Here is a 68857-nt window from a genome sequence, read left to right on the forward strand (position 1 = left end):
GAAATGTTGTTAATGTACCACCTTCAACGACATCTGCTGGCAGCTCATCCACATACCATCCTCTGTGTAATGAAGTGGCCCCTCAGGTTCCCTTTTATTCCTTCCCCTCTAATCTGAAACTGATCCTTTCTAACCCTTGATTTTCTACACCTTGGAAAAAGACTGAGAGCATTAACCCTATCCATACCCCTCGTGATCGTTTACAGCTCTATAAGGTCTCCTCAGTCTCCGACACTCTAAAGAAAAGGCGCGTGCTTGTCTAACCTCTCCCTATAACTAAGACCATTGGGTCTTGGCAACGTTCTTGTAAATTTCTTCTGCCCACTTCCTAATTTCATTATATTATCCCTAAAACAACGTGACAAAAACTGAACATAATTTTCCAAGTGCGGCCTTATCAAAGTCCTGTGTGATTGCAACATAAATTCCCAACTTCTATACTCAGTGTCCTGCCTGATAAACGTCAGTGTGCCAAAAGCCTTCTTCACTGCCCTGTCTACCTGTGACTCCACTCTCAGAGAACCGTGCACCTGAATGCCAAGGTCCCTCTGCCCACTACACCCATTGAGGCCCTCCCATTCACCATGAAAATCCTACCTTGATTTGAGTTTCTAAAATGCAAGACCTCACACTTCTATATTAAATTCCATTTGCCATTTTTTGGCCCACTTCCTGATCTGATTAAGGTCCTACTGCAATTTCTGTTAAACTTCCTCACTGATCAAGATACCACTTATTTTCGTGTCATCTGCAAACTTACTAATCATGCCTTGTACATTCTCAACCAAATCATAGATAACAAACAGCAATGGACCCAGCCTCTGGTCTGAGAAGAATCCTTCCAAATAACCCTCTGCTTCTTACCATCACGCCAAATGTGTATCCAATTGGCCAGTTCCCCCAGCATTCTACGTAATGTCACCTTCCAGAGCAGCTTGCCTTGTGGAACCTTATCAAAGGCCTTACTGAAATCCATGGAGACTACGTCTACCGCTGAATCATCGTCAAAGTTCCTGGTCACTTCATGAAAGAACACTAACAAATTTGAGAAGCATGATCGCCCATTCACAAGTCTATGCTTTCTGCTCCAAATCAAACCCTGTGTAAGTAATTGGTGCAGACAATGGAATGCTGTCCTTCATTGTAAGATGATTCGAGTATATAAGTCATGCCATCTTCCTGCTGTTGTAGAGCCATGCTGAGAGAGTATTTGGAGCATTCTCTACAGATTTGGTCACCTGTGTAAGGAATGAGTTCCTTACTACGGTCACGGGCGATGGTAACATGAGGACAGAGTGAAGAAGCTGAGTGTTTAATCTATAGAGCTGTGAGAGAAGAAGAAATGGTGACGCTGAAACATGAGGAGTAGCAGCGATCACTTATTTCCAGAAGAGACATTGATAGGGTGAGAAATGCCATACTTTACCCAAGATTGAATGGTTTGATTTACTATCATGTGTCCCTTAGTACAGGGAAAAATCTTTATTAATGAGCAGCGGAGGCAGATCATAGTGAGCATGGCCAGATTATAGGGTGGAAATAGATTTGGACAGAGTAAGGCATACAGATTACACTGCACTAGACAGGATCAACATGAACAAGATCAGCATTATTTGAACATACAGAGTCCATTCATCAGACTAACGTGGCTTACCTAATACTTGAAAAGCCTTCATTATTTCTGCCCAGTTATTGTACAATCGGTGTGTGAACTCGAACTCAACGTCATGTTGTTCACAATCCTAAACAGCGGCCATAATCCGCAACACTAGAAAACCTCGTTAAAGACCCACGTGTGTATCATGAGCAATGGAGCTACGAGGAACAACGTGAAACAGTCTGTCTGTGCAGCCTCTGCTCCACGTGTTAATCATGTTAATGTATCAATTAGGAGACAGTGAGGACTGGCCATGCTGGAGATTAGAGTAGAGGGTGGTTTGCTAGAAAAGCACAGCAGGTCAGGCAGCATCCGAGAAGCAGGGGAATCGACGTTTCGGGCAGAAACCATTCATCAGGAATCAACATCAATTACCTTATTCTGTCCCTGTGTAAGTGCGTTGAGGAGTAATGGTCTCCTACTGTTCCTTGCAAGTGACTCAAGGGGCTGAACGGCTTCCTCTTGTTCCTGTGTAAGTGACTCAAGGGATTGAATAGCTTCTCCCTTGCCCGATTAGACAGGCCAAGGACCTGTCTGGGTTACCCCTGGTTCCTGTTTGATAGCTCGATTTGCTAACAAGTGTGATGGTGCTGCAGCTTTAAGAGGTTATTTTGTTCTGGTTTCTTTTCAGAAAGAGATCGAATGATCATTACCAAGCTGGCTAGTTAAGAGGGCTTGAGTAGACAGCTAAGGAGGCCTTGTGTTTATTTTAATACAGTCTGAATGGGTGTGGCCAGCTGTCACAAATAAGGATCTCTGGGTTTTGCTTTGTCAGTAACATCAAAAATTATTGCGGTCTCCACAGAGTTGGAAGCTTCAGTGACTATCTCCTGGCTGCTACTCTCTCTGAATTTTCTATTGATGCTGTTTTTAATTCCTGGATTGGAGAAATGATTGTGACAATCTTAGTCTGAATAATCCTTTTTGCCAGGGTCTGTGTTTAAGGGATTTTCCTTTTATTGGAACAGTTCATTAGCAATAGTTCCTAGATCTATTATTCTGTTAACTTGTCCAATTGAATTACATTTTTCCGCATATGGAGTCAGCTGTTACTAGGGGACACAGCTTTAAATTAACGGGTGGTAGGTATAGGACAGATGTTAGGGGTAGATGTTTTACTCAGCGGGTTGTGAGTTCATGGAATGCCCTGCCAGTAGCAGTGGTGGACTCTCCCTCTTTATGATCATTTAAGCGGGCATTGGACAGACATATGGAGGTTATTGGGCTAGTGTAGGTTAGGTAGGCTTTGGTCGGCGCAACATCGAGGGCTGAAGGGCCTGTACTGCGCTGTATTTTTCTATGTTCTATGTTCTACATTATTCTAAATTCCTCTTTCTTTGGTTTCATTTTATTTTCCGTGTTTAAATAAATGGTGTTTTGCTTCACACCGAGTAGTTTGACCAGTCACATTGCATCTGGAACAGACAGTTTACATTTCCATCAAAATCAGAAAACATTAGAATCTAGCTGAAAATGTGTTGGTGGAAACGTGCAGCAGGTCAGGCAGCATCCAAGGAGCCGGAGAATCGACGTTTCTCATGCCCGAAACGTCGGGCTCATGCCCGAAACGTCGATTCTCCTGCTCCTTGGATGCTGCCTGACCTGCTGCACTTTTCCACCAACACATTTTCAGCTAGATTCTAATGTTTTCTTATTTTGAAGGAAATGTAAACTGTCTGTTCCAGATGCAATGTGACTGGTCAAACTACTCGGTGTGAAGCAAAACACCATTTATTTAAACACGGAAAATAAAATTTCCACCAACATATTTTCAGCTCTGATCTCCGGTCCTCACTTTCTCCTAGAACATTAAAATCTACGCTACCGCCTTCAAATATTTTCGAGGGGCTTTGGTGTGGTCCATCACACGAGGTTCCTTCTTTTCCTGAGCTGGAGGCACTGAAGGGGCTGTGCCTGTTCTTCTCCAGTTGTATCAATGCGCTGAATGGCTTCCTCATATTCCTTTGAGGTGCTGAATGAACTCATTTTTGGATTAGTTTGCTTACAGTGTGGAAACAGGCCCTTCGGCCCAACAAGTCCACACCAACACTCCGAAGAGCAACCCACCCAGACACATCCCCCTATATTTACCCCTTAACCTAACACTACGGACAATTTAGCATGGCCAATTCACCTCTTTAGCATGGCCAATTCATGGCCAATGCACCCGGAGGAAACCCACGCAGACACGGGGAGAATGTGCAAACTCCACACAGTCAGTCGCCTGAGGCGGAGAATTGAACCCGGGTCTCTGGCACTGTGAGGCAGCAGCGCTGACCACTGTGCCAAAGTGCCGCCCGAGTGCCTGTGGCAATGTGCAGTGTCAGGAAGTGCTGTTACATGCACTTCAACATCACAAGCCTCAATTGAGTCTGGGTCTTGTTGCACATGGACACAGGCTGGTTCAGAAGCTGACTGGGACAATTCTGAACATTGTGGTATCGTCAGTGACCATCCCCACTTCTGATCTTATGGTGGGTGGGGAGACATTGATGAAGTAGCTGAAGATGTTTATGAAGAGGAAGCTACCCTGAGGATCTCCCATAGAGTTGGCCTAGGACGGAGATAATGAACATCTCCCTTTGAGCCATGTTTAACTCCAAATAATGGAGATTTTACTCTGATTCCCACTAAGTCCAGTTTTGTTCAGTTCCTTGATGTCAACAGAGGTTAACCACTGCCTTGATATCATGTCCAGTCATTTTTACCTGAACCCTTGTGTCAGCATCTTTTGTTCACATCAATAGGCCATGATAGATGAGCAGCAAGAGTTTTCTTCACACAGGTGATCTTGAATATCAGGATTTCTCTTCTCAAGAGTGATCGTGGAGCTAGATGATTGAAAGTTCCATTTGCTATTATTTGGCCAATATACCTCCTCTCACCTTCAACCTATGCTGTCTTGTCTGGACTCCCCTATTCGAGGGAGCAGAACGTGGCTGTTCAGGGTATCCATGCCGCTGATGGTTTTATAAATCTCTATAATGTCACCCCTCAACCTCTTACACTCCAGGAGAAAGCACCACGAACTAATCAACCTCTCCCTAAAGCTCAAACCTCAAGTCCTGGAACATCCGTGTAAGTCATTTCAGCAGAAAACCGATTTGTACGCCGTATTCTTAAAGTGGCCTCACCAACATCCTGTACAGATGCAACATGCCACCACAACTCCTTTGCTCAATGCTCCGACTGATTAAGGCAAATGTATCAAATGTGTTCTGCACCACTCTTTCCACCCGCGACTCCACTTTCACGGAACAATGTAGCTGCAGCCCTCGGTCCCTTTGATCCACAACACTCCCCAGGAGCTTACCATTAAACGTATAATTTCTGCCCTGATTTGCTTTCGCAAAATACAAAACCTCGTATTTATCTCAATTAAACTTCAACTGTCTCTCCTTCTCTAATTGTGGTCTCGTTGTATTCTGAGATTTTCCACAATTCCACCATTATCTGTAAACTTACTAACAATGCCTCCGATATACATATCCAAAGCCTTGATAGAAATGATGAAATGTAGTGAACTCAGTACTGATTCTTACAGCACACTGCTGCTCACAAGCCTCCAGTCTGAAAATTACCCCTCTTCCTTCAAGCCAATTGTGACTAACTTCCTCTGTATCCCATGTGACCAAACCTTACCAATCGGAATGTTGTGTGGTCCATGTGGACAATGGACCTTACTGAGGTCCATGTGGACAATGTCTACCAAACTGCAGTCATCAATCTTCGTTGTCACTTCTTCATAAAACTCAATCAACCTAATGAGACATGATTTCCCATGCAGAAAGCCACGTTGTCTACCCCGATCAGCCCATGCCTTCCCAAATGTATGTAATTCCTGTCCGTAATAATCCGCTCCAATTTACCCACCACTGACATCAGGCTCATCTGTGTATAGTTCTCCGGCTTTTTGAATCACTGCTTCCTTTTCGAGTCCCACTCCTCCACTGCTCACAACAAATGTTAAATGTAACCAGGTCGGTGATATGGCCGATGATATCGTTCTCAAACTGGGTCAGGGTCAGTTTTAGGAACAAGTCAGGTTAGTTTCTTTAATCTGCTAAACCACACATTGTGATCCAGAGCAATGTTACTCGAACTATGATGGAAAGATGAATGGCAATTCGTTTGGGTATTGCAAATATATAATACAAAATGGGCGGCACGATGGCACAGTGGTTAGCACTACTGACTCACAGCTCAGGTGGTCAATTCCCACCTCAGGTAACTGTCTGTGTGAAGTTTGCACATTCTTCTCGTGTTTGCGTGTGTTTCCTCCGGGAGCTCCAAAAATGTACAGGTTAGAGGAATTGGCCATGTTAAATTGTGCACAGTGTTATGTGAAGGGGGAAATGTAGTGGAATGTGTCTGGGTTATGTTGCTCTTCGGAGGGTCGGTGTAGACTTGTTGGGCTGATGGGCCTGTTTCCACACGGTGGGGAATCTAATCAATATTTCCCTTTCTAAAAACACTGGACCGTCCGCGCACACACATAAAATCAATGAACAAAATCTCTGCAATTTCAAGTTGAAAGAACTTTGTCCAGATATTAGTGTAACTCCTGAAAAAAGGAAAAATTGGGAGATTCTGCTTCTGAATAGATTCCACTCACACAAGCTGCTAGCAATGGGATTTCATCCGGCAACAGTTGGATTTGGCAGAATTCCATTTGCATTAGGCAGGGAGGAGATTCAAAAGGATCTCCCAAAGGGTAGCACAGTGGCTCAGTGGTTCGCACTGCTGCCTCAGAGCACCAGTGACTTGGGTTCGATTCCAGATTCGGGCGACTATTTGTGTGGAGTTTGCACAGTCTCCACTTCTAATAGTTGCTCCAGTTTCCTCCCACAGTCCAAAGCTGTGCTGGTTAGAGGTTTCTTGGTTATGTGCATCGGTCGTGTTAAATGTCAGGGAGTGGGCTTTGGAAGGTTGGTATGGACATTTTGGGCTGAACTGTCTGTTTCCACACTGCAGGCATTCTATAAAAATGGTAACAATGACTGCAGAGGTTCTTTTCAGGTCGCACATATTGCTGTGATGAGGAATAATGAAGGAGAGAGAGAGTGCAATAGGACGTTCCTTCTCCGGCAGATTACATTTTTTCCCACTCTGAGTTGAATCACACAGTAATGTCATCATCTCCCAGCCTGTATCATGTGAGGTCTCCTTGTGCATTGTCCAAACTATGTCTCCATCACATTCCCTGTTCAATGTAGGTGCATCATTGCTGCTGTCATACACAGAGCCATAATTTAGCAGAAAATGGTCTTGGTCGATTTGAAGATATGTTTATATGTCCCTGCGTCATTAAAACAATAAAATGTTTAATGTATTCAGAATACTTGTGTTACAGAAATTGCTGGAAAAGCTCGGCAGATCAGTCAGCATCCAGGTGAACTTTACATGTTATAGTTTTACCAGCCTCCACCACTTCCTCTGGCAGCTCATTCCATACGCACACCACCCTCTACATGAAAAGATGCTCATTAGACCTCATCAAAACCTTTCCCCTCTCAATTTCAACCAATGCCCTCTAGATGTGGGCGCCCCTGACGTGGGGAAAACCCCTGACTACTCACCCTATCCATGATCATTCTGATTTTATAAACACCTACTGCTACGGAATGTTACTCTAATCAACACGAATGGCTGCACTTTCAGTCATTCGGGGCCTAAATTCTCAAATGCAATACTGACGCCTCTACCTTCTCCATCAAATCACATTTGTAAATCAATTTTAATCATTTTGCTCAAATGTATCATTAGACACTTCTGCGGGATTTACACATCAGCCTTTGTGCTTGGCGGTAGGGATACTAGCATCACTGGTCAATACCCATAAAGCTGTAACATTATTCTCCTGTGTGTTTGCTCATCAGCCTGTTACAACATGCCGGGACATACCTCTGCAACAGGCAGGACTTGAATTCAGAACTTCTACTCCAAAGCTTGGAACACTATTACACATGTTCAGGAATCAAATCCAGAGCTCTGGCTCAGAGGTAGGGACATTACTCACTGCACTACCATACCCAGATTTTGGGGCATATTTTAGTGCCCATTTTCAGCTCTGTGTGGATTTATTATAATCAGGTTACCATTACTGAATTACAAACAACCTTTGTATTGTTAAACAGATGCAAAATATTTGTCTCAAGTGTAGGATATTGAGTGCACGTGCTGTGACATGGAAATTAACTATGAAGGTCTTTAAATTCTGTTATCTATTGTCTGCAATATTAAGTAAAGAAATCCTGCAGACTCACTGTACACAATGAAGTGTCTCAAATAGATATTTATTACTGAATACCAGAGACGGAGAAAGACAATAATTTCTGGCCCTAAAACACGGATCAGTATTCGTCAACTCTCATGTGTGACTGTCCTCTTCCTAAAACCATTAAATGATTATTGTCCAGCTTCTCCTCCACACCTAACTGTGTCTGCAACCTTTCCCTCTTCCCTCTAACCACACAAGGCAAACTAAGCTCCGGGTCATTCTGAAAATAAAAGCTGGAGTGTGCAGGCCTCCTGCAGAGGGAGAGGGTATTTTAAAATTGAATGGGGAAGGTGAGGTAGCAGTAATATCACACACTGGGCTGAGGGGTGCCAGATGGAGTTCAGTTTGGATTAATGCGAGGTATTGGATTTGGTAAATCAAACAAGAGCAAGACCTGTACAATTAAACGCAGGGCCTTTGGTAGTGTTGTAGAACAGAGACCTAGGCTGCCAGGTGTAGTTCTTTAAAATTTGCATCTCATATAGATAGTGTGGTTAAGAAGATGATTAAAACACTTGTCTTCACTGGTCAGACCTTTTAGTATCGGAATTGGGACGTCATGTTGAGGTTGTACAGGACACTGGTGAGACCTCTTCTGGAACACTATGTCCAGTCTGGTCACCCTGCCCGCCCATTCCATAGGCACACAACCCTCTGTGTGAAAAGGCTGCCCCTTAGGTCACTTTTAAATGTTCATCCTCTCACCTTAAATCTATGTCCTCTAGTTTTGGTTTCCCCTACCCTTATAAAATACCTTGACTCTTGACTTTAATATTATTGACCTTGATATTATTAAGCTGGAGAGGGTTGAGAACAGATTAACCTGGATGTTGCTGGGATTGGAGGGAGTGAGCTATAAGGAGAGGCTGCATAGGCTGGGACATTTTTCAATGGAGATGATGACATTAAGGGGCAACTTTCCAGAGGTTTATATAATCATAAGGGGAATAGAGAAACTGAAGTGCTGATGTATTTTTCCTTGAGGTGGGGATTCAAAACTGAGGGATATTTTAAGGTGCAAGGAAAAAGATTTACAAAAGTCATGAGAGGTAATTTTTTGAGAAAGAAGCTGGCTTGTGTGTGGAATGAACTTACAGAGGAAGTGGTGAGAGTGGGGACAGTTACAATGTTTAAAATGCATTTAGATCAGTACATGGGTAAGACATTCATTTGGATGTTACTGTGAGCAGCTATCCTCTCCCTCCCCATCACTGTCTGCATCCCTGTTGGTTATCACCCTCTTCCAATGCCTTGGAGTGGCATGAGAAGGCCAGCAGAGGGTGGTATTACATCAAATTAAACACCACAGAGACTGCTAGCCCTGTCCCAGACAGAGGCACACAGTTATACACACAGCAATTGTTAGGACACTGTGTGAAGCTCATCAGATAATTTAAACTAAACATAAAGAAATGCCCAATTCGCCTTGTAAACTCTTAAAATATGATTGGCAGAGAACTCCCAAATTCCACTGTTCAAATAAAAACATCAATTTATTTTTTAACTCTGAAAGTGAACATTTTACATTAACTATTCACAACTCTGAGATCCCCTTTCTCTTAACCACTTATTAGACAATAGACAATAGACAATAGACAATAGACAATAGACAATAGATGCAGGAGTAGGCCATTCTGCCCTTCGAGCCTGCACCGCCATTCAATATGATCATGGCTGATCATTCCTAATTAGTATCCTGTTCCAGCCTTATCTCCATACCCCTTGACTCCAATATCTTTAAGAGCTCTATCCAATTCTTTCTTAAAAGAATCCAGAGACTGGGCCTCCACTGCCCTCTGGGGCAGAGCATTCCACACAGCCACCACTCTCTGTGTGAAGTACCCGACTCCAGTCTATAGCAATATATTGTGTCTGGGTCTGCCAACCTCTCATATTACAGGTGCTTTTTAGCTCTCAGATCAGAACAGGCTTCACCCTCTCTTAAAGATACAGTACAGTACACGCTTTCAAATTCATCACATTATACCCTGATGAATATCGATAAGTGGAGCCGATCCATATTTCTTTTGCTCTGTGATTTGTCAATATTTCATTCTCTCCCTCTGGTGTGTGTCAGGATTTTTGTTGTTCCATTGACAGCGTGTCATTATTCAACTTCATCCGAGAGAATATATCAGTATTTCAATTGCTCACACTCCTGAGTGTGGGGCAGGATATCCGTTGTTTTATGGCGACTGTGATGCTATGACAATCTCAATGTTTGTAGAAGGCACCAAACCTGGAAGACTTGTAAAGTCTATGGAGAACAGTATGGAACTCTAACAGGGCAATCACACGTTGGTGTCGTGTTCAGGTGTTTAGGCGAATGGGGATCAATGCAGAGCTGTGTGAGGGTGATGCACTTTGGTAGGAAAGACAATGATCGACAATATAAAACAGGATGTACCGTTATACAGGGGGTGCAGGTGGAGAGGGCGCTGGGTGTATATGAGCATAGATTATTGAAGACGTCAGGACAAGGGAGAGAGCTGTAACTATCACAGATTAGTTTCAGCATCTGAGCTGTTTACAGGACGAGGTGTAGGAGGGAGCCTCCGTACTCCCTTCCTGGGTGGTGGTGGTGATGATGTGTTGCGAGCCCACGCTACTGCCCGCCGCGACTGTGGGGATTCCATTTGTACCAGCTCAACCGATAAGGGTGATCACATCAGGGCCGCGGCTTCTGAGTTGTGCCGGGGAAATGGAACTGCCAGTGGGTTTAAAGTGAGAATTGCCCTTCACTGAACATTACTCCTTACTCGGATGGTGGGGCGTGGATGCTTCAGAATCTCCACACGAGGTGCCCCGGTCCTCTCATTTTCCTACCAGGGTCCTCCCGACATGGCAGGGGAAGGGCGGGGGGGCGGGGGGCGACGGATATCGGGGACTCCATTACCCGGCTTGGCCCTTGCTGGCCAATTCCAGGCTGTGTCTCCTGGAATGGGAGAAAGGGAGGGAGGGATGGTGGAGATGGGTGGCCCTGCTGTTAGTGCTGGTGTAGGTGGGGAAAATGGAAAATGGTGAGGTTTTCAGAGGGAGTCTGTCGACAGTGTTGTATCCATGCAGGCTAATTTATGTGGGGGGTAAAGTGCACGGCGTGACAGAGAGAGAGAGAAAAAGAGAGAGAGAGAGGGAAGGTGCTGCTTGCAATAGTGAGAGGGATGGAGCATGCGCCTTATTCCGGGGTACGTGCTATAACAAGTATACAGTGAGTGTGAGGGAGCAGAGCGAATACGGTGACCTATATCCTGACAGAGCGGGGATGGCTTTTGCTGCTTCTCCTGTATTGCTGGACATTTCTTCAGACCGCAGATACTGCACTGATCCAGGTGGTGAGCTCAGACCATGTTCTGAGCGTCTGGTGGTGTGGCCCCCTCTGGGAAGGGAATTATCTCACTCTGTACTCGCCCATCCAGCAGGAACTCCGTGCTCCGGTCGAGAAACCATGATGTAATTGCCCCTTATCTGCCATGCTCTTGGTAACCTGTGCAGGGCAGCTCCTTACTGAAAAAGCTCAACCGTGCGCCCATTGGCCTTTTAACGATGGCCCCAGGGTCAGGGATCATGGAATATCCAAGGACGTCCGAGCGATGGTGAGTACCCCCAGCCATGGTGGGTGGGAGAATCAGGCTGGCATTGAATGAGAGGGACACCATGGGGTGGAAGGGGGGTAGTTAATGAGGTGCAATCGATAAGATAGCACCAGGAAACTAGCTCAGCCTCGTACAGACAATCCAATTTTCCCCATTTTTCCTGGGAAGACAGGCTCATGTTACAGGATGCTATCGAAGTGTCTACATTTCTGCACTCTGCAACCTGGGAACACATCCTTCCATGACATTGTCTCTCAGTCTCCCCCTCTCTGACTATAACCCAAATCCTTCCCATGTAGTGATACTTCAACTGATTCTCCCGCCATCTCTCTCTAGCAGTGATGTTCACACCCACAACAACCTCTTGTCATTGCACAATGGAGTCATGGAGCTGTAAATGGGTGGGAACTCTACATCCTGCCACTTCCAGCATGGGCTGCGAGTTTCCCCACGCTGGGCAGTGATCTAACACAGAGTTACTCAGCAATGCACTGGGGTGGTGTACACAGTCCTACAAGCTGGGAGGATAACTGCTCCTGTTTTACAGATCAATGCACTAGGGTGGTGTACACAGATCTATATGCTGAGAGGGTAAATGCTCCTGGTTTACAGATTAATTCACCAGTGATCACTGCAGAGTTCTCTGTGCTGGTCAGACTATCTGGTTGAGGTTTATCGGTAATGCAATGATGTGGTCTCTGCAGCTCCACCTGCTGGAGAGATATTTGTTTCAGGTTCACACAGAAGTGTCCTGCTGGAGTCTGCACAGCTCCCCGTGCTGGACAGAAATGGAGCACAGTACATCATGTTGGTAGAGTGGATAGGGGTGGAAGGTGATGGACAGGTCAAGGATCTCCCGGAAGGTTCTGGCCCCAACATTCTACACTTGTCATTCCCCAGAACGTTCTGTCCCCGACATTATTTGTGAACGGCCGGACGTCAGTGAATTGAACAAACAATAAGATCCCAAGGGAAGAGATCCCGTTCCAGGGAGAAGGAGACACTGTTCCTAAGGACTCTCAGGCAGTTAAAGGAGTGAATACGTTTTCCCTGCGTTTAAATTTCTCCACGACACAGGATCGACCACAATTTAGACCAAAATACAGAAATTCTGAAACTCTGTTTCCATCAGGAAACGGGAGAGAATCCTTCAGGACAGCAACGTTTCCACCCTCCGTATAAGGAACTGGGAAGGAGTGACTTGTGTCTGCTCCCGAGTGATCGAGTGTGTGGGAATGTTCTAGAAACCATCTGTCCTTATGGATATGTCTCTGTGTGTTTGCGGAGGCAGGGGTTCTGATGGTTTGTCAATATTTCAGATCTTCCCATTTGTTATTCCGGCTCCAATTATTTTAATAAATCCCTGAATACAGGGACACATTTGAAAATCTCAATGGGTCCCCAATCAAACGGGTCCCTTTACCTCCAGGCTGATGGATAATGGGTTTGTTTTCCTTCCTCACAGTTAACGTAGTGACCATCTACGTCCTGCTTTATAAAGATTGTGGATTGTCTCCATGTGTCAGACGTTACCTGGGGGCCATGGCAGCGGCGGATCTTCTGGTCATTATCTTCGACCTGATACTGAGACACATTCCCATTGTTTATCGGGAACAGTTTTATTTCCTGATGGACTCCGTCCCAGTGTGTAATATCCACGCCATCCTGCTTTATGTAGCCACTGACTGCTCTGTCTGGTTCACCGTCACTTTCACATTTGATCGGTTTGTGGCCATTTGTTGCCAGAAGCTGAAAAGTAAATATTGCAGTGAGAAAACGGCGGCTGTGGTTCTGGGAGCAGTGACTGTGCTGAGCTGTTTAAAGAACATTTTCTGGTATTTTATGCTCATGGCTCGGTATCGGCTGCTAAACACCCCCTGGTTTTGTTATGTAACAGACGCTGTTCGATGGTCTAGTGTCTGGGTCACAATCGAGTTCCTCCACCACATTCTAACCCCGTGTGTCCCATTTCTCCTGATTCTGCTGCTCAATGTTCTCACTGTCAGACACATTTTAGTTACCAGCAGAGCCCGCAGGAGACTCCGCGCTCACACCAATGGGGACGCTCAGTCTGACACTGAAATGAGGAACCGAAAAAAATCAATAATTTTACTGTTTGTGATCTCGGCCAATTTCATCCTTTTATGGTCAACGGTAATGGTGTATTCTATATGGTACCGGATGGATGATATTGGGTATCAGTCTGTGTATCTTGATCCCTTTGTACAGGAATTGGGCTTCATGCTGCAGCTCCTCAGTTGCTGCACAAACACCGCGATTTATGCCGTGACCCAGACTAAGTTCAGGCAGCAGCTGAAGAATGTGCTGAGATATCCCTTCACCCAAATCCATCCATCCATCAAATCCCCTCATTAATCAGTCCATTCTGAATGTTTCATTTCAATTCAAAGTTTCAGCGATGGAGCAGCCTGTCACTATGGTAACAGACTGAGGGGACCGCTGGTTTGTCCATCTTTATCCCACAGAGGGGTTACAGGGAAACATTTCAATGTTTCTCACAACTCAGTGGCCAGTGAGAAAAGGCATCATCCACTGACTGTATCCATCACTTCCATTTGCAAACAATAAAAACGTTGATTATAGCGTGCCGAGTTGCAGAGTGACCGATGTTGTTGTGTCTTTGTGTTGGAGAAGCTAAGCTAGAGAGAGACAGACTCAGCCCCAAGTCCTGGTCCTCAGGGAAGAGGAGCTGGGTTTAAATTCCTCTGTACCCCCCACTCTAAACTGGCTTCCCATTTCCTCTCCCCTACTCTTTCGCATCAATTCTCTCTCTCTCTCTCTCTTTCAGAACACTCTCTCTTTCAACAATCTCCTTTATCCTCCTCTCTCTCACAGACCCCCAGTCCGGTTTCTTTACCTGCCCCCATTCTTTCCTCTCTCCCTCCCCCTCTCTCTCATGCTGTCTCTGTTTCCCTCCCGCAATTCCGTCTCTACCCTATTTTCCCCTCTTCTCTCCTCCAAAATCTCACCCCCACCCCTCGCACACAGCCTCACCACCAAACCCAGCCACAGACTCTGGTTCAGAGGGAAAGGGAAGGATCAGGGAGACAGAACGTGTCAGAGAAGGAGGGAGGGAGGGATAGGAGGGACAGAGATTCAGTCAATGAGAAGCAGAGGGAGGTGGAGAGAGAGAGACACCGAGGGAGGGGGATTGAGAGTGAGAGAAGGTGGAGAGAGAGTGAAGGTGAGGGGAGAGAGAAGGGAGAGGGGGGAAAGAGAGAGATAGGGTGAGTGAGAGAGAGAGAGAGAAAGAAAGACATGGGAGGAGATAATGAGAGCGAGGGGCGAGAGGGAGAGTGGGCGAGAGAAAGACTGAGACTGAGACTGAGAGAGGGACGAGGGGGCAAGAGAGAGAAAGACACAGAGAGAGGGACGAGGAGAGAGACAAAGGGACAAGGGAGATCGGGGAGCAGAGAGAGAGAGAGACATAAAAAGAGAGAGGCAGAGACAGAGAATGAGGGGGCGAGAGAGAGGAGGGGATGAGAGATAGGGGGCAAGAGAAAGCGTGATGGCTAGAGCGAGATAGAGGAGGGAAGAGAGAGAAGGTCGAGAGAGAGGGAGGTGAGAGAGAGAGAGAAGAGAGACAGAGAGAGAGAGATGGTGAGGGAGAGGAAGGGAACTAAGGAGAGAGGGGTGTGTGAGAGGGGGGGTCGAGAGATGGGGGCGGGAGAGAGATGATTAGAGCGAGACAGAGCGGGAGGGGTTAAGAGAGGGCGAGAAAGAAAAAAGAGAAGGAGAGAGACAGAGCGAGAGGGAGGGAGGGGGAAAAGGAGTGAGATATAGAGTAGAGGGGGGCGTGCGCGAGAGAGAGGTATATGGTGAGAGAAAGGAGTGAGAGAGAGAGGAGGGAGAGACAGGGGAGAGCGAGAAGAGTGGTGAGATCGAGAGAGTGGAGGGAGAGAGGGGAGAGCGAGAGAGTTGGGAGAGCGAGAGAGAGTAGGGGCGAGAGACGGGAGGGCGAGAGATGGGAAGGCATGAGAGGGGAGGGCGAGAGAGGTGTGGGCGAATGAGGCGAGAGCAAGAGAGGGGAGGGCGAAAGAGATGAGGGCGAGAGAGGGGAGGGCAAAAGAGATGAGGGGGAGTGAGGGGAGGGCAAGTGAGGGGAGGGGAGAGAGGGATGGACGAGAGAGGGGAGGGCGAGCGAGGGGAGGGCGAGAGTAGGGAGGGCGAGAGAGTAGAGGGCGCAAGCGATGAGGGGGAGGCAGGGGACCACGAGAGAGGGGAGGACGAGAGACGAGCGGGTGAAAAAGATGAGGTGGAGAGAGGGTGGGTGAGGGGCGGTAGACAAGAGCGGGAGGGAGAGAGACGGGAGGGTGAGAGATGGGAGGGCAAAAGAGACGAGCAGGAAAGAGAGAAGGGTGAGAGAAGGGAAGGCGAAAGAGAGGGGTGTTCGAGAGAGAGGGGAAGGCAAGAGAGGGGAGAGTGAGAGAAAGGGGAGGGCGAGAGAGTGGTGAGGGAGAGAGAGGGGAGGGAGAGAGGGGAGCAAAAGAGAGGCGGCCGGGCGAGAGAGAGGCGAGGGCGGGAGAGAGGGGAGGGCGATAGACGGAAAGGAGTGAGAGAATAGGGAGAGAGAGGAGTGGTAGAGAGAGGAGAGGGAGAGAGGGGGAGGGCAGAGAGGTGAGCGTGAGAGTGAGGGCACTGAGTGAGGGAGATGGTGGAAGCCGAGAGAGAGGGGAGGGCGAGAGAGAGGGGAAGAGAGAGGCGAGGGCGAGAGAAGAGTGGGAAGAGAGAGGGGCGGGTGAGAGAGATGAGGGGAGAGGTGAGGGAGAAAGGGGGTGGGCGAGAGAGGGGAGGGCGAGAGAAGTGTGGGCAAGAGAGGGGAGAGCGAGAGAGGGGCGGGCGAGAAAGGGGACGGCGAAAACGATGACGGGAGACAGGGAATGTCGAGAGATTGGAGGGCGAGAGGAGGAGCATGAAAGAGATGGGGATAGGGCGACAGTGGGGAGGGAGGGAGAGGGGAGGGAAAGAGAGGGGAAGGCGATAGAGAGGGAAGGGTGAGAGAGGGGAAGGGTGAGAGAGGGGAAGGCGAGAGAGAGGGAAGGGCGAGAGAGAGGGGGAGAGCGAGAGGGAGAGGAGGGCAAAGAGGGGAGGGTGAGAGAAAGGGGAGTGCGAGAGAGTGCGGGGGGCGTGAGAGGAGAGGGCGAGAGAGGGAAACGCGAGAGAGAGGGGGAGGGCGAGAGGTGTAAAGTGAGAGAGGGGAGGGCGAAAATGATGAGGGGAGAAATGGAGGGCGAGAGATTGGTGGTCGAGAGAGGAGAGGGCGAAAGAGATGGGGAGGGGAGAGGGAGAGAGACAGAGGAGGGCGAGAGCGTGGTCGATAGAGAGGGAGGTTGCGAGAGAGGGGAGGGAGGAGAGGGGAGGGCGAGAGATAGAGGGGGAGGCCAAGAGAGAGGAGAGGGCGAGAGAGAGGAGAGTGCGAGACACAGGGGAGGGCGAGAGAGGGGAGGGTGAAAGTGAGCAGAGGGAGAGAGAGAGGAGGGCAAGAGAGAGGGAGAGGGAGAGGGGAGCGCAAGAGAGGGGTGGGCGAGAGACGGGAGGGAGAAAGAGATGAGTGCGAGAGAGGGGAGGGTGAAAGAGACGAGGGCGAGAGAGGGTAGGGCGAGAGAAGGGAGGGTGGGCGAGAGGGGAGTGCGAGAGAGGGGAGAATGAGAGAGTGGCGGGCGAGAGAGTGGGGAGGTGAAGAGAGAGGGGAGGGCGAGAGGGAGGGAAGAGAGAGAGATGAGAAGGCCGAGAGAGGGGAAAAGACAATAGAGAGGGGAGCACGAGAGAGGGGAGAGTGCGAAAGAGTGGAGCGCGGGAGAGGTGAGTGTGAGAGTGTGGTGAGGGCGAGAGAGTTGGAGGGCGAGGGAGAAGGGGGCAAGTAGGGCTGAGTGAGAGAGAGGGGGAGGCCAAGAGAGAGGTGAGAGTGTGAAGGAGGGGAGGGTGAGAGATGGGAGGGCGAGCGAGAGGGGAGCGCGAGAGAGGGGAGGATGAGAGAGAGTGGAGGGAGAACGAGAGGGGAGGGCGAGAGAGGGGAGTGCGACAGAGGGGGAGGGAGAGAGACAGGGGAGGGAGAGAGAGGGGAGAGCAAGAGAGGGGAGAGTGAGAGTGGGGAGGGATAGAGTCTAGGGAGGGTGACAGAGAGGGGATTGATAGAGGGTGAGGTTGCGAGAGAGGGGAGGGCAGAGGGGGAGGGCAAGAGAGAGGAGCCTCAGTGAGAGAGGGGGAGGACAAGAGAGAGAGGGGGAGGGCGAGTGAGAGGGGAAGGCAATAGAGGGGAGGGAGAGAGAGAGGACGACAAGAGAGAGGGGAGGGAGAGGACAGCATGAGAGACGGGAGGGCGAAAGAGAGGAATGCGAGAGAGGGGCGGGCAAAAGAGATGAGTACGAGTGAGGGGAGGGTGAAAGAGATGAGGATGAGAGAGGGTGGGGCGAGAGACGAGAGGGAGGGAGAGAGGGAAGAGAGAGAGATGGGGAGGCCAAGGGAGAGGGGAAGGCGAGAGAGAGAGAGAGATAGTGGGGGCGAGAGAGTAGGGAATGTGAGAGAAGGCAGGGTGAGAGTGGGGATGGAGGGAGAGATGAGGGAGGGAGGGGGTGGGTGAGAGAGGGGAGGACGAGACAGGGAAGAGCGAGACAGGGGACGGCAAGAAAGGAGAGGGAGATAGGGGATGGGTGAGAGAGGGAAGGGTGAGAGAGGGGAGGGAGAGAAAAGGAACGGCGAGGGACGAAAGGGCGAGAGAGGAGAGGGCGAGAGGGGATGCGCGAGAGAGAGGATGGCGAGGGAGGAGACGGCGAGATAGGAGATGGCCAGAGAGGGGAGGTTGAGACAGGTAATGGGGAGAGAGTTGAGGGGGAGAGAGATGAGAGAGAGAGGGCATGGGTGAAAGAGGGCAGGGCGAGAGTGGGGAGAGCGTAAATGATTAGGGGAGATGGGAGGGCGAGAGATTGGAGGGCGAGAGACGGGAGGTTGAAAGAGATGGAGGAGAGGGGATTGTGAGACAGGGGAGGGTGTGAGAGGGGTGGGAGGAAGAGGGGAGGGAGGGTGAGGGGAGGGCGATAGATGGTAGGGTGAAAGAGATGAGCGGGAGAGAGGGTAGGGCGAGAGAGGGGATGGTGCGAGAGAGGGAACGGCGACAGTGAGGGAGAGGGCGAGAGAAAGGGGAGGGCAAGAAAGGGGAGGATGAGAGAAAGAGGAGGGCAAGAGAGTGGGGAGGGAGAGAGAGGAGAAGGCGAGAATGAGGGGAGGGCGTGAGAGGGGGTTGCGAAAGGGGCGGGTGAGAGAGGGGGAGGTGAGAGAGAGGGAAGGGGGAGAGAGAGGGGAGGGCAAGAGAGCCGAGCGTGAAAGAAGGTGGAGGGTAAGAGAAGGGGGAGGGTGAGAGAGAGGGGGCTGAGTGAGAGAGAGTGCGAGGCCGAGAGAGAGGGGAGGGCAAAAGAGAGGGGATGGCGAGAGAGTGGAGACCGAGATAGAGGGGAGGGAGAGAGAGAAGAGGGCAAGAGAGATGGTGACGGCGAAGGAGAGGATAGCGCAAGAGAGGGGATGGTGGGAGAGAGAGGAGCGCGAGAGAGGGGAAGATGAGAGAGCTTGGCGGGCGAGAGGGTGGGGAGATGGAGAGGGAGGGGAGTTTGAGACAGACGGACGGGAGAGGGATAGGGAGGGCGAGAGAGAGGGAAGCGCGAGGGAGGGGAGGGTTGGAGAGTGTGGAGCGCGAGAGAGCAGGGGAAGGCGAGAGAGGAGAGGGCAACAGAGGTAGGGCGAGAGAGATGGGGGAGAGAGATGAGGGAGAAAGGGGATGGGAGTGAGAGGGGAGGGCGAGAGTTGGGCCGAAAGAGAGCGGAGGGCGAGCGAGTGGAGGCAGAGCGAGAGAAGGGGGGAGGTTGAGAGAGAGGGAAGGGTGAGAGAGAGGGGAGGGCGAGAGAGGGGAGGGCGGGAGTTGGGAGGGCGAAATACATGTGGGCGAGAGAGGGGAGAGTGAGAGAGGGGAGGGCGAGGGATGGGTGGGCGGGAGAGAGGAGGGCGAGAGTGTGTGGACGAGCGAGGGGAGGATGAGAGAGTGGAGAGGTGGAGAGGGCAGATCGAGAGAGTGGAGGGCGAAAGCGATGAGGGGAGTCAGGCGATGGCGAGAGATGGTCGGTTGAGAGAGGGGAGGGCGACAGAGATGAGCAGGAGGGAGGGGAGGGCGACAGAAGGGAAGGCGAGAGAGTGGGGAGGGGGAGAAAGAGGGTGAGGGTGAGAGTGAGGGGAAGACAAGAGAGGGGAATGTGAGAGGATGGGGAGGGCGAGAGGGGGGAGGGAGAGAGAGGGAAGGGAGAGAGAGAGGAGAGGGAGAGGGAGGCGGGAGGGTCGGAGAATGGGGAGGGCGAGAGAGTGGGGGCTGAGTGATAGAGAGGGGGAGGCCGAAAGAGGGGTGGGGTAGAGAGAGGAGAGGGCGAGAGATGGGCGGGCGAAAGAGAGGGGAGATGGAGAGTGAGGGGTTGGATGAGAGAGAAGGAAGGCAAGAGAGGGGAGAGTGAACGAAAGGGGAGGGCTAGAGAGTGGGGAGGGAGAGAGAGGGTAGGGAGAGAGAGGCGGGAGGCGAGAGAGAGGGGTGTTAGAGAGGAGGGCAAGAGAGGAGGGAGGGTGAAGGAGAGGGGAGAGCAAGAGAGGGTAGGGTGGGAGAGAGGGCAGCGCGAGAGAAGGGAGGATGAGAGAGAATGGGGACGATAGAGTGGGGAGGTGGAGAGATAGGGGAGGGCGAGAGAGAGGGTGAAGGCGCGAGAGAGAGGGGAGCAAGAGAGAGGGGAGGGTGGGAGATTGTGGAACATGAGAGAGGGAAGTGTGCAAGAGTGGGTAAGGGGTGATAGATGGGAGGGTGACAGTGGGTGGGAGTGGGGATGGCGAGAGAGGGGGAGGGAGAGAGACGGGAGGGAGAGAGACGGGAGGGCGAGAGAGGGATGTGGAGAGAGTGGACGGTTAGAGAGGGGAGGTCAAGTGAGTGGAGGATGAAAGCGATGAGGTGGAGATGGGGAGGGCGAGAGAGGGGAGGGCGAGAGAAGAAGGGTGAAATAAATGAGGGTTGGGGGTGGGTGAGAGAGGGGAGGGTGAGAGATAGGAGGGTGAAAGAGATGAGCAGGAGAGAAGGGAGGGCGACAGAAGGGAAGGCGAGAGAGAGGGGAGGGCGAGAGAGAGGAAACTGCGAGAGAGGGGAGGTCGAGAGAGAGGCCAGGGAGTGAGAGCAGGCTGAGAGCGGGGGGAGGCAAAGAAAGACTGGGGGGCGAGAGAGGCGAGGGCGAGAGAGAGGGCAGGGAGTGAGATGGGAGGGGGAGGTAGTCGAGGGCGAGAGAGATGAGAGCGAGGTAAGGGATCATAAGAGAGTGGGGCGAGAGAGTGGGGATGGCAAGAGAGGGGAGGACGAGAGAGGGTGGTGAGCGAGAGGGAAGGGCGAGAGAGAGGGGGCAGAGCGAAAGAGAAGTGGGAGAGCGAGAGGGAGTGTAGAGAGAGAGTGGGGAAGGCAAGAGAGGGAAGGGCGAGAGAAGGGAGCGCGAAAGAGGGGAGGGTGAAAGAGATGAGCGGGAGAGGGGGTGGGTGCAAGAGGCGAGGGCGAGAGAGTGGAAGGAGGGAGGGGGTGGGCAAGAGATGGCACAGCGAAATAGATGAGCAGGCGAGAGGGGAGGGCAAGCGAGGGGAAGGCGAGAGAGAGGGGAGCGCGAGAGATGGGAGGATGAGAGATAGTGGCGGGTAGAGAGGGTGGGGAGATGGAGAGAGAGGGGAGGGCGGGACAGAGGGATGGGAGAGGGATGGGGAGGGCGAGAGAAAGGGTGACAGCGAGCGAGAGCGGAGCGCGAGAGAAGGGACGGTGGGAGAGAGTGGAGCTCGAGAGAGGGGAGTGTGAGTTAGTGTGTAGGGCGAGAGAGTGCGGAGGGCGAGGGAGAAGTGGTAAGAGAGCGGGGGTCGAGAGAGAGAGTGGAGGGCGATAGAAGGCAGTGCGAGAGACAAGTGGGTGAGAGAGGGGGGTGCGAGAGAGGGGAGGTGGAGAGAGAGGAGGTGGAGAGAGAGGGGAGGACGATAGCGAGGGAAGATCGAGAGAGATGGGGAGGCCGAGAGAGAGGGGGAAGGTGAGAGAGAGTGGAGGGCGAGAGAGGGGAGTGTGAGATAGTATGTAGAGCGAGAGAGTGGGGAGGGCGAGGGAGAAGGGGCAAGAGAGCGGGGGTCGAGAGAGAGGGGAGGGCGAGAGAAGGCAGTGCGAGAGACAAGTGGGTGAGAGAGAGGGGAGTGCGAGAGAGGGGAGGTGGAGAGAGAGGGAAGAGAGAGAGAGATGGGGAGGCCGAGAGAGAGGGAGAAGGCGAGAGAGAGTGGAGGGCGAGAAAAGGGAGAGTGAGAAAGTGTTGAGGGCGAGATAGTTGGGAGGGTGAGGGAAAAGGGGCCAAGAGAGAGGGGTCGAGAGAGAGGGGTGGGCAAGAGAAGGCAGGGTGAGAGTGGGGAGAGAGAGAGATGAGGGGGCGAGGGTGTGGGCGAAAGAGGGGAGATGAGAGAGGAGAGGGAGAGAGGGGGAGGGAAAGAGAGTGGACGGCGAGAGAGGGGAGGGAAAGAGAGTAGAGGGCGAGAGAGGTAAGGGGTAGAGGGGGTGCGAGAGAGGGGAGGGCAATAGAGGGGAGGGCGAGAAGTGAGGGCGAGAGGCGGATGGCGAGGGAGGGGAGGGCGAGAGAGTGGAGGGCGAGAGAGGGGAGGGCGAGAGAGATGAGGGGACAGAGGTGAGGAAGAGGAGGGGTGGGCGTGAGGGGGAGGGCGAGGGAGGTGTGGGCAAGAGAGGGGAGAGTGAGAAAGGGGAGGGCGAAAACGATGAGGGGAGACAGGGAATGTCGTGAGATTGGAGCGCGAGAGGGGGAGGGCGAAAGAGATGGGGATAAGGCGACAGTGGGGAGGGAGGGAGAGGGGAGGGAGAGAGAGGGGAAGGCGAGAGAGAGGGAAGTGCAAGAGAGGGGGGAGAGCGAAGGCTATGAGCGAGAGAGAGGGGAGGGTGAGAGAGGGGAAGGCGAGAGAGAGGGAAGGGCGAGAGAGAGAGAGGGCGTGCGAGAGAGAGGGAAGGGTGAGAGAGGGGAGGGCAAGAGAGGGGAGGGCGAGAGATTGGTGGTCGAGAGAGGAGAAGGCGAGAAAGGGTAGGGAGAGTGAGGGAAAGGCGAGAGAGAGGGAAGGGCGAGAAAGGGGGAGGGCGAGAGGGGGAGGGCGAGAGATTGGTGGTCGAGAGAGGGGAGGGCGAAAGAGATTGGGGAGAGGGGATGGGCGAGTGAGCAGTGTGACAGAGTGGGGAGGGAGAGAGAGAGTGGTGGGAGAGAATGAGGGGAGAGTGAGAAAGAGCGGAGGGCGCAGAGGGAAGGGTGGGAGAGTGGGGAGCGTGAGAGAGGGGTGCGCGAGAGAGGGGAGAGGGAGAGAGACTGGGGAGGGCAAGAGAGAGGGGTCGATAGAGTGGGGAGGTTGCGAGAGAGGGGAGGGAAGAGAGGGGAGGGCGAGAGAGAGAGGGCTGAGTGTGAGAGAGGGGGAGGCAATGTGAGAGGAGAGGGCGAGAGAGAGGGGAGGGCGAGAGAGGGGACGGTGAGATTGAGGCGAGGAAGATAGAGAGAAGGGCAAGAGAGAGGGGGAGGGAGAGGGGAGCGCGAGAGACGGGAGGGCGAGAAATGTGAGGGTGAAAGAGATGAGGGCGAGAGAGTGTAGGGCGAGAGTGGGGTGCGCGAGAGAGGGGAGGATGAGAGAGAGTGGCGGGCGAGGGAGTGGGCAGGTGAAGAGAGAGGGGAGAGCGAGAGAGAGGGAAGAGAGAGAGATGGGGTGGCCGAGAAACAGGGGGAAGGAGAAAGAGAGGGGAGCGCGACAGAGGGGAAGGTGGGCGAGAGTGGAGCGCGAGAGAGGGGAGTATGAGAGAGTGGTGAGGGCGAGAGAGTTGGGAGGACGAGGGAGAAGGGGGCAAGAGGGAGGTGTCGAGGGAGAGGGAAATGTGAGAGAAGGCAGGGTGAGAGTGGGGTGGAAGACAGAGATGAGGGTGCGAGAGGGTGGGCGAGATAGGGGAGACAGAGAAGAGAGAGAGAGAGAGGCGGGAGGGCGAGACAGAGAGGAGGGCGAGAGAGAGGGGGCTGAGTGAGAGATGGGGAGGCCGAGAGAGGTGTGGGGGAGAGAGAAGGGATGGCGAGAGAGGGGAGGTCGAGAGAGAGGGGAGTGAGAGAGAGGAGGGCAAGAGAGGGGGAGGACAAAGGAGAGGAGAGCGCGCGAGAGAGGAGGATGGGACAGAGGGGAGCGCGATAGATGGGAGGGTTGGGTGCGATTGGAGCATGAGAGAAGGGGGGCGAGAGAAGGGAAGGCGAGAGAGAGGATGAGGGCGAGAAAGAGGGGAAGGCAAGAGAGGGGAGATTGAGAGAAAGGGGCGGGCGAGTGAGTCGGGAGGGAGAGAGAGGGGAGGGAAAGAGAGGCGGAAGGGTGAGAGATGGGAGATCGAGAGAGAGAGGAGGGTGAGACAGAGGGGGCCCAAGAGAGAATGGGGGCGAAAGACGGGAGGCCGAGAGATGTGAGGGGAAGAGAGGGGATGGGGAGAAAGATGAGGGCGAGAGAGGCGAGAGCGAGATAGGGGAGGATGAGAGAGTGGGGCGAGAGAGTGGGGAGTGCGAGAGAAGGGAGGGTGGGGCTCGAGAGAGGGGGAAGTGCTAGAAAGAAGGGACAGAGCGAGAGAGAGGTGGGAGGGCGAGAGAGGGAAGGGTGAGAGAGGGGAGGGCGAGATATGGGAGGGCGAAATAGATGAGCACGAGAGAAGGGAGGGTGACAGAAGGGAAGGCGAGAGAGAGAGGAGGGGGTTAGAGAGGTGTTGGGTGAGAGAGCCGGAAGACAAGAGAGGGGAGAGTGAAAGAAAGGGGAGGGCGAGAGAGTGGGGAGCGATTGAAAGGGGAGGGAGAGAGAGGCGGGAGGCCGAGAGAGAAAGGTGGGAGAGAGAGTGGAGACTGCGAGAGAGGGGAGGTCGAGAGAGAGGGCAGGAAGTGAGAGAAGGGTGAGAGCGAGGGGAGTCCAAGAGAGACAGGGGGCGAGAGAGGCGAGGGCGAGAGATGTGAGGGCGTGAGAGGGGAGGGGGAGGGATTCGAGGGCGAGAAAGACGAGAGCGAGATAAGGGAGGATAAGAGAGTGGGGCGAGAGAGTGGGGATGGCGAGAGAGGGTAGGACGAGAGAGGGTGGTGAGAGAGAGGGAAGGGCGAGAGAGAGGGGACAGAGCGAAAGAGAAGTGGGAGGGCGAGAGAGAGTGGAGAGAGAGAGTGGGGAGGGCAGGGGAATGGTAGGGCGAGGGAGGGTAGGGCGAGAGAGGGGAGGGTGAAAGAGATGAGCGGGAGTGGGGGTGGGTGCGAGAGGCGAGGGCGAGAGATTGGAGGGAGGGAGGGGGTGGGCAAGAGATGGGACAGCGAGACAGATTTGCAGGCGAGAGGGGAGGGCAACAGAGGGGAAGGCGAGAGAGGGGGAAGGTCGAGAGAGGAGAGGGTGAGTGAAATGGGGATGGCGAGAGAGTGGGGAAGGGGAGAGAGAGGAGAGGGTGAGAGTGAGGGGAGGGCGTGACAGGGGGTGCGACAGATGGGAGGGCGAGAGAGGGGAAGGCGAGAGAGAGTGAAGGGAGAGAGAGGGGGAAGGCGAGAGAGAGGGGAGGGCAAGAGAGCCAAGCCTGAGAGAAAGGGGAGTGAGAGAGAGGGGGCTGAATGAAAGAAAGGGGGAGTCCGAGAGGGAGGGGAGGGCGAAAGAGAGGGAAGGGCGAGAGAGGGGAGGACGAAATAGAGGGGCATGAGAGAGAGGAGGACAAGAGAGAGGGTGACAGCGAAGGAGAGGGGAGCGCAAGAGAGGGGAGGGTAAGAGAGAGGGGAGCGCAAGAGAGGGGAGGATGAGACAGTGTGGCGGGCGAGAGTGTGGGAAGATGGAGAGAGAAGGGTGGGCGAGACAGAGGGATGGGAGAGGGATGGGGAGGGCGAGAGAAAGGTTGACGACGAGCGAGAGAGGAGTGTGAGAGTGAGTGGAGCGCGAAAGAGGGGAGTGTGAGATAGTGTGTAGGGCGAGAAAGTGGGGAGGGCGAGGGAGAAGGTGCAAGAGAGAGGGGTCGAGAGAGAGGGGTTGGAGACAGAAGGCAGGGTGAGAGTGGGGAGAGAGAGAGATGAGGGGGCGAGTGGTTGGGCGAGAGAGGGGAGAGCGAGAGAGGGCAGTATGAGAGAGGGGAGGGCGACAAGTACGGGCGAGAGGGGGATCACGAGAGAGGGGAGGGTGAGGAGGAGAGGGCGCGAGAGGGGAGGGGGAGAGAGATGAGGGAGAGAGGGGATGGGCGAGACGGGAGGGTGAGAGAGGGGTGGGAGGGAGAGGGGAGGGAGGGTGAGTGGTGGGCGAGAGATGGTAGGGCGAAAGAGATGAGCGGGAGAGAGGGTAGGGCGAGAGAGGGGAAGGTGAGAGAGAGGGAAGGGCGACAGCGAGGGGAAGGGCGAGAGAGAGGGGAGGGCAAGAAAGGGGAGGGTGAGAGAAAGGGGAGGGAGAGAGAGTGGGGGCGAGAGAGAGGGGAGGGAGAGAGAGGAGAAGTCGAGAATGAGGGGAGGGCGTGAGAGGGCTGGGCGAGAGAGGGGTGGGCGAGAGAGTGCGAGGCGAGAGAGATGGAAGGGCGAGAGAGAGGGGAGGGCAAGACTGCTGAGCATGAAAGAAAGGGGAGGGTGAGAGAGGGGGGAGGCTGAGAGACAGGGGAGGGAGAGAGAAGAGAAGTCGAGAATGAGGGGAGGGCGTGAGAGGGCTGGGCGAGAGAGGGGTGGGCGAGAGAGTGCAAGGCGAGAGAGATGGAAGGGCGAGAGAGAGGGGAGGGCAAGACTGCCGAGCATGAAAGAAAGGGGAGGGTGAGAGAGGGCGAGGCCGGGAGAGAGGGGAGGGCAAAAGAGAGGGGAAGGCGAGAGAGTGGAGGGCGAGATAGAGGTGAGGGAGAGAGAGAGGAGGGCAAGAGAGATGATGACGGCGAAGTAGCGGGTAGCGCAAGAGAGGGGAGGATGGGAGAGAGGGGAGCGGAGAAAGCGTGGCGGGAGACAGGGTGGGAGATGGAGACAGAGGGGAGGTTGAGACAGACGGACGGGAGAGGGATGTGGAGGGCACGAGAGAGGGGAGCGCGAGAGAGGGTAGGGTGGGAGAGAGTTGAGTGCGAGAGAGGTGTGTGAGATAGTGTGTAGGTCAAGAGAGAGGGGAGGGCGAGACAAGGCAGTGCGAGAGAAAAGAGGGTGAAAGAGAGGGCAGTGCGAGAGGGGGAAGTGTAGAGAGAGGGGAGGGTGAGGGAGAGGGAAGAGAGAGTGTTGGCGAGGCCGAGAGAGAGTGGGAAGGCGAGAGAGAGTGGAGCGCGAGAGAGGGGAGAGTGAGAGAGTGGTGAGGGCGAGATAGTTGGGAGGGTGAGGAAAAAGGGGCCAAGAGAGAGCGGTCGAGAGGGAGGGGCGGGGGAGAGAAGGCAGGGTGAGAGTAGGGGGAGAGGGAGAGAGATGAGGGGGCGAGGGTGTGGGGGAGAGAGGGGAGAGCGAGAAAGGGGAAGGCGAGAGAAAGCAGGTCGAGAAAGGGGAGTGCGAGGGACGGGAGGGCGAGGGAGATGAGTGCGAGAGAGGGGAGGGTGAGAGAGTTGAGGGGGAAGAGATGAGGTAGAGAGGGGTGCACAAGAGAGGGGGGGAGAGAGATGTGGGCAAAACGGGAGGGCGAGAGAGGGTAGAGCAAGGGTGGGGAGGGCCAGAGAGATGGGGAGAGGGGATGGGTGAGAGAGGGAATGGGCGAGATAGGGTAGGGAGAGATGGGGAGGGCAAAAACGATGAGGGTAGACGGGGAGGGCGAGAAGTTGGATGGCGAGAGAGGGTAGAGCAAGGGTGGGGAGGGAGAGACAGATGGGGAGAGGGGATGGGTGAGAGAGGGAATGGGCGAGATAGGGTAGGGGGAGATGGGGAGGGCAAAAACGATGAGGGTAGACGGGGAGGGCGAGAAGTTGGAGGGCGAGAGAGGGGAGGGCGAAAAAGATGGGGAGAGGGGATGGTCGAGAGAGGCATGGTGAGAGTGGGGGAGAGGGAGAAAGATGAGGGGGCGAGGGCATGGGCGAGAGAGTGGAGAGTGAGAAAGGGGAGGGCGAGAGAGAAAAGGGCGAGAGAGGGGAAGGCGAGAGAGATGATGGGGAGAGAGATGAGGGAGGGAGGGGATGGGCGAGAGAGGGGAGGGGAGAGAGGGGAGGGCGAAAACGATGAGGGGAGATGGGGAGGGCGAGACGTTGGAGGTCGAGAGAGGGGAGGTCGAAAGAGATGTGTAGGGGATGGGCGAGAGGGGGAGGGTGAGAGTGGGGCGGGAGGGAGAGGGGTGGAAGAGAGATGGAAGGGCGAAAGAGCTGAGTGAGAGACAGGGGAGTGTGAGAGAGAGGGGGAGGGCGAGAGTGGGGGGGCGAGAGAAGGGAGGGGAAGGGAGGGGAGGGCTATAGACGAGAGGGCGAGGGGGGCGAGAGAGATGAGGGGGAAGAGATGAGGTAGAGAAGGGGTGGATGAGAGAGGGGAAGGCGAGACAGGTGAGTGCGAGAAGGGAGAGCGAGAGAGGGGAGGGAAAGAGAGGGGAGGGGGAGAGAGATGAGGGGAAGAGGGGATGGGCGAGAGAGGGGAAGGCGAGAGAGGGGAGGGCGAAAGAGAGGCGGCCGAGAGAGGAGAGGGCGAGAGAGGGGAGGGGGAGAGAGGGGAGGGCGAAAAAGATGAGGGGAGATGGGGAGGGCGAGATGTTGGAGGGCGAGAGAGGGGAGGTCGAAAGAGATGGGGAGAGGGGCTGGGCGAGATAGGGGAGGGCGAGAGTGGGGCGGGAGGGAGAGGGGGCAGAGAGTTGGAAGGACGAAAGAGCTGAGCGAGAGAGAGGGAGGTGAGAGAGGGGTAAGCGAGAGAGAGGGAGGGGCAAAAAGAGAGGGGGAGAGCGAGAGAGAGAGGAGGTCAAGAGAGGGGAGGCTGAGAGAAAGGGGAGTTCGAGAGAGTGCGTAGGGAGGGAGAGGGGAGAGAGAGAGAGTGGAGGGCGAAAACGATGAGGGGAGACGGGGAGGGCGAGAGATTGGTGGTCGAGAGAGGAGAGGGCGAAAGCGATGGGGAGAGGGGATGGGCGAGAGAGGGGAGTGTGACAGAGTGGGGAGGGAGAGAGAGAGCGGAGGGAGAGAATGAGGGGAGAGTGAGAGAGAGCGGAGGACACAGCGGGGAGGGTGGGAGAGGGGGCAGTGCGTGATGGGGAGATGGAGAGAGAGGGGAGAGAGAGAGGATGGGGAGGGCGAGGGAGAGGGGTCGATAGAGAGGGAAGGTTGAGAGAGAGGGTGGGCGGAGAGGGGAGGGCCAGAGAGATGGGGCTGGGTGACAGAGAGGGGGAGGCCAAGGGAGTGGAGAGGGCAAGAGAAAAGGGAGGGTGAGATTGAGGGGTAGGAGAGAGAGAGGAGGGCAAGAGAAGGCAGGGTGAGAGTGGGGAGGGAGAGAGTGATGAGGAGAGAGGGGGCGTTCAAGAAAGGTTAGAGCGATAGAGGGGCGAGGACGAAGGAGAGGGGAGCGCGAGAGAGAGTAGGGTGGGAGAGAGAGGAGCGCGAGAGGGGGAAGATGAGAGAGAGTGGCGGACAAGAGAGTGGGGAAGCGGAGAGATAGGGAAGGGCGAGAGAGAGGGTGAAGGCAAGAGAGAAGGGAGCGAGAGAGAGGGGAGGGTAGGAGAGAGTGGAGCACGAGAGAGGGAAGTGTGCGAGAGTGGGTAGGGCGAGATAGTGGGGAGGGCGAGAGTGGGGGGGCGAGAGAAGGGAGGGGAAGGGAGGGGAGGGCTATAGACGAGAGGGCGAGGGGGGGCGAGAGAGATGAGGGGGAAGAGATGAGGTAGAGAAGGGGTGGATGAGAGAGGGGAAGGCGAGACAGGTGAGTGCGAGAAGGGAGAGCGAGAGAGGGGAGGGAAAGAGAGGGGAGGGGGAGAGAGATGAGGGGAAGAGGGGATGGGCGAGAGAGGGGAAGGCGAGAGAGGGGAGGGCGAAAGAGAGGCGGCCGAGAGAGGAGAGGGCGAGAGAGGGGAGGGGGAGAGAGGGGAGGGCGAAAAAGATGAGGGGAGATGGGGAGGGCGAGATGTTGGAGGGCGAGAGGGGGGAGGTCGAAAGAGATGGGGAGAGGGGCTGGGCGAGATAGGGGAGGGCGAGAGAGAGGGTGAAGGCAAGAGAGAAGGGAGCGAGAGAGAGGGGAGGGTAGGAGAGAGTGGAGCACGAGAGAGGGAAGTGTGCGAGAGTGGGTAGGGCGAGATAGTGGGGAGGGCGAGAGTGGGGGGGCGAGAGAAGGGAGGGGAAGGGAGGGGAGGGCTATAGACGAGAGGGCGAGGGGGGGCCAGAGAGATGAGGGGGAAGAGATGAGATAGAGAAGGGGTGGATGAGAGAGGGGAAGGCGAGACAGGTGAGTGCGAGAAGGGAGAGCGAGAGAGGGGAGGGAAAGAGATGGGAGGGGGAGAGAGATGAGGGGAAGAGGGGATGGGCGAGAGAGGGGAAGGCGAGAGAGGGGAGGGCGAAAGAGAGGCGGCCGAGAGAGGAGAGGGCGAGAGAGGGGAGGGGGAGAGAGGGGAGGGCGAAAAAGATGAGGGGAGATGGGGAGGGCGAGATGTTGGAGGGCGAGAGGGGGGAGGTCGAAAGAGATGGGGAGAGGGGCTGGGCGAGATAGGGGAGGGCGAGAGTGGGGCGGGAGGGAGAGGGGGCAGAGAGTTGGAAGGACGAAAGAGCTGAGCGAGAGAGAGGGAGGGTGAGAGAGGGGAAAGCGAGAGAGAGGGAGGGGCAAAAAGAGAGGGGGAGAGCGAGAGAGAGAGGAGGTCAAGAGAGGGGAGGCTGAGAGAAAGGGGAGTTCGAGAGAGTGCGTAGGGAGGGAGAGGGGAGAGAGAGAGAGTGGAGGGCGAAAACGATGAGGGGAGACGGGGAGGGCGAGAGATTGGTGGTCGAGAGAGGAGAGGGCGAAAGCGATGGGGAGAGGGGATGGGCGAGAGAGGGGAGTGTGACAGAGTGGGGAGGGAGAGAGAGAGCGGAGGGAGAGAATGAGGGGAGAGTGAGAGAGAGCGGAGGACACAGCGGGGAGGGTGGGAGAGGGGGCAGTGCGTGATTGGGGAGATGGAGAGAGAGGGGAGAGAGAGAGGCTGGGGAGGGCGAGGGAGAGGGGTCGATAGAGAGGGAAGGTTGAGAGAGAGGGTGGGCGGAGAGGGGAGGGCCAGAGAGATGGGGCTGGGTGACAGAGAGGGGGAGGCCAAGGGAGTGGAGAGGGCAAGAGAAAAGGGAGGGTGAGATTGAGGGGTAGGAGAGAGAGAGGAGGGCAAGAGAAGGCAGGGTGAGAGTGGGGAGGGAGAGAGTGATGAGGAGAGAGGGGGCGTTCAAGAAAGGTTAGAGCGATAGAGGGGCGAGGACGAAGGAGAGGGGAGCGCGAGAGAGAGTAGGGTGGGAGAGAGAGGAGCGCGAGAGGGGGAAGATGAGAGAGAGTGGCGGACAAGAGAGTGGGGAAGCGGAGAGATAGGGAAGGGCGAGAGAGAGGGTGAAGGCAAGAGAGAAGGGAGCGAGAGAGAGGGGAGGGTAGGAGCGAGTGGAGCACGAGAGAGGGAAGTGTGCGAGAGTGGGTAGGGCGAGATAGTGGGGAGGGCGAGAGTGGAAGGGTGGGAGAGGTGATGGGCGAGAGAGTGGAGGGCAAGAGACGCGAGGTCGAGAGAGGAATGGGTGAGAGAGTGGAAGGATAGAGGGGGAGGACGAGTGAGTGGAGGGTGAAAGCGATGGGGGAGAGACATGAGGGAGAGAGGGTTGGCTGAGAGAGGGGAGGGTGAGAGAGGTGTGGGGAAGAGGGGATGGCGAGAGAGGGGAGGGTAAGAGAGGGTAGGGCGAGAGAGATCAGGGGAAAAGGGATGGGCGAGAGAGGGGAGGGCGAGAGAGGGGACAGGGAGGGCAGGGCGAGACAGGAGAGGGAGAGAGAGGGGAGGGCGAGAGAGATGGGGAGAGAGATGAGGGAGAGAGGGTGTGAGCGAAAGAGGGGGTGGGCGAGAGAGGCGAGGGCGAGGGGGAAGGCAACAGAGGGGCGGGCGAGAGAGATGAGGGCGAGAGATTGGAGGGCGAGAGAGGGGAGGGCGAAAGAGATGGGAGGGCGAAAGAGTTGCGCAGGACAGTGGCGAGGGCGAGAGAGGGGAAGGCGAGAGAGGGAAGGTCGAGAGAGAGAGAGGGGAGAGCGAGAGAGAGGGGATGGCAAGAGAGGGGAGGGTGAGAGAAAGGGGAGGGCGAGAGAGTGGGGAGAGGAGAGGGGGAGGGAGAGTGTAGAGGGCGAGAGTGAGGGGAGGGCGTCAGAGGGAAGGCGAGAGAGAGCAAAGGGCGAGAGAGAGTGGGAGAGTGAGAGAGAGAGGTCTGAGTGAGGGAAACGGAGAGGTTGAGAGAGAAGGGAGGGCGAGGTAGAGGGGAGGGAGAGAGAGGAGGACAAGAGAAGGGAGAGCGAGAGGAGGGAGGGCAAAAGCGATGGGGGAATACATTGGAGGGAGAGAGAGTGGAGGGCGAGAGAGGTGAGGGCGAGAGAGGGGAGGGCGAGAGAGATGAGGGGGAGAGGGGATGGGCGAGGGAGGAGAGGGCGAGAGAGGGGAAGGCGAGAGAGATGATGAGGAGAGAGATGAGGGAGAGAGGGGATGGGCGAGAGAGGTGAGGGTGAGGAAGAGGAGTGCGAGAGAGTAGAGGCAAGAGGGGATGGGCGAATGAGACGAGGGCGAGAGACGGGATGGTGAGGGAGGCGAGGGCGATAGAGGAGTGGACAAGAGAGGGGAAGGCGAGAGAGATGACGGGGAGAGATGAGGTAGAGAGGTGGTGGCGGGAGAGCGAAGGGCGAGAGACGTGAGGGCTGGGGAGAGGGCGAGAGAGATGAGGGGGAGCGGGGAGGGGCGAGAGAGGGGAGACCGAGGGAAAGGAGGGCGAGAGAGGATAGGGCGAGAGAGGGGAGACCGAGGGAAAGGAGGGCGAGAGAGGATAGGGCGAGAGAGGGGAGACCGAGGGAAAGGAGGGCGAGAGAGGATAGGGCGAGAGAGGGGAGGGCAAGAGAGATGAGTGGGAGGGGTGGAATGTTGGGAGAGGAGAGTGCTAGAGAGGGGAGGGCAAGAGATGGGCGGGCGAAAGAGATGAGCGGGATAGGGGAGGGCTAGAGAAGGAAGGCGAGAGAGAGGGAAGGGCGAGAGAGAGGGGAGAGCAAGAGATGGGCGGGCGAAAGAGATGAGCGGGATAGGGGAGGGCTAGAGAAGGAAGGCGAGAGAGAGGGAAGGGCGAGAGAGAGGGGAGGGCAAGAGATGGGCGGGCGAAAGAGATGAGCGGGATAGGGGAGGGCTAGAGAGGGAAGGCGAGAGAGAGGGAAGGGCGAGAGAGAGAATTTCGAGAGAGAGGGGGAGGGCGAGAGAGAGGGGAGGGCAAGAGAGGGAACGGTGAGAGAAAGGGGTGGGCGAGAGAGTGCGGAGGGAGAGAGGGGAGGGAGAGAGAGAAGAGGGCGAGAGTGAGGGGAGGGCGTGAGAGGGGAGGGCGAGAGAGGGGAAGGCAAGTGAGGGGCGGGCGAGTGAGCGAAAGGCGAGAGAGCGGCAAGGGCAAGAGAGAGGGGAGGGCGAGAGCGTGGGACTGAATGGGAGAGAGGGGGACGCCAAGAGAGAGGGGAGGGCGAGAGAGAGGGGTGGGCGAGACAGGGGCGGGAGAGATAGAGAGGAGAGAGAGAGAGGAGGGCAAGAGAGGGGGGACGGCAAAGGAAAGGGGAGCGCAAGAGAGGGGAGGATGTGAGAGAGTGGCGTGCGAGAGAGGGGGTGGTGGAGAGAGAGGGAATGGCGAGACAGAGACTTGGGAGAGGGGTGGGGGATGGCGAGAGAGAGGGTGAAGGCAGGAGAGTTAGTAGTGTGACAGAGTGGAGGGTGGGAGAGAGTGGAGTGCGAGAGAGGGGAGTTTGAGGTAGTGGTGAGGGCGAGAGTGTGCAGGGCGAGTGAGAAGGGGCAAGGGAGCGTGGGTCGAGAGAGAGGTTAGTGCGTGAGAAGGCAGGGCGAGAGAGAAGTGGGTGAGAGAGAGGGAGTGAGAAAGAGGGGAGGGCGAGAGATTTAGGAGGGCGAGAGACTGGAGGATGAGGTGGGTGCGCGTGAGAGAGGAGGGAGACAGAGGGGAGGGCAAAAGATATGAGGGGGAGAGAGGGGAGGGCGAGAGACGGGAGAGCTAGACAGGGAAGGGAGAGAGTGGGTGGGCAAGAGAGGGATGGGCGACAGAGGGGAGGGCAAGAGAGGGGAGGATGAGAGAGGGGAGGGTGAGAGAGCGCAGGGCTAGAGAGAGGATTGCGAGAGAGGGGAGGATGAGAGAGGGGAGAGCGAGAGTTGGTGCGCGAGAGAAGGAAGGGTGAGAGGGGCGCAAGATGGGAGGGCGAGAGAGGGGAGGGTGAGAGAGTGGAGGGCTAGAGAGGGTCGGTCGAGTGAGTGGAAGGCAAAAGTGATGAGGGGGAGATGGGCAGGGCGAGAGGGGGAGGGCGAGAGTGGATGGTGAAAGAGATGAGGGGGAGAAGGGGTGGGTGAGAGAGGGGTGGGCGAGAGATGGGAAGGCGAGAGAGAGAGGGGAGCGCGAGAGAGAGGGGGAGGGCGAGAGAGAGGGGAAGGCAAGAGAGGGGAGTGAGAGAAAGGGGAGGGCGAGAGAGTGGGGAGGGAGAGAGAGTAGAGGGGAGAGAGAGGGGGCTGGGTGAGGGGGGCGAGAGATAAGGGAGTGCGAGAGAGTGTGGAGGGCGAGACAGTGGAGGGCGAAAGAAAGGGGAGAGAGAGAGGGAGGAGGGGGAGAGAGAGAGGGCTGGGTGAGAGAGTGGGGGAGGCCGCGAATGAGGGAAGGGCGAGACAGGGGAGTGTAAAAGAAAGGGGAAGGAGATAGGGAGGAGGGCAAGAGAGAAGTGATGGCCAAAGAGAGGGGAGTGCGAGAGAGGGGAGTATGGGAGAGAGGGGATAGCGAGAGAGGGGAGGATGAGAGAGAGTGGCGGGCGAGAGTGTGGGGAGGTGGAGAGAGACGGGTGGGGAGAGAGTAGTAAGGGGGAGCAATGGGGAGGGCGAGAGAGCAGGGAAAGATAAGATAGAGGGGAGCGCGAGAGAGGGGAGTGTGAGAGAGTTGGGAGGGTGAGAGAGTGGGGAGGGCGAGGGAGAAGGGGGAAGAGAGCGGGGGTGTAGAGAGAGGGAAGGGCGAGAGAAGGCAGGGCGAGAGAGAAGAGGGCGAGAGAGAGGGGAGGGCGAGAGAGTGGGGTGAGAGAGTGGGGAGAGCAAGAGAGCGTTGGGTGAGAGAGGGGGCGAGAGAGAAGGAAGGGCAAGAGAGAGGGGACAGAGCGAGAGAGAGGGGAGGGCGAGAGAGGGGAGGGCGAGAGACAGGTGGGCGACAGAGAGGAGGGCGAAAGAGATGAGGGCGAGAGAGGGGAGGGCGAGAGTAGGTGGGCGAGAGACGGGAGGGCGAAAGCAATGGGGGAGACAGTGGAGGGCGAGAGAAGGGAGGGAGAGAGAGGGGAGGGTGAAAGCGATGAGCGGGAGAGGAGGTGGGTGAGAGAGGCGAGGGCGAGAGAGTGGAGGGAGGGAGAGGGGAGGGCGAGAGAGAGGAGAGTGAAGGAAAGCGGAGGGCAAGAGAGTGGGAAGGGAGAGAGCCGGGAGGGAGAGAGGGAAGGGAGAGAGAGGCGGGAAGGCAGGAGACAAGTGAGTGAGAGAGAGAGGCGAGGGCGAGAAAGAGTTCGGGACAAGAGAGGGGGAGGGCGGAGAGGGGCAGACGAGAGATAGGGGCTGAGTGTGCGAGACGGGGAGGCCGAGAGAGAGGTGAGGGAGAGAGTGAGGGGAGAGCGAAAGAGGGGAGGGCGAGCGAGAGGGGAGCGCATGAGAGGGGAGGAGGCGAGAACGTGGTGGGAGAGAGAGGGGGAGGGAGAGAGGGGGAGCGCGAGAGAGGGGAGAGAGAGAGTGTGGGGAGGGAGAGAGGGGGACAGTGAGAGAGAGGGGAGGCCACAGAGGGGAAGGTGTGAGCGAGTGGAGCGCGAGAGAGGGGAGTATGAGAAAGTGGAGAGGATGAGAGAATTGGAAGGGCGAGGGAGATGGTGGCAAGAGAGGGGATCGAGAGAAAGAGGGGAGGGCGACAGAAGGCAAGGTGAAAGTGAAGAGGGAAAGAGAGATGAGAGCGAGCAGGAGTGGGCGAGGGGGAGAGGGTGAGAGAGGGGAGGGCGAAAGCTATGAGGGGGAGACATGGGAGGGAGAGAGAGTGCAGGGCGAGAGAGGTGAGGGCGAGAAAGATAAGGGGAGGGGGAAGGGCGACAGAGGGGTGGGCGAGAGAGGAGGGCAAGAGAGGGAACGGCGTGGGAGGGGAGGGCGAGAGAGGGGAGGGTGAGAGAGAGGGGAGGGCGAGAGGGGGAGGGCGAAAGAGATGGGGAGAGGGAATGGGCCAGACAGGAGAGGGCAAGAGAGGGGAGGGGGGTAAGGGGAGGGCGAGAGATGGGAGGGCGAAAGAGATGAGCGAGAGAGAGGGGACGGCGAGAGAGGGGTATGGTGAGAGAGTTGGGAGGGCGAGAGAGACGTGAGGGCAAGAGAGGGGAGGGAGAAAGAGGCGAGGGCGAGAGAAGGGAGGGCCAGAGAGTGGATGGCGAGAAGGGTATGGAAACAGAGAGGGGAGGGAGACAGAGGAGAGTTCGAGAGACGGGAGGGTGAGAGAGGGGAGGGCCTGAGAAATGGGAGGGCGATAGAGTGGGGAGTGCGAGAGAGTGGGGAGTGTGAGAGAGAGGGGGCAAGAGAGAGGGGAGGGTGAGTGAAAGGGGAGGGTGAGAGAGAGGGGAGTGCGAGAGAGTGGGGATGGCGAGAGAGTGTGGAGGGCTGGGGTCGAGACAAAGGGGAGGGTTAGAGAGAGTGGAGGGCGAGAGAAAGTGTGCAGAGCGAGAGAGAGGGGAGGGCGATAGAAAGGGGATGGTGAGGGAGGGGAGGGCGAGAGAGTTGGGAGGACGAGAGAGTGCGGATGGTGAGAGAGTGGGGACGGCGAGAGCGGGCGCGAGAGAAAGGGGAGGGCAAGAGAGAAGGGGCAGAGAGAGAGAGTGGGGGAGGGCGAGAGAGTGAGGGGACGGCGAGAGAGGGGAGTGCGAGAGAAGGGAGGGGGAAGGGATGAGGGTGAGAGGGCGTGGGCAAGAGAGGGAGGGAGTGAGGGGGAGGGCGAGACATGGAGGGCTAATGAGATGAGCGGGAAAGGGGAGGGAGAGAGAGTGGACGGGAAAGTGGGGGAGTGCGAGAGAGAGGGGACGGCGAGAGGTGGGAGGGAGAGAGGGGTGAGGGCGAGAGTGGGAAGAGCGTGGGGGTGAGCGAGGGGAGGGCATGAGACGGCAGAACGAGAGAGGGGTGGGCGAGAGAGGGGGTGTGGAGAGTGAAAAGGGGATAGAGGGGAGGGGGAGAGAGTGGAGGGAGAGAAAGGGGAGAGCAAGGGAGAGGCCAAGAGGGGAGAGGACGAGGGGGGAGGTCACGAGAGGGGAGGACGATAGAGGGGTGCGTTAGAGAAGGGAAGGACAGAGAGGGGAGCATGAGAAAGGGGAGAGAGAGAGTTGAGAGGGGGAGATAAACGTGAGGTCAGGAGAGAGGGTAGAGTGGGAGAGAGGAAAGGGCGGGAGAGAGGGGAGGTTGAGAAAGAGGGGAGGGGTAGAGGTGGTAGGGCGAGGTGAGGTAGTGCGTGAGGGGTGAGGTCAAGAGAGGGGAGGGCGTGGAGGAGAGCAAGGGGGTCCGGGCGAGAGAGGGGATGGTGAGAGAGAGTAGGGCTAGAGAGGGGGCGACGAGTGAGGGTATGGCAACAGAGAGGGGAGGGAGAGAGAGGGGAGTTCGAGAGACGGGAGGGCGAGAGAGGTGAGGGCCTGAGAAATGGGATGGGGAGAGAGTGGGGAGGGTGAGATAGAGGGACCGAGAGAGAATTTGAGGGTGAGTGAAAGGGGACGGCGAGAGAGAGAGTGGAGGGTGAGAGAGGGGAGGGCGAGAGAATGGGGAGAAAAAGAGAGTGCGGACTGTCAGAGAGTGGGGGGGGCTAGAACGGGCGCGAGAGAAAGAGGAGGGTGAGAAAGAGTGGAGGCCGAGAGAGTGGGGGCAGAGCGAGGGAGTGGGGGGAGGGCGAGAGAGCGAGGGGACAGTGACACAGGGGAGGGTGAGAGATGGGAGGACGAAAGAGATGAGGGGGAGAGGGCATGGGCAAGAGAAGGAGGGAGTGAGAGGGAAGGCGAGAGATGGGAGGGTTACTAACATGAGCGGGAGAGAGGGGAGGGAGAGAGAGAGGGGATGATGAAGAGAGGGGAGGGCGAGAGAGGGGAAGGTGAGAAAGTGGGGAGGGAGAGAGAGGGGGCGAGAGAGAGGGGAGGGCAAGAGGTGGGAGGGCAAGAGGGGTGATGTCGAGAGTGGGGAGGGCATGGGGGAGAGCGAGGGGGTGCGGGCGAGAGAGGGGAGGGCGAGAGAGTGTATGGCAACAGAGAGGGGAGGGAGAGAGACGGGACGGCGAGAGAGGGGAGGGCCTGAGAAATGGGAGGGCGAGAGAGAGGGGAGGGCGAGAGAGAGGGGAGGGCGAGAGAGGGGGAGGGCGAGAGAGTGTGGAGGGATAGAGGGGGGGGCGAGAGAAAGGCGAGGTCGAGAGACAGTGGAGGGCGAGAGAGAGAGAGGGGATGGTGAGAGAGGGAATGGAGGGAGAGGAGAGAGTGTGAGACGGGAGAATGAGAGAGGAAAGGGCGAGAGAGGGGCTGGGGAGAGTGGGAAGGGAAGAATGGGGAGGGGAGAGAGGGGAGGGGGAGAGAAGGGAGGGAGACAGATGGGAGTGAGAAAGAGGGGAGGGCAAGGAGGAGGGCAAGAGTGGAGAAGGCGGGGGCAGGGCAAGAGAGGGGAGGTTGAGAGAGCGGGGCATGATAGAGGGGAAGGAGACAGAGGGAAGCGAGAGAGGGGGAGAGACAGAGTTGGTAGGAGAAGAGAAACGTGAGGGTGGGAGAGAGGGCAGAGGGGGAGAGAGAGAAGGGCGGAGAGATAGTTGGTTGAGCAAGAGAGAGAAGGGAGGGCTAAAGAGAGTGGAGGGCAAGAAAGTGGGGAGGGCACGGGAGAGGGCGAGGGCAAGAGAGAGGGGAGCGTGAGAGAGGGGAGGGCGAGAGGCGATAGCGAGACTGGGGATGGCAAAAGAGAAGGGAGGGAGAGAGAGGGGAGTTCGAGAGACGGCAGGGCGAGAGAGGGGAGGGTCCGAAAAATGGGAGGGCGACAGTGAGGGGAGGACAAGAGAGTGGAGAGGGTGAGAGAGAGGGGGTGAAAGAGAGGGGAGGGTGAGTGAAAGGGGAGGGTGAGAGAGAGGGGAGGGCGAGAGAGTGGGGATGGCGAGAGAAAGGGGGCAGAGCGGGAGAGAGGTGAGGTCAAGAGAATGGAGTGTGAGAGAGGGGCTGAGCGAGAGAGTGGGGGGAAGGCGAGAGAGAGAAGGGATGGTGAGAGAGGGAAGGGCGAGAGAGTGTCGACGATGAGAAAGTGGGGAGAGCTAGAACGCGCACGAGAGAAAGGGGAGGGCGAGAGAGAGTGGAGGGCGAGAGAAAGGGGGCAGAGCGAGAGAGAGGGGGAGGGTGAAAGAGAGAGGGGATGGTGAGAAAGGGGAGGGCAAAAGAGTGGGGAGACGAGAGAGTACGGATGGTGAGAAATTGGGGAGGGTTAGAGCGGGCACGAGAGAAAGGGGAGGGTGAGAGAGAGTGGAGTGTGAGAGAAGGGGACAGAGAGAGAGTCGGGGGAATGGCGAGAGAGGGGAGGGCGAGAGTGGAGAGAGCGAGAGAGATGAGGGGGAGTAGGGGTGGGCGAGACAGTGGAGGGCAACAGAGGGGAAGGCGAGAGAGGGTAGGCGAAAGAAATGTGGGAGAGAGGGCATGGGCAAGAGAGGGAGGGAGTGAGAGGGAGGGCGAGAGATGGGAGGGCTAATAAGATGAGCGGGAGAGAGGGGAGGGGGAGAGAGGGGAAGGCAAGCGAGAGGGGAGGGCAAAAGAGGGGAGGGCGAAAAAGTGGGGAGGGAGAGAGAGGGGGCGAGAGAGAGGGGGAGGACGAGAGAGGGGAGGGGGAGAAAGTGGGGAGCGAGGGGTGTGAGATTGAGTGGAGGGCAAGAGAGAGGGAGAGCAAGAGAGAGGTGGGAGGGTGAGAGAGAGTGGGGAGGGCGAGAGAGGGGGGAGGGCGAGAGAGTGGAGGGCGAGAGCGGCAGAGTGAGAAGAGGGAGGGTGAAAGGGGGAGGGTGAGGCGTAGAGCGAGAGAGGGTAGAGCAAGAAAGGGGAGACAGAGAGACATAAGGGGAGAGGGGGAGGGTGAGAGAGGGGAGAGCGGGAGAGGGGAGGCGAGAGACGGGAGTGCCAGAGAGGGTATGGTGAGAGACGGAGGAGTGACAGTGGGAGGCCATGGGTGGAGGGTAAGACAGGGGAGGCCGGGAGAGATAGGGAGTAGAGGGGGATTACGAGAGAGGGTAAGTGGAGTGAGGGTATGGAGAGAGGGGAAGGCGTGAGTGGGGAGGGCGAAAGAGATGAGTAGGAGAGAGGGGAGGGCGAGACAGGGGGAGGGAGTGAGAGGGAAGGGTGAGAGAAAAGTGACGGCGAGAGAGGGGAGGGCGTGAGAGGAGAGGACGAAAGCAATGATGGGGAGACAGGGGAGTGCGAGAGCGGGGAGGGCTAGAGAGGGGAGGGGAAAGAGGTGAGCGGGAGAGGGGAATGCGAGAGAGAGGAAGGCGAGAGAGAGGGTGAAGGTGAGAGCGAGGTGTAGGGTAACATAGAGGAGGGTGAGAGAAAGGGAAGGGCGAGAGAGGGGAGAACGAGAGGGGGGAGGGAAGGTGAGAGAGAGGGGGAAGTCGAACGAGAGGGGAAGGCGAGAGAAGGGAGGGTGAGAGAGGGAGGAGGGGAAGAGGGAGGGGTGGGCGAGAGAGGAGAAAGTGAGATATGGGAGGAAGTGACGGGAGGGGGAGAGACAATAGGGGAAGAGAAAGGAGGGGGAGAGAGGGGAGGGCGAAAGCGATGAGAGGGAGACATGGGAGGCGAGAGAGTGAGGGGCGAGAGAGGGGAGGGAGTGAGGCAGAGGGCGTGAGATGGGAGGGCGAGAGATGGGAGTGCGAGAGACGGGAGGGCGAAAGAAATGAGTGGGAGAGAGAGGAGGGCCGGAGAGGGGATGGCGAGAGAAGGAGAGGGCAAGAGAGAGGAGGATGAGAGTAAGGGGAGGGCAAGAGAGGGGAGGAAGAGAAAGGGAAGGGAGGGAGTGGGGAGTGCATAACTGGGGAGGGCGAGAGAGGGGAGGGAGTGAGAATGGAAATGAGGGGACAGAGGTGATGTGCGAGACAGAGGGGAGGAAGGGCAAGACGGTGGAGGGCGAGCTCGGAGAGGGCGACAGAGGCGAGGGCGAGAGAGCTTAGGGTGAGGGGGTAGGGGAGACAGGGGAGGGGGAGACGGGAGTGGGAGAGAGGGGAGAGCGAAAAAGATGAGGGTGAGACGGGGGAGTCCGAGAGAGGGGATGGGCGAGAGAGGAGAGGGCGAGAGAGCGGAGGGAGTGAGAGTGGAGGGTGAGAGATGGGTGGGCGAAAGAGTTGAGCGGGAGAGAGAGGAAGGCGAGAGAGAGGTGAGGGTGAGTGACAGGGCGGGAGAGAGAGAGGGAATGTGAAAAAGGGGAGGGTGAGAAAAAAGGGGAGGAAGAGAAAGGGGAGTGAGAGAGAGGGGAGGGGAGAGATGGGAGGGGGAGAGAGGCGAGGGGGAGGTCGAGCGAGGGGAGAGCAAGGGGTGGGGAGAGGGGGGAGGGCGAAAGGGGCGATGGCGAGAGGGGGAGGGCAAGCGACCGGAGGCCGAGAGAGGGCATCGTGAGAGAGGGGAAGGAGAGAGAGGGGAGGGAGAGAGAGGTGATGGAGAGTGAGGGGAGGGAGAGAGAGGGGAGGGAGAGAGAGGGGAGAGTGAGAGAGACAGAAGTGTGGGAGAGAGAGTTGGTTGAGCAGGGGGGATGGCGAGAGAGAGGTGTTGAACAAGAGAGAGGGGAGGGCGGGAGGTGGTATGGTGAGAGGAGGTAGGCCGAGAGGAGGAAGGGCGTGATTGGGGAGGGCGAGGGGGAGGGTGACAAGGGGAAGGCGAGGGGGTAGGGCAACAGAGGGGAAGCCAAGAGAGGAAAGGGTGAGAGAGCAGAAGCAGAGAGAGGGGAGGGAGACAGAAGGAAGGGAGAGATCGGGGAGGGAGCAAGAAAGGAGGGACAGAAAATGGGGAGGGTGGGAGAAACGTGAGGGCGAGACAGAGGAGGACGCAAGAGAGAGGAAAGGGCGAGAGAGAGAGGGGAATGAGCAAGAGAGAGGAGAGGGTGAGATAGAGGAGGGCGCGAGAGAAGAGGAGAGCGACAGAGAGGGGGAGGGCAAAGGAGAGAGTCATGGCAAGACCAAGGGGGGAGGGCGAGAGAGATGAGAGGGTGCGACGGGAGGGGGAGCGAGGGGAGGGAGACAGAGGTGATGAGTGGAGAGCGAGGGGAGGTAGGGCAACACTGTGGAGGGCAAGATGGTAGAGGGTGAGGGGGAGGGTGAGAGGTGGACGGCGAGAGAGGGACGGCGAGGGGGAAGGCAAGAGGGGGATTGCGAGAGTGGAGGGCGAGAGAGAGGGAAGGGAGAGAGAGACGGAGGGGAGGGCGAGAGAGGGGAGGGAGGGAGAGGGGAGGGTGCGAGATGGGAGAAAGAGATGGGGAGGGCAAGAGAGTGAAGCTGGACAGAGGGTTGGGGGAGAGAGGGGAGGGAGGTAGTGGGGATGGTGAGAGAGGGGAGAGCAAGGGTGAGTCCGAGAGGGAGGAGGGCGAGGGGGAGGGCAAGAGAGGGGAAGCCGAGAGCGGGAAGCATCAGAGAGGGGAAGGAGAGTGAGGGGAGCGTGAGAACGGGGAATTAGAGAGAGGTGAGTGTGAAAGGGGAGGGAGTAAGAGGGGAGGGGGAGAGAGAGAAGGCGGAGAGAGAGTGGGGTGGGGGAGAGAAATGTGAGGGCGACAGAGGGGGAGAGTGAGAGAGTAAGAAGAGCGGGAGAGAGATTTGGATGAGCAAGAAAGAGGGGGAGGGCGAGAGAGAGGGGAGGGCGAGATCGGGGAGGACGTGGGAGGGAAGGGCCAGAGAGAGAGGAGGGGATCGAGGGGAGAAAGGCGAGAGCAAGTGTGGGAGGGCGAGAGATGGGAATGCAAGAGCAGGGAGGGAGAGACACGGGAGGGCGAGGGAGGCGAATGCGAGAGAGGCGAGGGCGAGAGAGGGGAAGGAGAGATAGGGGAAGGAAAGAGGGGGAGGGCGAGTGACGTGACGGCGAGAGAGGGGAGGGCGACAGAGGGGAGTGGGAGAGAGGGAAGTGCGAGAGAGGGAAGGCGAGAGAGGGGTGAGCGAGAGGGCGGAGGTCGAGAGAGGGGAGGGCGAGAGAGAGGAGGGAGAGAGACGGGTGGGAGAGAGGCAAGGGAGAGAGAGTGCAGAGGGCGAGAGAGGGGAGGGCGTGTGAGGGGAGGGCGAGAGAGGGGAGGGCGTGACAGGGGAGCGTCAGAGTTTGAGACAGGAACAGGCGAGATAAGGGGATGGCGAGAGAGCGGGGAGGATGAGTGAGAAGGGAGGTTGAGAGAGAGGGGAAGGCGAGAGAGAGGGGGAGGGCGAGAGAGAGGAGAGGCCGAGAGAGAGGACGGTGAGAGAGATGTGGATGAGTGAGGGTAGGAGCAGCGAGTCAAGGGGGACCGTGCGGATGGGCGAGAGAGAGGGGAGGAAGAGAGAGAGGAGGGAGAGAGAGGGGAGAGAGAGAGGGGGAAGGGAGAGTGGGGGAGAGAGAGGGGGAGAGAGATAAGGGGTAGAGACGGGAGGGCGAAAGCGATGGGGGCAACAGGAGAGGCGAGAGAAGGCAGACCGTGAGGGGAGGGCGAGAGGGGGAGAGCGAGAGAGGGGAAGGAGAGAGAGGGGGAGAGAGGGGAGGGGTAGAGGGGGAGTGTGAAAGCAATAAAGGGGAGGATGAGAGAGGGGACGGTGAAACAGGGGAGGGCGAGAGAGGGGAGGGCGAGAGAGTGGAGGACGAGTGGGGAGGGCGAGATGTGGGAGGGCAAAAGAGATGAGCGGGAGAGAGGGGAGGGCAATGGGGGAGGACGCGTGGTCGAAGGCAAGAGAGGGGATGCCGAGAGAGAGGAGGGTGAGGGAGGGGAAGGAGAGAGTGGGCAGGGAGAGAGCGGAGAGAGCAAGTGAAGGGAGGGGGAGAGAGGGGGACAGAGGGGAGGGGTAGAGTGGTCAGTGTGAAAGCGATGATAGGGAGACAGGGAGAACGAGAGAGTGGAGGGTGAGAGTGGGTGGGAGAGAGGGGAGGGGGAGAGTGTGGGGACAGAGGGGGCGGGGGAGAGAGGGGGAGAGAGTGGAGGGGAAGAGATGGGAGAGGGAGAGAGGGGGAAGAGAGCGTTGTGGTTTAGTGGGGAGTGCGAAAGCGATGATGTGGATACAGGAGAGGAAAAGAGAGGGAGGGCGAGAGATGTGGAAGAGAGAGGGGCGGGGGAGAGAGGGCAAGAGAGGAGGGGGGAGGGAAGGGAGAGGGAGAGAGGGGGCAGAGAGCAGAGCGGTTTAGTGGGGAGTGCGAAAGCGATGATGGGGAGACAGGGGAGGACAAGAGAGGGGAGGGCGAGAGAGGGGGAGACAGAGGGGAGGGGGAGAGAGTTGGGAGAGCGAGTGGAGGGCAAGAGAGAGGTGGAGAGAGGGAAGGGGGACAAAGGTGGGAGAGAGGGGAGGGGGACAGAGGTGGAGAGAGGGGATGCAGAGAGTTGGGGAGTGAGAGGGGAGGGGGAGAGAGGGGGAGAGAGAGGGACGGGGAGAGAGGGGAGAGAGGGGAGGGCGTGAGAGAAGGGAGGGTGAAAGTGGGGGAGGGCGAAAGAGGGGAGAGCCAGAGAGAGGAAGGCGAGAGACTGGAGGACGAGAGATGGGAGTGCGAGAGAGGGGAAGAGAGTGGGGAGAGAGAAGGAAGGGAGAGAGTGGAGGAGAGAGGGGAGGACGCGAGAGGGGAGGGTGTCAGAGGGGAGGGCGAGAGAGGGGAGGTCGAGAGAGGGGGAGTGTGAAAGAGGTGAGGGGAGAGAGGAGGGTAGAGAGGGGAGGGCAAGAGAGATGAGGGCGTGAGCGGGGAGAGAGAGAGAGAGAGGATTGCGAGAGAGGGGCGGGCGAGAGGGGGAAGGCGAGAGAGATGTGAGGGGAGAGAGGAGGGGGAGAGAGGGGAAGGCAAGAAAGACAAGGACGAGAGGGCGAGGGAGAGAGAGGAGGGCAAGAGAGGGGAGGGCGAGAGCTAGGGAGGGAGTGAGACGGGAGGGAGTGAGAGGGGAGGGAGTGAGTGGAGGACGTGAGAGGGGAGGGCGAGAGGAGGGGCAACGAAAGAGATGAGCAGGAGAGAGGGGACGGCAAGAGAGTGGAAGGCGAGAGAGAGGGGGGAGTAAGAGAGTGGAGGGTGAGCTAAAGGGGACACCGAGAGAGGGGAGGGAGGAACAGAGGGGAGGGAGAGAGAGACGTGAGGGCAAGAGAGAGTTGAGCGTGTGAGAAAGGGAAGGACGGGAGAAAGGGAGACGGCAAGAAAGCGGGGAGGGCAAGAAGGTTGAGAGGGTGGGAGGGGAAGGGGAGCGTGGTGAGGGGGAGTGAGGAGTTGGGAAAAAGAGGTGATGTGCAAAAGAGAGGGGAGGGCGAGAGAGAGGGAAGTACGAGGGGAGGTAGGGCGAGACGGGAAGGACGACGTGGGTGAGAGAGATGGGGAAGGCGAGAGGGTGAGGGCGAGAGGGGGGAGGGTGGGAGTGGGAGGGCGAGAGCGGGGAGTGAGAGAGAGGGGAGGGGGCGATGGGAAAGGAGAGAAAGGGAGAAGGGCAAGAGAGATGTGGGAGGGTGAGAGAGAGGGGAGGGTGAGAGAGTGGAGGGCGAGATGTGCAGAGCGAGAAGGGTGAGGGCGGAAGTGGGCGAGGGGGAGAGCAAGAGACCGAAGGGAGAGAGGGGAGGGAGAGACAGAGGGGGGAGAAAGGGGAGGGGTAGTGAGGGGATAGCAAAAGCGATGAGGGGAGATAGGGAAGAGCAAGAGAGGGGAGGGCGAGAGAGGGGAGAGGGACAGGGTCAGGATGGGAGAGGAGAGAGCGAGAGGGGCGAGGGCAAGAGGGGGAGGGCGAGTGTGGGAGGGCAAGATAGGGGAGGCCAAGATAGGGGAGGCCGAGAGAGAGGACGGCGAGAGAATGGAAGGAGAGAGAGTGGATGGAGAGAAAGAAGAGGGCGCGAGAGTGGAAGGTGAGAGAGAGGAGGACGAGATGTGGGAGGGCGAGAGGGAGGAGAGAGAGAGGGGAGGGAGAGAGTGGTTTGCGGGAGAGTGGGGAATGTGAAAGCAATGATGGGGAGACAGGCGAGGACGGGAGGGGGAGGGCAAGAGAGGGGAGGGCAAGAGAGGGAAGGCGAGTGGGGGGAACGGCAAGACAGGGGACGCCAAGAGTGACGAGGGCAAGAGGAGAGGGGAGGGCGAGAAGAGGAGGCTGAGACACGGGACGACAAGAGGGAGAGGGAGGGCGAGGTGGTGGGGATGGCGAGAGAGAGTGGAGGGCAATAGAGAGGGGAGGGCGAGAGAGGGGGAATTGCGAGAGGGGGTGGGTGAGAGAGTGGAGGGCGTGAGAGGGAAGGACGACAGAGGGGAGGGCAAGGAGGGGGAGAGAGTGGAGTGCGAGAGAGGGAAGGGTGTGAGAGTGGAGGGCGTGAGAGTTAAGGGAGTGAGAGGGGAGGGCGAGATGCGGGAGGGTGGGAGTGGGAGGGCGAGAGCGGGGAGTGAGAGAGAGGGGAGGGGGCGATGGGAAAGGAGAGAAAGGGAGAAGGGCAAGAGAGATGTGGGAGGGTGAGAGAGAGGGGAGGGTGAGAGAGTGGAGGGCGAGAGGTGCAGAGCGAGAAGGGTGAGGGCGGAAGTGGGCGAGGGGGAGAGCAAGAGACCGAAGGGAGAGAGGGGAGGGAGAGACAGAGGGGGGAGAAAGGGGAGGGGTAGTGAGGGGATAGCAAAAGCGATGAGGGGAGATAGGGAAGAGCAAGAGAGGGGAGGGCGAGAGAGGGGAGAGGGACAGGGTCAGGATGGGAGAGGAGAGAGCGAGAGGGGCGAGGGCAAGAGGGGGAGGGCGAGTGTGGGAGGGCAAGATAGGGGAGGCCGAGAGAGAGGACGGCGAGAGAATGGAAGGAGAGAGAGTGGATGGAGAGAAAGGAGAGGGCGCGAGAGTGGAAGGTGAGAGAGAGGAGGACGAGATGTGGGAGGGCGAGAGGGAGGAGAGAGAGAGGGGAGGGAGAGAGTGGTTTGCGGGAGAGTGGGGAATGTGAAAGCAATGATGGGGAGACAGGCGAGGACGGGAGGGGGAGGGCAAGAGAGGGGAGGGCAAGAGAGGGAGGGCGAGTGGGGGGAACGGCAAGACAGGGGACGCCAAGAGTGACGAGGGCAAGAGGAGAGGGGAGGGCGAGAAGAGGAGGCTGAGACACGGGACGACAAGAGGGAGAGGGAGGGCGAGGTGGTGGGGATGGCGAGAGAGAGTGGAGGGCAATAGAGAGGGGAGGGCGAGAGAGGGGGAATTGCGAGAGGGGGTGGGTGAGAGAGTGGAGGGCGTGAGAGGGGAGGACGACAGAGGGGAGGGCGAGGAGGGGGAGAGAGTGGAGTGCGAGAGAGGGAAGGGTGTGAGAGTGGAGGGCGTGAGAGTTAAGGGAGTGAGAGGGGAGGGCGAGATGCGGGAGGGTGAAAGAGATGAGCGGGACAGGTGGGCAAGACAGGGGTAGGCAAGAGAAAGGGGAGGGTAATAGAGGGGAGGGTGAGAGAAAGGGAAGGGCGAGAGAGGGGAGGGAGGAAGGGAGGGGCGGGAGAGAGACAGAGGAGGGAGAGAGAGACGTGAGGGCGAGAGACAGTAGAGCGCGTAAGAGAGGAAAGGGCAAGATAAAGGGGAGGGCGAAAGAGAGGAGGGAACGATATAGTTGAGAGGGGAAGGGGAGCGAAGGGGTAGCGAGGGGAGGGGGACAGAGGTGATCATCGAGAGAGGGGGGCAAGAAAGAGGGGAGAGCGAGGGGAGTTCGGGCGAGATGGGGGAGGACAACAGGGGAGAGCCAGAGGGGGGAAGGCGAGAGGGTGAGGGCGGTGATGAGGAGAGAGAGGGGAGGAGAGAAAGTAGACGGAGGGAGAGTGTGGAGGGAGAGAGAGATGAGGGGGTGTGAGGGGACGGGCAGCGAGGTGAGTGTGACAGAGGGGAAGTGCGAGAGAGAGGGGAGGGCGAGAGAGAGGGAAGGGCAAGAGGAGGTAGTGCGAAAGGGGGAGGATGAAGGTGGTTAGACAATAGACAATAGACAATAGACAATAGATGCAGGAGTAGGCCATTCTGCCCTTCGAGCCTGCACCGCCATTCAATATGATCATGGCTGATCATTCCTAATTAGTATCCTGTTCCAGCCTTATCTCCATACCCCTTGACTCCACTATCTTTAAATGCTCTATCCAATTCTTTCTTAAAAGAATCCAGAGACTGGGCCTCCACTGCCCTCTGGGGCAGAGCATTCCACACAGCCACCACTCTCTGTGTGAAGTAGTTTCTCCTCATCTCTGTCCTAAATGGTCTACCCCGTATTTTTAAGTTGTGTCCTCTGGTTCGGCACTCCCCCATCAACGGAAATATGTTCCCTCCTGCCAGAGTGTCCAGTCCTTTCATAAGCCTATACGTTTCAATCAGATCCCCTCTCAGTCTTCTAAACTCAAGGGTATACAAGCCCAGTCGCTTCAGTCTTTCCGGTTGGCGGGGGACGGCGAGAGGGATGTAGAATGAGGGGTTGAGGGCTGTGAGGGAAGGGCAAGAGAGGGGAGGGGGAGAGACTGGAGTGTGAGAGATGTGAGTGCGAGAGACGGGACTGCAAGAGAGGGGGCGAGAGACGGGAGGGCGAGAGATGGGAGGGCGAGAAGGGGAGTTCGTCATGTGGAGGGAGAGACAGCGAAGGGGAGAGGGGGAGGGCGAGAGAGTGGAGGGCGAGAGAGGGGAGAGCAAGAGAGGGGAGAGCGAGGGGGCAGGTTGAGAGGGGTGAGGGCAAAAGGGGGTGGTCGAGTGGTGGGAAGGCCGGGAGGGGGTAGGGCGAGAGTGGGGAGGGCAAGAAGTGGAAAGCCGGGAGATTGGAGGCCGATAGAGGGGAGGGAGAGGGAGGGGAGTGCGAGAGAGAGGGGAGGGCGAGAGAAAATAAGGAGAGCAAGAGTGAGGTGGAAGGGTGAAAGACAGGGGAGAGAGCGAGTGGAGAGAGGGAGAGGGAGAGAGAGGAGAGCGAAAGAGATGAGGGGGCGACAGGTGAGGGCGAGTGATTGGAGGGCGAGAGTGGGAGAGGGGGCAGGGTGAGAGAGGGCAGAGCGAGAGGGAGAGGGCAAGAGTGGGAGGCCGAGTGGGGGAGGGCAAGAAAGGTGAGGCCAAGAGAGAGGAGGGCGAGGGAGGGGAAGGAGAGAGAGGGGAGGGAGAGAGAGGGGAGGGCGAGAGAGTGGAAGACGAGACACGGGAGGGCGAGCAGGATGGGGAGGGCGAGATGGTGGGGATGGAAAGAGAGAGAGAAGGGCGAGATAGATGGGAGGCCGAGAGAGGGGAGGGTGAGGGAGGGAATGGGGAGAGAGGGGAGAGCGAAAGCGATGATGGGGAGACAGGCGAGGAGGAGAGAGGGTGCGAGGGGAAGGGGAACAAGGGGAGGGTGAGCGAGGGGAGGGTGACAGAGGTGATGTGTGAAAGGGAGGGGAGAGCGAGAGAGGGCAGAGGAAGTGGAGGTAGAGCAAGACGCGGAAGGACGAGGGGGAGGGATAGAGGGGGAGCGCGAGAGGGTGAGGGTGAGAGGGGGTGGGCGAGAGGGGGAGGGCGTGAGCGTGGTGGGAGAGAGGGGAGGGAGAGAGACGGGAGGGAGAGAGAGATGACGGGTTGTGAGGGGACGGGGAGCGAGGAGAAGGTGACAGAGGGGATGTGCGAGAGAAAGGGGAGGGTGCGAGACAGCGGAGGGCGACAGGGGAAGGGTGAGTGGGCAGGATGGGGGTGAGGGCGATGGGTTGAAGGCAAGAGAGGGGAGGGCAAGAGAGGGTCGCGCGAGAGGCGGTAGTGCGAGAGACAGGAGGGCAAGAGTGGGATGGCGAGTTGAGGAGGGCGAGATAGGGGAAGCCGAGAGTGGGAAGGGGAGAGAGGAGAGGGCCAGAGAGGGGACGGCGAGAGACGGGAGGGCGAGAGATGGTAGGGCGAGAGAGGGAGGGCCATATGGGGAGGGCGAGGTAGGGGAGGGCGAGAGAGGGAAGTGGGAGAGAGGGGAGGGCGAGAGAGGGGAGTGCGAGAGTTGGGAGGGAGAGAGAGTGGAGGGTGAGAGAGCGGAGAGCGAGAGGGGTAGGACGAGAGAGGGTAGGGTGAGAGATGGGAGAGCGAGAGGGAATAGGCCGAGAGGGGTAAGGGCGAGAGGGCGATGGCGATAGAGTGGAGGGGAAGAGAGTTAAGCAGGAGATGGGGAGGACGAGAGAGGGGAGTGTGAGGCAGGGGAGGGCGTGAAGGAATGGGGAGGGTAAGAGAGAAGGGAGGGTGAGAGAGATGGGGGAGTGATGGGAGTGAGAGCGAAGGGTGGGGGAGGGAGGGGTTGAGCGAGAGAGAGGGGAGGCTGAGAGACAAGAGAGTGAGAGAAAGGCGAGTGCGAGAGAGTGGGGATGGCGACAGAGGGGGAGGGCAAGTGATGAGCGGGCGAGTCAGATGGGGAGGGCGAGAGAGAGGGGACGGTGTGGGAAAGGGAAGGGTGTAAGAGATTGGAGGGCGTGAGAGAGGGCAGTGCGAGAGAGAGGGGAGGGCGAGAGAGATTGGGGTGCGAGGGGAGGGAGACAGAAGGGATGGGTGAGAGAGAGGTGAAGCCCAGCCACAGGAGGGTGAGAGAATGGTGAGGCCGAGAGAGGAGAGGACGAGAGGGGTAGGGGAGAGAGGGGAGTGGGAGAGGAGGAGAGTGAGAGAAGGGAGAGAGAGAGTGGAGGGAGAGAGAGAGGAGGGAGAGAGAGAGAGGATGGCGAGATAGGGGAGTGCGAGAGGTAGGGGGAGTGCGAGAGAGAAGTGACGGCGCGAGTGTGGAGGGTGAGATAAAGGAGAGGGTGAGGGGTCGAGAGATTGGATAGGGTGAGAGATGAGAGCACGAGAGAGAGGGGAGGGAGAGTGAGAGGGGAGGATGAGAGGGAAGGGGAGGGTGAGAGAAGGGAGGGCAAGGGAGAGGTGAGGGCGAGAGAGAGCGGAGGGCGAGAGAGAGGGGAGGCGAGAGAGGGAAGGGTGGGAGAAGTGAGGAGGAGCGAGGAGAAGGGGAGCGAGTCGTGTGCGACAGAGGGAATGGGCAAGCGAGAGGAGGGCAAGAGAGAGGAGGGCGAGAGACAGGAGGGCGAGACACGGGAGGGCGAGTGGGAGGGAAGGCAAGATTCTGGGGAGGGCGAGGTAGAGGTGAGAGCGAGAGACAGGGGTGGGTGAGAGAGAGGGGAGGGTCAGAGAATGAGGGCGACAGAGGGGAGGGGGAGAGACGGGAGGGACAGAGGGGGAGAGAGGGGATGGGTCGAGTGAGGAGGTCGAAAGCGATGATGGGGAGACTAGGGAGGGCGAGAGAGGGGAGGGCGAGAGAGGGGAGGGAGTGAGAGGGGAGGGTGAGAGTTGCAGTTCGAAAGAGATGGGCAGGAGAGAAAGAAGGGCAAGAGAGGGGAAGGCGGGAGAAAGGGGAGGGCGAGAGAAAGGGGGAGGTCGAGAGAGAAGGTAGGGGAAGAGAGGGGAGGGTGAGAGAAAGTGGAGGCATAGAGAGGCGAGGGAGAGATACGGGGAGGGAGAGAGAGACGTGACGGCGAGAGAGAGTAGAGCGCGAGAGAGAGGGAAGGGTGAGAGAGGGGAGGGTGAAAGAGTTGAGAGGGTGTGAGGGGAAGGGGAGCGAGGGGAGGGCTGCAGAGGTAATGTGCGAGAGAGAGGGGAGGGCGAGAGAGGGGAGGCGAGAGACGGGAGGGGACAGGGGAGAGAGGGGATGGGTCGAGGGGGAGGGCAAAAGCGATATGAGAGACAAGGGAGGGCGTGAGGGGGAGGGAGTGAGAGAGTAGGGTGAGAGGTTGGAGTTCGAAAGAGATGAGCGGGAGAAAGGGGAGGGCAAGAGAGCGGAGGGTGAGAGAAAAGGGAGGGCGAACGAGGGAAGATTGGGAGAGAGGGGAGGGAGAGATAAGGGGAGGGAGAGAGAGACGTGAGGGCGAGAGAGTAGAGCGCGAGAGAGAGTGGAGGGCGAGAGTGTTGAGAGGGTGTTAGGGGAAGTGGAGCGAGAGGGGAGGGGTACGAGGGGAGGGGGACAGAGGTGATGTGCGAGAGAGAGGGGAGGGCGAGAGAGAGGGGAGGGCGAGAGGAAGTAAGGCGAGTGTGGGGAGGGCGAGGGGGAGGGCGAGAATGTGCAGGTCGAGAGCGGGGAGGGAGAAAAAGGGGAGGGAGAGAGAGGGGAGGGAGAGAGAGGGGAGGGAGAGAGAGGTCAGGGAAGGAAGGGGAGGGAGAGAGAGGGGAGGGAGAGAGAGGTAAGGGAAGGAAGGGGAGGGAGAGAGAGCCGAGTGGGTGTGAGGCGATGGGGAGCAAAGGGAGGGTGACAGTGGGGATGTGTGAGAGAGAGGGGAGGGCGAAATGAGGTTGGGCGAGTCAGAGATCGAAAAGGGCGAGAGGGAGGAGGTTGAGGGAGTTAGAGCGAGCGGCTGAAGGCGAGAAAGGGGAGGGTGAGAGACAAGAGTGCGAGAGAAGGGAGTGCGTGAGATGGGAGAGGGAGACCGGAGTGCGAGATAGGGGAGGGCGAAAGGGGGGAGGGCGAGAGACAGGAGTGAGAGAGACGGGAGGGCGAGATAGGGGACGGAGAGAGAGGGAAGGGAAGAGAGGGGAGGGCGGGAGATGGGAGGGTGGGAGAGGGGAGTTCGAGAGAGGGGAGAGCGAGAGGAGTTAAGTCGCGAGTGGGTAGGGCGAGTGCAGTGGGCGAGATGTGGGAAGGCCGGGAGGGGGTAGGGCAAGCGGGAGGAGGGCGAAATGTGGGAATGCCAGGAGAGGGGAGGCCGAGAGAGGGGAGGGAGAGGGAGGTGAGGGAGAGAGACGGGAGGGAGAGAGAGTGTGGTGGGCGAGAGAGTGGGGAGGGCGAGAGAGTGGAGGGCGAGAGCAGAGTGCGAGACAGGGAGGGCAAGATGGAGGGAGAGGGCGAGAGAGAACGGAGGATGAGAGAGAAGTGACAGCAAGTGGAGGTGGAGCGAGTGGAGAGGGATAGACGTGATGTGTGAGAGAGAAGGGAGGGCGAGAGAGATGGGAGGGCGAGGGTAGGTAGGGCGAGAGGGGGGAGAGAGAGGTAGAGGGCAAGAGGGGATGGGAGAATGGGGGAGTGCGACAGGGTGCAGATAGAGAGTGGGGAGGGATAGAGTGGACGCAGACAGAGGGGAGGGAGAGACAGTTAAGGGAGGGAAAGAGGGGAGGGAGAGAGAGATAAGGGGGTGGAGCGAGGGGTTGAGGGTGAGAGAGGGGAAAGCACGAGAGAGGAGGGCGAGAGATGGAAGTGCGGGAGGAGGTAATGCTGGGAGAGGGGAAGCCGAGAGAGGGGAGGGAGAGAGAGTGGGTAGGGCGAGATAGTGGGGAGGACGAGAGTGGGGAGGCCAAGAGAGGGGAGGACAAGTGAGGGGAGGACGAGAGAGGGGAGGGCGAGAGAGATGAGCAGGAGAGAGCGGAGGGGGCGAGAGGGGAGTGTGAAACAGGGGAGGGCAAGCGGGATTGGGACGGCTCGAGAGGGGGGAGGTTGAGTGAGATAGGAGTGTGAGAGAAGGTAGGTTGAGGGAGAGGGGAGGGGTTGAGAGAGGAGAGTGCGTGAGGGAGGGGTGGGCGAGAAGGAGGGGTGGGAGAGAGAGAGGGGAGAGCGAGAGAGAAGGTGGAGTGAGGTGAAGTGGAGAGGGGGATGGGCGGGAGGGATGGGAGGTCGAGAGACAGGAGGGTGAGTGAAGGATGAGCGGGAGAGAGAGGAGAGCGAGAGTGGAGGGCAAGAGGTTGGAGTGTGAGGGGGAGGACGAGAGAGGGGAGGGCAAGAAATGAGAGTGCGAGAGAGGGGCGGGATTGATAGGGGAGGGAGTGAGAGGTGAGCAAGTGAGAGGGGAGGGCAAGAGAGGGGAAGGCGAGAGAAAGGGGATGGCGAGAGAGAGGGGGACAGTGGGAGAGAGGGGGAGGGCAAGAGAGAGGGCGCAGGGCAAGAGAGAGGGGAGGGCAAGGGAGAGGGGAGTGCGAGAGAGAGGGGATGGAGAGGGGCTGTAGGGCGAGAGGGGGGAGGTCGACGGGGAAGGCGACAGGGGAAGGGCGAGAGCGGGGTAGGCGAGAGATGGGAGGGCGAGAGGGAGGGGGAGTGCGAGAGAGTGGGGAGAAAGAGAGAGGGGAGGGTGAAACAGATGAGGGGGTGCGAGAGGAGGGGGAGCGACGGGTGGGGGACAGAGGAGATGGGCGAGAGAGAGTTGAGGTCGAGAGATATGAGGGTGAGAGAAAGGCGAGGGAGAGAGAGGGGAAGGAGAGAAAGCGGAGGGATAGAGGGATGGGGGTGTGCAAGGGGATGGGGTGCGAGGGGATGGGGTCAGAGGGGATGTTCGAGAGACAGGGAGGGCGAGAGACAGGGGAGGGCGAAAGAGGATTGGGCGAGAGGGATGAGCACGAGTGGAAGAGGACGATAGGTTGGAAGGCCAAGACAGGGGAGGCCTAGAGGGGGAGGATGAGAGAGGGGAGGGAGAGAGAGCGGAGCGAGAGAGAGGGGGAGAGAGAGAGAGGGGAGGGCGACTTGGAAGGGGAGTACGAGAGAGTAGGGAGAATTAGAGAGGGGAGGGTGAGACAGATGAGGGGGAGAGAGAGGAGGGGGAGCGAGGGGTGGGGGACAAAGGGAATGGGCGAGAGAGAGGGGAGGCTGAGAGACAGGAGGTTGAGAGAAAGGCGAGAGCGAGAGAGTGAGGAGAGCGAGAAAGTGGCAAGGGTGAGAGAGACGGGAGGGTGAGATCAAGGGGAGGGTGAGTGAGTGGGGAGGGGGAGAGCGGCGGGATGGCGAGTGAGAGGCGGGCAAGTTAGAGGTGGACAGCGAGAGGATAGTGCGGGAGAAATAATGGGGAGAGGGTAGGGCGAGAGAGGGGAGGGCGAGAGAACGTGAAGGCAAGAGTGGGGAGGGCTCGACAGGTGAGGGAAAGAGAATCAAAGGCGACAGAGTGGAGGCAGAAAGAGAGGAGGGGGAGAGAGGGGGAGAGAGAGGGGAGGGCGGGAGAGGAGAGCGTGGGTGGGGAGAGCAAGTGGGTGGAAGGCGAGGGTGGAAGGTGAGAGAGGGGAGGGCGAGAGCGTGGTTGGCGAGAGAGGAGTGGGTGAGTGAGTGGGGCGGGCGAGAGAGAGGGGTGGACAAGAGAAATGAGGGGGACGAGGGGAGGGGGAGAGACGAGAGGGAAGTGAGGGGAGGGTGACAAAGGGGGTGGGCCAGAGAGAGGGGAGGGTGAGAGACGGGAGGGTGAGAGACGGGAGTGGAGACAGGGGAGGGCGAGAGGGGTAGGCAAAGAGAGGAAAGAGCGAGAGGGGGAGAGCAAGAGAGGGGAGAGCAAGAGAGGGGAAGGCAAGAGGGAAGGGCGAGATTGAGGGTAGAGCAAGAGGGGGAGGGCGAGAGAGGGGAGAGTGAATGGGAAGATCAAGGAGGTGAGGGTGACCGGGGGAGCGCGAGAGAGCGGTGGGAGAGAGAGGAGTGGGTGAGACAGGAGTGGGCAAGTGATTGGGGAGGGCGAGAGAAAGGGGAGGGCGAGAGAGAGGGGAGGGTGAGAGAGAATGGGAGGGTGAGAGAGAGACAGGGAGGGAGAGAGAGAAGGGAGGGCGAGAGATATGAGGGAGACGAGGGGAGGTGGAGCGAGGAGAAGGGGAGCGATGGGAGGATGACAGAGGGGATGGGGAGAGAGAGTGGAGGGCGAGAGATGGGAGGAGAGAGCAGGGAGGGAGAGGGGGGAGATGGCGAGAGGGGGACTGCTAGAAAGGGGAGGGCGTGAGAGTGGAGAACGAGAGGGAGGAGGGTGAGAGAGGGAAGGTCGAGTGATGGGAAGGCAAGAAGGAAAGGAGAGAGAGGGTAGAGCGAGTGGGGAAGGCGAGAGAGTGGAGGGAGAAGGGCGGGGAGGGCGAGAGAGGGGAGACCGAGGCGGGAGATCGAAGGGGTCAGGGCGTGGGGGCAGGGCGAGAGACGAGAGTGTGAGAGAGTGGAGGGCGAGAGGATGGAGGGCAGAGGGGTTGGGCGAGAGAGTTGAGGGCTAGAGAAGGAAGAGAGTCAGAGGGGAGAGTGAGAGATGGGAGGATGAAAGAGATGAACAGGAGAGAGGTGAAGATCGAGAGGGGGAGGGGAGAGGGGCGAGGGCGAGAGAAAGGAGAGTGGGGGGGGAGGGAGAGAGAGAGAGGAGAGCGAGAGGCGTGTGCAAGTGAGAGGGTAGGGCGAGAGGGGGAGGGCGAGAGAGGGCAGAGCGAGAGGGGTGAGCGAGAGGCGAAGGGTGAGAGGAGTAGTGCGAGAGAGGATAGTGCAAGAGAGATAATGAGGAGAGTGTAGGGTTAGAGAAGGGAGGGGCAGAGTGGGAGAGCGAGATGGGGAGGGCAAGAGAACGGGAGGGCAAGATTGAGGAGGGCACGAGAGGAGGAGAAAGAGAATCAATGGCGAGAGAGGGGAGGCAGGGAGAGACGAGGTGGATAGAGGGGAGGGGAATGAGAGGGGGGAAGGCGAGAAATGTTAAGTGTGAGAGATGGAATGGCCAGAGACGGGAGCACGAGAGAGAGGAGGGGAGTGGGGGGAGGAGAGAGTGGGAGGGTGAGAGGGGTAGGGCGAGAGGGGCGAGTGCGAGAGAGGTGAGAGCAAGGGGGAGGGAGAGAGAGAGAGGAGAGCGAGATGGGAGTGCAAGAGAGAGGGTAGGGTGAGGGGTGAGGGAGAGAGGGCGGAGTGTGGGAGGAGTGCGAGAGAGGGCACAGCGAGAGAGGTAGAGCTAGGGAGGAGGATGAGAGGGGTAGGGCAAGAGAGCATAGCGCGAGTCAAATAGTGGGGAGAGGGTTGGGCGAGAGAAGGGAGGGGGGAGTGGGAGGGTGAGAGAGGGCACAGCCCAAGAGAGGGGAGGGCGAGAGAGAGGGGAGGGAGAGAGAGAGAGGGGAGGGCGAGAGAGGAGAGGGCGAGAGTGGAGAGGTGAGAAAGGGGAGGGGGAGGGAGGTGAGGGAGAGAGGGGAGGGAGAGAGGGGGACGAGAGAGAGGGGGAGGGACAGAGATGGGAGAGTGAGATAGTGGCGAGAGAGGCGAGGACGAGAGAGGAGAGGGCGAGCGAGGGGAGGGAGAGAGGGGGTGGGAGAGAGGGGAAGGGAGACAGGCGATGTGAGAGAGAGCGGTTGGGGAGTGGGTGGCGAGAGAGGGCTAGTCGAGAGAGAGGGTAGGGCGAGAGAGGCGAGGGAAAGACAGGAGTGAGCGAGCGAGGGGAGGCAGAGAGGGGGTCGGAGAGATGGGGAGAGGGATTGTAGGGAGAGAGAGCGGAGCACCATGGGGCAGGCGAGAGAGAGGGTAGGGCGAGAGAGGTGGGCGAGAGAGGGGCAAGAGTGTGAGAAGGTAGAGACGATAGAGGATAGAGAGACAGGGAGGAGGGAAGAGTGAGCGAGAGAGAGAGTGCGAAGAGAACGAGGGTGGAAGAGAGAGAGGGTGGAAGAGAGATGGGGAGTGAGGGGTAGATAGAGGGGTGAGACTGAGAGGGGTTAGAAAGAGGAGAGAGAGAGAGAGGCATGTTAGAGAGAGGGGTAGAGAGCGGGGGAGAGAGTGGGGGTAGAGAGAGGGGCAGTGGGGAGAGAGGTGTAAGAGAGATGGGGAAAGAGAGGGGGAGGGAGAGCATGGGTGAGAGAGAGAGCAGGAGAGAGTGAGAGAGTGAGGAGAGAGGGGGTGGGAGAGAGAGAGGGGAGAGTGTGAGCCAGGGATAGAGAGATGGAGGGAGACAGAGAGGTGGGAGAGAGAGAAGTGATCAGAGATGGGGAGACGGGGAGAGAGAGTGGGAGAGAGAGAGATAACGGGGGGGGGGAGAGAGAGATCCCGGGGAGAGAGAGATAGCGTGGGGATAGAGCAGGAGAGAGAGAGTGGGGAGAATGAGAGGTGGGAGAGAGATGGGAGAGGGTCAGCGGGGGAGGGAGCGATGGAGGGAGGGAAAGGGTGGCGATAGAGTGGTTGAAGAGAGAAAGGGGAAGAGAGAGGGGGGGGAAGAGGGAGAGAGAGGCGGAAGTGGAACAGAGGGCCAGAGAGAGGAAGGCAAGAGAGAGGGGAGGGCAAGAGAGAGGGGAGGGCAAGAGAGGGGACCGCGAGATTGGGTAGTGTGAGACGTGGGACAGCGATAGGGGGTAGGTTGAGAGGGTGTTTTGGCGAGAGAGAGGAGGGCGATAGACAGGGGAGGGGAAGAGAGAGGGAAGTGCGAGAGAGAGGGGAGGGCAAGAAATGGAAGGGCGAGAAAGAGGGGAGGGAGTGAGAGGGGAGGGCGAGAGATGCGTGAGTGAGAGGGGGAGGGCGTGAGAGGGAGGAAGGTAGAGTGAAGGGCGGGAGAGGGGAGTGTGAAAGAGGGGAAGGGAAGAGAGAGGGAGGGAGAGGGAATGGAGGGAGAAAGAGGGTAGGTTGAGAGAGGGGAGGGCGTGAGAGCTGAGGGAGAGAGAGTGGAGGAGGAAAGGTAGGGTAGGGAGAGAGGGGAGGGAGAGAGGGGGTAGTGAGAGAGAGATGGAAGATAAAGAGAGGGGAGAGAGGGTGGAGGGAGAGAGAGGGGAGTGTGAGAGAGAGGAGGGGGAGAGAGAGGAGGGCAAGACGGAGAGGGCGAAATAGTGGAAAGGGCAAAAGACGTGGGAGGCCGAGAGAGGGAGAGCGAGAGAGGGTATGGGCCAGAGAGGGGAGGGCGAGAGAGGGGTGGCCGAGAGAGGTGATGGCGTGAGGTGGGAGCGCAAGAAAGGTGGGGGAAAGAGATGAGGCGGAGAGGAGGGCAAGAGACGGCGACAGGGAGAGAGAGACAGACAGAGAGCCAGAACGAGAGCAAGAGACGCAGAGAGATGAACAAAGGGGGTGAGCAAGAAGGAGAGAGAGAGAGTGCGCGAGGTTGACAGCGAGAGAAAGAAGTGGCGAGAGACAGAGGTGCAAGAGGGAGCGAGAGAGGGGGCAGATACAAGAGAAAGTGCGAGAGACCGAAAGTGAGAGAGGGAGAGAGCAGGCGAGAGAGAGCGAGAGAGATGATTGGTAGAGAGAGAAGGGGGCAGAATAGAGCGATAGAGGGCTACAGAGAAAGAGTGGGTGTAAGTGTGAGGGAGAGAGGCCGCGAGAGAGAGGAGAGAACGAGATGGAGAGACGGGACGAGCGAGAGGTAGACGGATGAGAGAGGGGCGAAACAGAGTGAGAGAGAGGAAGCGAGAGAGAGTGGAATGGCCGAGATAGACAAAGGGCGAGAGAAAGGAAGAGAGGGTGCAAGAGTGACGAGGGAAGAGCGAATGAGGGATCGAGGTGGCGAGAGAAAGAGTGGGGCCAAAGAAAGAGAAGGGCAAGAGAGAGAGAGAGAGGAGCGAGAGAGAGGGGGAAAGAGAGGGGAGTGAGAGATAGGAGCGAGAGAGAGCGAGGGAGGGGAGGGAGAGGGGCCAGAGAGAGAGAATAAGAGAGAGGGAGAGATAATGATCGGGAGAGAACGAAAGAAAGAGTGAGAGGTGCAAGATAGAGGGAAAGAGGGGACAAATACGAGAGAGCGCGGAGACAGCGAGGGAGGGAGAGCGGATAGAGGTTGTGGAAGAGTGGGAGAGAGTGATCGAGAGAGAGCAAGGGAGGGGCGAGAGAGGGGAGAGAGAGAGAGCGAGAGATTGAGAGGGGCGAGAGAGAGAGAATAGAGAGAAAGTGGTGATAGAGAGAGGGATAGAGAGAGAGTGAGAGAGTTGAGCGATGGCGACGGGGGAACAAAGAGAGAGGTTAAGAGAGCGAGAGAGGTGAGCGATGGCGACGAGGGAACATAGGAAGAAATGCGAAAGTGGGTGCAAGAGAGAGAGTGTGGCACGCACCAGAGAGAGAGAGAGAGACAATAGAGGGCGACAGTGATGGGGAGAGGGGAGAAAGGGGGTGTGAAAACGAGGGGTGAAAGGAGGGCAAGAGAGAGCAGGAGCGGGAGAGCGATGGGGAGAGCGAGAAGGCGAGAGAAAGATGGGGCGTGCGGGAGACGGGGACGAGTGAGAGATAGAGGGATGAGAGAGAGAGGGAGGGTGGGCTGAGAGAGAGATGCAGCACGAGCAGGAGAGAGAGAGCGAGAGAGAGGTGCAGGAAAAAGCAATAGAGAGAAGGGACAGATACGAGATACAGAGCGTGAGAGAGAAAGGAAAGAGCGAGAGTGCGAGAGAGGGGGAGAGCGGGAGAGAGTGGAAAAGCCTAAGTAGGAGAGAGGGAGAGTGGGAGAAAGAGGGAAAGAGGGGGAGAGGGAGAGCGAGCGAGAGCAAGAGAGGAGCGCGAAAGAAAGAGAGAGGGTGAGAGGTGCAAGTGATGGAGAGATGGGGCGCGGATATGAGAGAGATAGTTGGAGAGAGAGGAGAGTATAGAGAGAGAGGAGAGGAGAGAAAGGGGGATAGAGGGGGGGACAGGGAGAGGGGGGTCGAAAGAGCGGATAGATAGATGGGGATAGAGGGAGATACAGGGGATAGAGAGAGGGGCATAGAGAGACAGAGAGACAGGAATAGAGAGAGAGACGTGGATAGAGAGAGAGACAGGGTAAAGAGAGAGACGTGGGATAGAGAGCGGGGATAGAGAGAGAGGGATAGAGACAAGGGGATAGTGAGGGGGGATAGAGAGGGGGATAGAGAGAGGAGGGATATAGAGAGAAGGGGATAGAAAGAGGGGGATAGAGAGAAACTGATAGAGAGGGGGATAAAGGGGGATAAATAGAGGGAGATAAAGAGAGGGTGGATAGACAGAGGGGGATAGAGAGAGGGGTTATAGAGAGAGGGGAAATAGAGAGAGTGGGAGGGAGAGTGGGAGAGGGGCAAGTGAGAGGGGACGAGAGAGTGGGAGAGGGGAGGTGAGAGAAGGGGAGAAAGGGGGAGGGGGGAGAGAATGAGAGGGGAGAGAAATAGGGGTGAGAGGGGGAGAATGAGAGGGAGACAGAGAGGGGAGAGAGTGGGGAGAGAGGGGGGGAGAGAGAGGGGGTGAGAGGGAGAGAATGAGACGGGGAGAGTGAGGGGGTACAGAGAGGGGAGGGAGAGAGGGGGAGGGGGAGAGAGAGAGTGGGAGAGAGAGGGGGGAGGTGAAGGGGACGAGAGAGAGGGGAAGGTGAGAGATTGGTGAGAGAGAGGGGAGGCCGAGAGAGGAAAGGGCGAGAGAGGGGATGGAGAGAGGGGGAAGGAGAAAGAGGGGCGAGAGAGTCGGGGAGGCAGAGGGGAGAAGGGATAGAGAGGGGAACGTGAGAGTGGCGAGAGAGAGTGGAGGGCGTGAGACGGAAGGACGAGAGAGGGGCGGGCGCGAGAGAGGGTAGGGTGAGAGAGCGGGGCGGGCGAGAGAGAGGGGAGGGCGAGAGAGGAGAGGGCGAGAGAGGGGAGGGAGAGAGGGGGAAGATGGGGCTGAGAGAGGGGGAGGGAGAGGGGGAGGAAGAGAGGGGGGAAGGTGCGACAGTGGCGAGAGAGAGTGGAGGGAGAGAGAGGGAAGAGAGAGAGCCGAGGGCGAGAGAGCAGAGGGCAAGAGAGGAGAGGGCGAGAGAGGGGAGAGAGAGAGGGCGTGGGTGAGTGGGTGTGAGAGAGAGGGGGCCAGAGAGAGGGGGAGGGAGGGGGTGGGCGATAGGGGAAGGCGAGAGTGTGGCGAGAGAGAGTGGAGGGCGAGAGAGGGGGATGAGAAAGGGGCGAGAGAGAGAGGGTAGAGAGAGGACCGAGAGAGACAGGCAGGAGGGAAGACTGAGAGGGGAAAGAGTGGGAAGAGAAAGGAGTGGAAGAGAGAGAGGGGAGGAAGAGAGAGGGGGAGTGAGTGGGGGGAGAGATAGAGGGGAGGCAGAGAGAGAGGTGGGAGAACAAGGGGGAAAGAGAGAGGGGTGAGATAGAGAGGGGGCGAGAGACAGAGCGAGAGAGGGGAGAGAGAGGAGCAGAGAGAGGGACAGTGGGTAGAGAGAGAGGGGGAGAGAGGAGAGAGAGATAGGGGAGAGAGAGAGACAGAGAGATTGGGAGAGAGAGGGTGGGATAGATTGAGAGGAGAGTGTGAGCGAGGGAGAGAGATTGAAGGAGAAAGAGAAGTGGGAGAGAGAGAAGGGGAGAGAGATAGGGGAGAGAGAGAGTGATCGAGAGAGCACGAGGGAGAGGCGAGAGAGAGACAACAGAGAGCGCGACAGTGAGGGGGAGAGAAAGGGGAGGAAGGGGTTGTGAGAGAGAGGGGGGAAAGAAGAGCGAGAGTGAGAAGTAGTGGGAGAGAGAAAGAGATGGAGAGTGCGAGAAGGCGAGAGAAAGATGGGCGAGCAAGAGACGGGGCGAGTAAGACAGAGGGATGAGAGAGAGGGAAGGTGGGACGGAAGGTGGGCTGAGAGAGAGAGTCAGAGAGAGAGAAAAAGACAGCACGAGCAAGAGAGAGAGCGAGAGAGAGATGCAAGAAAGAGCAAAAGAGAGAGAGGTTCAAATAAGAGAGAGAGAAAGGAAAGAGCAAGAGTGCAAGAGAGGGAGAGAGCGAGAGAGCGAGAGAGCGAGAGAGCGAGAGAGCAGGAGAGCGGGAGAGCGGGAGAGAGGGAGAATTTCAGAGTGTGAGAGTGTGAGAGAGAGGGGCGAGGAGATCGAGTGAGAGCGAGAGAGGGGTGAGAAAGAAAGAGAGAGGGCGAGAATTGCAAGTGAGGGGGAGAGGTGGCACGGATACGAGAGAGAGAGGAGAGGATAGAAAGAGGAGAGCAGAGAAAGGGGGATAGAGAGAGGGAATAGAGAGTGTGATAGAGGGGGCACCGAAAGAGGGGAGAGAGAAGGGGAGAGAGAGGGAGAGAGAGAGGGGGAGAGAGAAGGGGGGAAGGGTGGTGAATGCAGTGGGGAGATAAAGAGAGCGGATAGAGAGAAGGGGATATATAGAGAGGGGGATAGAGCCAGGGGAAGAGAGAGGGGTATAGAGAGAGAGAGAGGGGGATAGAGAGAGATGCATAGAGAGAGAGAGACGGGGGATAGAGAGAGACAGTCGTGGATAGAGAGAGAGGTGGGGATGCAGAGACGGGGAGAGAGGGGATAAAGAGAGAGGGACAGAGAGGGCGTGGAGGGGGGTTAGAGAGAGGGGATAGAGAGAGGAGGAATAGAGAGGGGGAAAGAAAGAGAGGGGGATGGAGAGAATAGGGGTGATAGAGGGAGGGGGGATTTGAGAGGGGAATAGCGAAAGGGGGATAGAGAGTGGGAGGGAGAGTGGGAGAGAGGGAGACGAGAGCGGCTGAGATGGGAAGACGGGAGGATAGCGAGAGGGGATGAGAGAGGGAGAGACAGAGGGGGCAGAGAGAAGGGGAGGGGATACTGGGGGAGAGGGGGGAGAGAGAGGTGGCAGAGGGGGAGAGAGAGGGGAGAGAGAGGTGAGGGGGGAGGGAAGGGGAGAGAATGAGTGGGGGCGAGAGATGGGAGCGAGAGAGGAGAGAGAGGGGTGAGAATGATGGGGAGAGAGAGGGTGCTAGAGAGGAGGGATGGGGAGAATGAGTGGGGAGAGAAGGGGAGAGTGAGGAGAGAGGGGGGGTTAGAGAGGTGGCGTGAGATGGGGAGAGAGAGGGAGAGAATGAGAGGGGGAGTGAGAGGGGGGAGAGAGGGGTGAGAGAGGGGGAAAGAGAGTGGTGAGAGAGGGGGATAGAGAGGGGAGTGAGGGGGGCGTGAGAGGAGGAGTGAGGTGGAAGTGAGGTGGGAGTGAGGGGGGTGAAGGGGGAAAGAGCGGGTGGGAGAAATGGTGCGAGAGAGAGGGTGCGAGACAGATGGGTTTGAGTGAGGAGGGTGAGAGAGGGGGCGAGAGAGAGGGCAGAGAGGGTGAGAGAGACGGTGAGAGAGAGGGGTAGCGAGAGTGAGAGAGGGGAGAGTGAGTGGGCAAGCGAGAGAGGGGGTGAGCAAGAGAGGGGACGAGAGAGAGGTGCGAGAAAGGGGGGCCATAAAGGGGGTGAGAGAGGGGGCGAGAGAGGTGGTGTGAGAGGTGAATAGAGGGGCCGAGAGAGGGAAATAGAGAGTGGCGAGAGAGAGGGTGAGAGAGCGGGAGAGAGAAGGTGCGAGAGAGTGGGCGAGAGGGCAATGCAGAAGGCCAGCAGTGCTGACTTCCATTTTAAAAAGTCTAAAAGCCTGACCCGTGGGTTAGGACAACAGTGTTGCATCAATCTGCTACAGAACACCGATCTCCAAACCTAACAGCACATGAGGGTGATTATGTTTATCCAGCAGACTGCAGCAGCTCAAGCCAGCTCACCACCCTGACCAGATTGAGAACAAGGGAAAGGCAACAAATCCCAGCATTACCAGAACCATCCAAATTCAAAGAACGAATTTAAAAATCTGAAACAATACAATCAAAGTTGACTTCATTCTAATCAATCCACAGCAGTGATAAAGGGAAAAATGATGTGAATACCTCGAATCTGGACAACAGCTTGACTGCAATGAGAAAAGACAACGGTTTTCCTCCCTTCTCTGGGAAGGATTACTGGAAGGAGCTGCACATTCTAACATCGCATTTTTGAAAGGTTATGAAGCTTAACGTCACTGCATTGGCCAGCTCCTCCCTTTTTCCGGTGCTCCAACTCGGCCAGCTCTGTTTTGGGCTTTTCCTTCAAGGCTAATCCTCGCAGTTTGAGAAGTGACAGCTGGTGCTGTGCCCGCAGCTCCTCCTCCTCCATGTACTGTTGCACGATCTCCAGGGTGAAGGGAGACAAACTGTCTTGTCTCCCCGAGAAGGGCATGCTCAAATAATACTGGACAATGAAAGATAGGAAGAGAAAACAGGACAGAGTGCAGTGAGCTGCTTCCCCTGACTCAATTGAAACTTGTCTGTAATCCACGAAAACACCAGACTGAGTGCAGACAACAGCAACACCTAAAAGTAGTTGGAGTATCATCTGACAGGCTAATCATGCTGCATCACAAGTGATCCCATCAAACTATCCCAATATTTATCAGGATTAGTAAATGCTGACTGTGTCATTTCATCGTCTGTCAAACATATTAAGATCTGCGAAGTCCCCCATACTGATAATTTTCTGGTCAGGGTTCCAGTCACTAATTTGCTGCCAGGTTCTGATAAATAACGTAAAACACCGCAGGAATTGCACTTGCAGAGAATAAGGGTGCCATGGTTACTTCAACATCAGTACATGAGGAGGATATTTAGTTTCTTGAGGCTTTTCCACCATTCACCCAAAGCATGGTAATCTTCATCATCATGACAAATTCCTCTCTTTGTCCATAATCCGAAAGCATTTTCATTGAAAATCTACAAATCTCTGATTTAAAATTTACAAATGATTTCCAATCAATCGCTGTTTGTGGAACTTTATCAAGCTTTATCAATTTCTGTGTATAAAAGTGTTCCCCGATATCAAACCTCAATATTCTGACTCTAACGCTTTATCTGTTTTACTTTTATTCTTAAGTTAAGGCTTGGAACCCAATTATCACTGCAGTAAATCTACACTGCACTTCCCCCCACTCAGAGTGATACTCTTCTTAAGCCATGGTGCCCAGCCCTGGCAGCTTGGTCTAACGAGGTTCTGATTTGCTGAAGCATGACTTGTATTCCTTTCTTTTCTAGTCTTCTGTAGAGATCAACGTCAATATTCCACAGGCCCCTTGATCATTTTTCTGAACCTGTTTGTGACATATTCATGAACTATACAGCTGGATCAATCCCACCACGTTTCTTTTGACTCCACTCTCTCTCAATTTTCATAATCAAGAAATATCCTATTTTGATCCAACCTCTCACTTGCCGACACAAACTCATCTGTTGTTTTTTTTCCATTTACTGAATCTCTCAAGATTGCTTTCTAATGCTATGCTCCCATCGACCTACACTTGGAATCGCAGTAAACTGTAGAGTGGTTCTAAATTTTGAATGTAGCTTTCCTTTCATTATGAATAGTGAAAAATTAGGGCTCCAACATCGATCTGTGCAGGATATCACTAACTATATGCTTCCAATTGGAATATCTCTTATTATCTGCACAAATTTCTCTTGTTCAAATCAAATTCCTCTGCAAACGCCCCGTCTTTTGCATCTTATTACCACCTTTTATGGACAGTAGAAAGGTGTAAATTCAGGGACATTTTTTGCAGTCAAATTTAGCTTGTGTTTACCTACTGAGTGTGCAAGGAATCCCAGTAAATATAAATCTTCGTCTTTACTACATGGGAACTCGTTCACAAAGATTAACAATGTGAAATATTTATTCTTCTTCAAGCTGTATAAACTCTGGGCACATTGTTACCGAGTTGTACTCGCTTTATTTTTCAAAACCACAGGCTTCGTCCAACTGTGGGCTTACACTCGTAACACCATATGGTCCTCGTCCTCCCCATCTGAATCTCATGGCAAGCTACCTCGAACATGGAGAGGAAAAACTATTACAAGTACTAAGATCCCAGTAATTGGCATCACCACTCACCATAAATCATATTAGAAGCCGATTGATCCGCACTATGTCCTCATCTGAATCATCCTGCTGGCTGCGTTTCTTCCCCATGATGGCGGTGATGATTCTCTGATGGCAGAAGGGAACGAAATGATTTCTCTTCAATCGCATCTTTAGTCATTGACTCGTCGAACCTGTGGGAGTACTCATTGGCAACAGAAGCAGAGTCTAGAGAGACAATAAATGATTTGTTATTTTCCATTGCTCGCTGAAAGGCTTAGCACTTGAACTTGAAGTTAAGGGCTGAGCTCGAATCCTTGGATTAATGATTTGCTCAAGGAGCAGAGTGGGGCTACAATTATTGATTCACCAAAACTTTGATATTGAATCACACATTGTTTAAGGATGCTTATGCACAACCACAGATCCAAGGGAAACACAAGGAAGTTGGATTGAATAGCTTAAGCACATGACTGAATAAAGGAGTTTTGAAATAAATCAGTGCAAGACATGTGCCTATTTGACCCACATATCCTTTGGGTAGGGAAGGAGTGCTAACGTAGCAATAGATTTGATTGATTCGAATCATCTAACCGAAGACACACATTTCCCCGTTTAAGTCATGAGATCAGTGGAAGCACAAAACATCATTTCTGATGAAGGAATTCACCCTTCTCACAATGTAAAGAAGGGACACTGTCTCTGCGGATCGAGTCATTGGCCACTGTTTGAAACACCTTCTCAGTAGGCCAGAGGTTCTTATTTTCTCCAAAAATGATAAGGGTGCGCTGTCTTTTTTTAGATTAGATTCCTTACAGTGTGGAAACAGGCCCTCCAAAACGTAACCCACCCAGACCCATTTCCCTCTGACTAATGCACCTAACATCATGGGCAATTTAACATGGCCAATTTGACCTGACCTGCACATATTTAGACTGTGAGACGAAACTCATGCAGACACAGGGAGAATATGCAAACTCCATACAGGCAGTCACCCGAGGCTAGAATCAAACGTGCTGTGAGGTAACAGTGCTAAGCGCTGAGACACCATGCCACCCTCATTTACTATTGCCGCTGCTGCTACAAAAGAAATGTCACAGATCAACACAGATGCATAGTCTCAGGACACAAAAACAGGTTTCAGTATTTGTGATTTACACAGGCCTTCTTCTCATCCTAAACCCATCAACATAGTTTTCTTTGATTTCGTGTATTCCAAGCTCCTCCTTGAATTCATCTATTATTTGCTTGAATTATTTCTGATGAGGTAAGTTCTGCAGTTAAACCCCTTTCTGGGTAAAGACTTTGTCGCCCTCTGCAAATTCCCCGTTGGAGTTAATAGTGACTCCAATTATATCTACAGCTCCCGGGAGTCGTGTCATTCACAAGCAGAAATATATTTTCTAAGTTTATCAAACCCCTATGTAACTGGACATGTCACTCTTTTTCAGTGAGACGAGACTGTCCAATCTTACTTGATGAATTCAAATTCAGTTTTGATATAATTCCAGTAACTATTCTTTATCTTCCCTACTGCCTGTATATCCATATTACAATATGAAGATCAGAACTATATGCAGTGCTCTAAGGGTGATCTGTCAATGGTTATACACATATCAAACAAATTTCCACTCTGTCAACCCAGAAATAAAACCATGCTCGCTCTACATTTCTATCTAACCTCACAAACCGGTGCCATTTACTGTCAGTGACTCATTCCTACCTCCAGATCCCTCTGCCCTTTTTAAATACATATTTCCAAAGAAGAATTGATCTCTTTATTCGTTTGATCACAGTGTACTACCTCACACATTGGTGGAGGTTAACCTTCCAAAGCTTTGACTGCAGTATTCCCTTAACCAAATCTTCCCAACAGTAAGTCTTCCTAAAAACAAAACTGCAATATATTAATATACCTAATCTCGTCAACCATTTCTTATTTGAAAAGCAATAACTGCCCAGCTCAGTTTTGAACAAACATCCTCTGCCACAGTAATTAAAATGTCACAAGCTGAACTACAACCACTATTTCCATTCATATTCATTGGAGCCCAAGAATGAGAGGTGGTATCATTGAGGTCTATAAAATGTTCTAGGGATTGACCAAGAAGATGCAGAGAAGACGTTTCAATATAAAATGAGGAGTCGTAAGTTTACGATAAAAAGGAAGTTGGAGGAATTACTTCTCTTATAGGATGGTGAATCTGTGAAATTCACTACTTCAGAACAATGTGGATTCTGGGACATTAAGTAGAATTAAATAGGACAAAACAGGTTTTTAATTATTAATGGGTTGAAGAGTTAAGGAGAGCTGGCAGAAAAGTGGTGTTCAGGCCAAGATGAGATTAGCCATGACTGTATCAAATGGCAGAGCAGGTACAAGGGGCTGGATTAATAATCCTGCTCCTAATTCTGATGTTCTTATGTTCTTATTTCAAAAGGAGAAAGTAAGAGGCATGGACTAATACAAGGTGTTTAATGGGCATGGTAATGTAAAGACTATGGTGAGAGTAAGGTCGAGACGAGAAGTGAATAGGTTGGGAACGATGCTGTAAAGGAGACATCACCGTCTTTTCTCTGTGCTGCGCCCAGCTGGTCTGCTGACACTACTATAGAGATACTGTAGCTCACCTCACCTTACCTCACTCATCTGTTTGTTTTGGTGACGTGAGCTACAATATGTCTACAGTAGTGTCAGCAGACCCGCTGGGCGCAGTACAGAGAAAAGACCGTGATGTTTCCTTTGCAGCATCTTTCCCAACCTATCCACTTCTAGTCTCGACCTTATTCCCTCCTCGCTAGC

The sequence above is a fragment of the Chiloscyllium punctatum genome, chromosome 27 (assembly GCF_047496795.1).
Source record: "Chiloscyllium punctatum isolate Juve2018m chromosome 27, sChiPun1.3, whole genome shotgun sequence".
NCBI lineage: Eukaryota > Metazoa > Chordata > Chondrichthyes > Orectolobiformes > Hemiscylliidae > Chiloscyllium > Chiloscyllium punctatum.